The sequence below is a fragment of the Nyctibius grandis genome, chromosome 16 (genome assembly GCF_013368605.1).
Source record: "Nyctibius grandis isolate bNycGra1 chromosome 16, bNycGra1.pri, whole genome shotgun sequence".
NCBI classification, from domain to species: Eukaryota; Metazoa; Chordata; class Aves; order Nyctibiiformes; family Nyctibiidae; genus Nyctibius; species Nyctibius grandis.
This window is the reverse complement of record NC_090673.1, coordinates 3,253,062-3,314,009: the sequence shown is the minus strand read 5'-3', so window position 1 is coordinate 3,314,009 and position 60,948 is coordinate 3,253,062. Positions and strand designations below refer to the sequence as shown.

Here is a 60,948-nt window from a genome sequence, read left to right as displayed (position 1 = left end):
CATCCGAGGAACAGAAACCCACTGACGCGCCCGCGAGACCTGCGCCGACTCTAATGGGCTCTGCTCTAGCCCAGAGGCTCTGACAGGTATTGGCACCCGCTGTTAGAGCAGGGGTTTAATGTCAAGAGCAGCTTTAGCTAAACATGGATTTAGCCAAGTGAAGACCTGCAAAGGGGATTACTCTGTTCCAGTGTAAGATAAGGAGTGTGTTCGTTCTGCTGCAGAGTGTTTCTAGGAAAAGGAAAGGAAAGGTTGCAGAGTGTTTTGCGTGTGGCAGGAGCAGTCCCCAGAGCTGGGGGTTGACTTCCCGGAGCCCCTTGGGCTGCCTGATCCCGAAACTGAGCGAAGTGCAGCACCAGGCACAGGCAGTTTCTCACAAAGTCCCAGCAGGAGCTGGCAGTGATCTGCAGCTTCGTGGTCACTGTTTCCAAAGCACTTTGGGGTCTTTAACTTGCCATTTTCTTCCTTCCTTCACTTCCCCTGTCTGTCCATCCATACCCTCCCCATGACAGGAGGGGAAGAGTTTGCTCTGTGTTGGTACACTGCCAAGGTAACAGGGTCCAGGTCCAGGACTGAGGTTTGTGTGAGTGATGGGAGCACAGATTGTGACAAAATCAGAGGAAGGGGCAAGGATATTTGGAGGTCAGACCTCAAAGTCAGGGAAGCCTGGTGCTATTTATTGCTATGGCCATCGTGACCTGCTGAGGGACCAATGCCCCTTGGCAAATGCAACAGAAGATTGTCCCATGTGCCAGAGGTGATGGGTACAAAGTGTATGTTCCTTAACGAGGATGAGGTTGCCCATGCCAGGGTGGGTCAGGTGCCTCTTCTGCCTGTCACTGTTCACAGCCCTCCTGCTGCCCACAGGCTGGTGCGGAGGGATTTCAGACACCTCCTGCCACAAGCCCAGGTAATGAGAAATGTGAGGGAAGGAGGTGACCATTTACTGAGTTGAGAAAGGGATGAGAAACATCATCCTTCTCTCAAGAGCAGAGTCCAGGGCTCTTCCTGTGTAACTCCGTGGTGCTGGGCAGAAAGCAGAGGGGCACAGTGACCACCCAGCGCAGTGCTGGGGTGGGCTTGGAGCCCTGGCCCGAGCCGGCGGAGCAGGCAGGACTGGGCTGTACTGGCAGCTCCTTACCCTCAGCCTTGAGCCCCACTGCAGAGACCCCCAGGCAGAGCTCCTCGGCATACCCATGGCTGGCCGTGCTGTGCAGTGCCAGCGAGCACGACCCCTGCCCAGCTCACGGGGTGCTCTCCCATCTGTGGGTGACAGAGGTGGTCCTTTCCACCCTGCAGCTTGATGGCCTCCATGCAGCCCACGCTCCTTTGCAAGTGCAGCAGCACCAGGCAGTGGGGCAGCACTAGGGACGCTGGCAGCCCGGCATCAGTCAGGACTCCAGGAGCGATGCAAGGAGTCGCTGGAGGCAGAGAGTCCTCCAGAGGCTGGGTCAGAGCCCCTCCATCCACCACAAGAGGGAAACTTAGAGAGAAGTTACTTAGTCCAAGTATCTGAGGAGGATCCCTGAAGTTACACAGCAAGGTCCTTCCAGAAAGGACCGACCTTTCCTGCAGCCCCTGGCCAGGGGGCACGGCACATCTCACGCGTCTGCGGTGCTGAGAGGAGGAGCTGGAAAGAGCTGGAGTACGGGCTGTCCCACGTGCCACAGAGCAATACCAGGGCAGGCCCGAGTGCCCTGCCAAATTACTGAGTCCTGCACTCCCAGGACAGGAGCTGCCAGGCCTGGGAAGGTGCCTGGAGCACTGCCCTCCGTTGAGCAACCAGTTCCGCTGGACACATCCTCCTCGCTGGAGGTGGCGGGTGTTAGCTGAGATGCCTCCTGCATTTACTGAGCCAGCTTGGAGCAGCAGCAAGATTTGAGGCTGTCAAAATACGTGTGTATGTATTTTAAAGCAGATCCCATCCTCTCACCATGCAGTTCTCTGACGGGTCCACGGACACCACCTCCACGTAAGCTTGGGAGCAACAGAAACTTCAGCACCTCTTCTCTGAGCCAGCCAGGAGAGGGAGACAATGACTGCCGTGTCCTGCACACACACACAGGAGCTGGCTGTGTTTGCAAACCTTGACCCTTGTAGGGCTCCTTTAGGCAACCAGCCACATTCTGCATCATCACTTCCCAGCAGTGGCATTTTCTGCTAAGTAGCTATTTCGGAAGACCCTGTTCTTTGCTTTTATCTATCATTCCTCCTCTTCCTCTGCTCAGAATATACGCATGCAAAGAAGATCTTTTGTTCCCTAAGAGTTCATCTTTCCTGCTGGTTACTCTGCTTGCAGCAGGAGAGGCATGGAGAGGGCAGCTCTGCACCCCTGCTCTTGTGGGAAGGGCAGCTGTAGCCAGCGCATCAGGACAAGAAAAACTTGGGGACATCATGGTTTTTTTTTTTAAGGCAATGCCGAAGTGATTAGGAGAAAGGTGAACTCAACCAGTTCAGCAAAACTGGTACTGAAGAGATTTCTACAGGTGTTACTAGAAAGTTGCTCTTTTAAGGCCAGATCCTGCTTTGCTCTGGCGAGGTCCATCAGTGAATGCCAGCAGGTCAAAGAGAATCATCTGAGTCTCCTCTGTCTTGATTTCACGAGCATTTCTTCTGATTCACTCTAGCATGAGTAAAGACAATGCCAGGTCTCCCACATCAAGTTCCTGTCCTGTTTTTTTTTTTTCTGTCTGTGTTTTGTTTTGTTGCCACGCTGGGCTTCTAAAACCAGGGAGGCCATTAGGGTAGGGAAGAGGTTTCCATGTTTGCACATCACCTGCATCAGGCACTGAGATGACACCCACGACCTAGCACAGGGTGACCAGCAGCATCTCATTGCACAGCAACGACCACCACCTCTTCCCGCTGAATAACCCTCTGCCCCTAACGAGCCCCCTCCTTAGCAGGGACTTGTGGCTGCTGCTCCTCTCTCTGTGCCTCACTATCCCCGTCTGCAGAAGCTTTAATCATTGCAAAGCACTTGAAGGGCATGTGAATGAAATCACCTGCTTGCACAGGTAGGGAATGAGTCTGTCTTTAGTACAGGTGGAATCTACAGCAAGGCAAAGGAGTGCTTGTTACCCTGCTGAATACCATTTTAAATAATAAAGTATCTGTAGGTCTGATTCCCTTTGCATGTGTTTGGAGTAGAAAAATACGAGGGATAAACTTCACTTACAAACTCAGTTTCAAAATGAACATTAAACTGATTTAAGTGTAGCACTCAAGTGGTTGATGTGGTATGAAATCAGATAAGCAATCAGGGGCTCAGCTGCTGCAGTGCTGAGCACAGCACAAGCACCTGTTAGAGCAGAGCAGGCTGAAGGGGAACAGAATGGGGAGCTGTGATTTATTCTAAGAGGGAAGCCATCAGAGGCTTTTGCCTAATTGAACCTGGTCCTACAACCGCAGCCTGAAGCACCTCCTTGGTGCTGACCACCTCCTTGGGCACAACGCCGCACGAGCTGACGGCAGGTTTGCCATGGAAAGGATGGGTAGGTGATGGGCTGGGTGATGCCAATTTCACAGGGTGGGAGTAGTTCAGCTCCTTTGGGAGCCCTAAGCAGGACAGTGTCTGATTCAGAGAGCAGGAGTGTTCTCTTGTTGATTTCAGCAGCAGATTGACCTGTCAGCTGGCTGGTTTACCTGGATCAGAGCTTGTCTAGCCTGAGCAGGGGGAAGGGGTAGGGGTGACATGTCTGAGGGGGCTGGGAAGCGAGGGAAGGCCATGGCATTTCAGCCACTGCAGCCTGTGACATGCACCAGCCACTGCCTCCCAGCTGCCAGCGTCTGACTCTGCTGCCCTGTTGTCGGAGGGCCAGGATCCAGCCCGGCGTCAGCGCTCGTGCTCTAGCTCATCTCTTTTTCTCCACCTGCTGGACTTGCTAAATGTGCTTTCATTTCAGTGCTTTACAGAAACTCCCCAGCACTCGCTGCAGAAACAGCTCCCCTTGGCTGTCGCTGGTCCCCGCTCCCTTTGCCTGGACCAGCAGTGCTGGGGTGCGCTGGGATGATGCCGTGCCAAGGGCCAGGTCCCCAACCAGGGGCAAGGTGCTGTTAGGTGGGACAGGCCAGCTCAGCAGCGACTGCATTTCAGGGCACAGCTCCCTGCTTCCCTGGTTAGGATTTGCTCCACACACTGCCCTGGATGGTGTAGGGCAAGGAAGTACTGGTGGGTCAAGGCCTTGGGGCACCCCTCAGTGCCTTCGCAGCTGTATCCCACCCAGCTCCTGGGGAGGGGGGGGCCGTGAGACCCACCACCCCAAGGAACCATGCCATTGGAAGAGTGACTCTGGAGGTGGCAGGTTTGGGGCTGGGCTGCTCAGACTCCAGTGGGGATGTGGTGGCTCTTGGGGGCCAGCCAGGCTGGGGTGGTGGGGCCGTGGGGCAGTGCGGGGTCTCCTGGAGCTGGCGTTTCGTTTTGATGCAAGTGTACCGGGTCCCTCGTGGTGATGGAGGGCTGAGGCTGCGGAGTGTGATGAGGGGGCAAGAGAGGATGTGGGGGATGCTCTGATGACCCACAGCCCGGGAAGACCACAGGCCTGGGGACCACCCGGTGCCCCGGCTGGGTCCCACACCCCGTGGGCGTGCGCGGGAGTGGTGCAGCCCCTGCGTGCACCACCGCGGGGAACGCTGCTCCCGACTGCCCGCCTGGCACCAGCTCCCCTTTGTCCCCTTGGAGAAGCTGCGTCTCCTGCACGGCGCTTCTTCGCCGCGTCCCCCGCGGCCGTGCGCCCACCGATCCGGTCCCGCATCGCGCCCGGCCCCGCACCGCGCCCGGCGGTGCCGCCGGCAGCCGGCAGGGGGCGTCGCAGTGCCGCGCCGCAGCGGGTCCGCGCCGCAGCGGGGGAGCCGCCCCCCCGCCCCTTCCCCACACCGCCCCTCGCCGACGCTCTTCTCCTCCCTCCCCAAACCTTTTCCGCCTCCTCCCCAATTCCTTTCCTCTCTCCCCAAATCTTTCCCCCACCCCACCACATTTTTCCCTCTCCCCAGATCTTTTTTCCCTTTCCCCAGATTTTTTCCCCTTCCCAAATCTTTTCCCCCCTCCCCAAACCTTTCCCTCCCTTCCCCAAAGCCTTTCCGCCTCTCCTCAAATCTCTCCCTCTCTCCCCAATTCTTTCCCTTCTCCCCAAATCTTTTTCCCTCTCCCCAAACCTCTCTCTCCGCCAAGCCTTTCCACCTCAAATCTCTCCCCAGTTCTTTCTCCTCTCCCCAAATCTTTTCCCCTCTCCTTCCCTCCGCTCCCCCTTCCCCAGATCTCCCCTCAAAAAAAAATTACTTTCCCTCCCCCCAATCTCTCCTCCCCTCCCCAAATCCCTTCTCCCCCCCCCGCCCTCCGCAGTCGCTCCGGCTGCCTGGGCGCTACGCGGTGCCCCCGCCCCTCCCTCCCCTCCCTCCTCCCCGCCCCGGTCCCGTCCCGCCTCCTGCAGCCGCTCCGCTCCGGCTGGGGCGCGCCCGGCGGCGGGCGCAGGGAGGCAGCGGAGCTCCGAGCACCGGCACCGGCAGCACCATCATCGCCAGCGCCGGGCAGGGCCGCGGCGGGGCGGCGGCGGCGGCGGACGATGGGCCGGCGGCGAGCGGCGGCGGCGGCCGGGAGGCTGGCGCAGCCCGTCCCCAGCGGCATGGAGCCCGGCGCCGGTGCAGAATGAAGGGTGCCTGGCGCCCCCCCCCGCAGACATGTCTGTGCCTTTACTCAAGATTGGAGTCGTGCTCAGCACCATGGCCATGATCACCAACTGGATGTCGCAGACGCTGCCCTCCCTCGTGGGGCTCAACACCACCAAACTCACGGCGGCCACGGGCGGCACCTTGGACCGCAGCACGGGAGTAAGTGCGGGGGGCGGCGGGCAGGGGACGGCGGCGGGGGGGGGGGGCCGGAGCAGCCCCGCCACCCGCCCCGCTCCCCCATCTCCCGGGTGGCCCTCGGGCTGCCTAAATCCCTCCTTGCCCGGTTGCCCCCCCCGAGACCTCCCGGGACGCCCCCCCCCATCCCACCGGCAGGCCCTGCAGGAGCCCCCCCGGCTGCAGGGAGCAGCGGATCGTTCGCAAAGTGCCCCCCGGAGCCGTGCAGGCGCGGAGAGCGGGGTCGGGGCGGTGCGGGGCCGGGGGGGGGGCTGGCAGGGGGCTGGGGTGGCGGTGCGGGGAGCTCCTCTCCTCTCCTCTCCTCTCCTCTCCTCTCCTCTCCTCTCCTCTCCTCTCCTCTCCTCCTCCAGCTCTCGGCTTTAGCCATCCCTAGCCCTGGGCTGGTGGCGACCCGGGTGCCCCCCCCTGGTGCCTTCAGCCAAAGGCTTGCAAAGTTTCCCTCGTCGCCGCTTTGCTGTCGCTGGGCGAAGCAGCCTGGGACAGCAGGTGCGAGTCCCGCAAGGTCTCATTCACTTCCGTGCCCTTAATCAATAGTCGTTAATGGGATGGAAAATGCGGTGGAGGAGTTGCGGGGTATTTTGGTGGTGTCGTGTGGTTCCTGTCCCTGTTTTGCTGGAGGGCTGGGACGGAGCCCGGTGTTGCCGCTTTGGAAATGGCTAAGAAAAACAATCCTTCCGTCTGTCTTGCCTTGGCTGGGAGGAGCGGGCACCTTTCGCCTGCGGGCTGCGTGCTTGTGCTTGCCAAAGAGCTCACGGATTACAGCGCTGCTGTTTCGAGATGAGTATTTCATGTCGTGGTTCTCGGATTGTGAATGAAGCTGGGATTTTTTTTTTTTTTTCCATGTTACAAGGGATTATGAGACCCATTTATTATTTTTCTTCCGGTTGTTTTAGCTAGAGAATCAAATTGTCTGTCTGCCTAGCTGTCTCTCTCGGTGTGTGTCTGCCAACATGGCTATTTGCAAGGTTATTGGTGATATATTGAACTAGTAGAAAGAACATTTCCCTTCTGGTTGGCAAAACGATGGTACCTTCAAAGTGATCGGAGGCTGAATTGGGATATATTTTGCAAAGCACTGTGAGATCAAAGGGAAATTAAGATCAGAGAGGTTTGGAGAGCACAAGGGGGGCTGGGGAACGTGCTGTGGCTGTGGCTGGGCTCCCTCCTGGGAACGGTTGGAGGGAAATGGTTGTCTGGTGAACCTCCCCATCCCCAGGAGAGCCTGGCAGAGGAGAGGGGAGACGTAACTCCCCATGTCCGTTTACTCAGGAGAGCTGATTTTCCTGCTGCCGGATCCGGGCGAGCTCTGCAGACAGAGGCACATTGATCGCTGCTCAGCCCTCAGCCAGGACACCGTATCCTCGCTGGTAGCTCGGGCACGTCCTTCTCATGGTGTCAAGGAGAAGTCAAGCGCTTTGTAACGACAGCGGGGCAGCGAGTTCCCCACCCCGATGCGCTCGCTGCCTTCCAGCACGCTACAACCCTCACTGCTTCATGGCTTTCCTCATGTCCGTGCTTTCCTGCTTGTGTTGCCTTCTTGCTTCAGTTCTTGCTCTCCTTTTTAGACCCTTCTTTTATTTGTCCCCAGACCATATTTTTGCATTACACGTGAATTTTGCCAGCTGGGCCCTCCCTCCACTCCCAGCGCAGCTCCAGTATCTGCCACATCCATCCTGCTTCCTCCACTCAGCCCCCTTCACCTCCCACACCCCTGCCAGGCCTCCCCCCAATTACTTAACCCGTCTTTCCCTGTGTTAATTAGGTGTTGCCTACCAACCCAGAGGAAAGCTGGCAGGTCTACAGCTCTGCCCAAGATAGCGAGGGACGTTGTATATGCACAGTGGTGGCACCTCAACAGACGATGTGCTCGCGTGATGCCAGGACAAAGCAGCTGAGACAACTATTAGAAAAGGTAATGGTTGACCCCTTCTGGGAAAGGTGGTTTGGTTTGGCATGACATTGGGGGTAAAAACCTGGGCGAGCTGGGCTGAGCCTTGGTTTCCAGAGAAGACAGACCCCTTGGGCCAGCCCTCCTGTGCCGTAGTTGTCCCCATGCGTGTAGTGTGGAATAATCAGCCGCAGTCGGGAGGATAAATCTCTTAAGTGTTTCTGAGGCACAGAGGAAAAGGGACTGTGGCCTAAAGTCAGGTTAAACCTGCTGAGATCAAAGCAACAATATTGAAGCATATCGCTAAAAAAAAGAGATGTAATGTACTCATTTTTTTTCGTTACATTAACACAAGCAGTTTCAAAGGACAAGCCTCGACAAGATGAGAGAAGGTAGAATTAAAAACCCAAAGCCCATGAATTCCTAGCCAAGCTGATATAAAAAAGGTCGAATACAACAGTACAAGCTGTCGATATCAAATAGCACAGAAATGACAGTTAGTGGTTTTCTTTCTAATGTTGACATCCACTTGATTAGTTTTTAATAGTCGGCTGTCCAACGAGATCAAAGAATCTCATTAGGGAAACATTCTCCATAACAAGAAATTTTCCAGATAATAGATTTCATTGAAGAAATGCTGTTTCATGTGAAATGATGCTCTTCTCTTTAAAATATAAGTGGGCTCCTGCGCTGGATATGTAATTACCCCTCATGCCCTAATGCTGTGTCGGCATGTGTTGTGCATGACAAAATAATTTTTATCCTGCTGCTTTCGGGAGGTTGATGTGTTAGTCACTGATAACAATATGAAACCTACACTTAACTGATTTTCCTATGTGATAAGGACAGGAAAGTGAGACAGGAAACATTTAGCCCTAAAACACTGCTTTGGTGTGTCAGAGGCTTCTAAAAATAATCCCCCTCAAGCTTTTATTTCTCTAAGCCATAACGGCAATCGGTCCAAGAGCGCATTTGTCGAAGAGGCAGCAGGCGTTACATTAGCAGCTGACACAGTTGTCCGAGAGCCATCGTGTTCCCAGAACTGCTCGTGTGCATTAAACAAGCAGGATTTGACCCAGTGCCCTCTGCTAACGGGCAGGCGAGTTGGGCATACGAGACCTGGGATAACACCAGCTCCCGTGCGGAGGGTGGGAGTGCTCGGTGATTTTTTTCCCTTATGCAGCTCTCCGGCTGCCAATGAATAAAGTGAGGCAGGAGCGGTGTTCCAAGGGATGTATTCTGGGGATATGTTACCTGCCTGCTAATCTGTCTGCAGCTCACTCCTACGCTAACCTACATGAAAACCCCAAAATAAGGAACAGGTTCTTAGTGCCAGACATCTGATCTTGGTGAAGGCTGAAATGATAAAGCCCTATAGGAAAATGCAACTGCAGAGAAGAGCTCCCAGCTTCCCAGGAAAGATTTCAAACCTGAAAACTCCTTCCCTCACCTGACATTTTAACTCTAGCTTTGTGATGGGAAAACTGGCGTCTTCTGATTTCTCTCTGGCAGCGGATGAAGCAGCATAATGTGTCAAAGAGGTGATTGTGTTTGGGTTTTCAAAGGAGGAGACCTGGCAGTCACCTATGGAAAAAATAAGGCATTGCTTTTATGGGCAAGAAATAAGCTGCATTTGTGTGTGTGTACACAAACCAATTATAGCATCTTCAGTGAAAATCTCTGCACAGAGGCTTCAGCAGCTGAATGTACTTTAAGGTTCAAAGCTGCCAAGACCCCGTCTACCCTCAACACATGGGCACAGGCGTATGCATAGAAGCTGCAGTTCACGCTGCTTGCGAGTGAATCCTGGGCACCCCGTCAGTTTAAAGAGCAGGCGTTGAGGGAAGTGAGGCGAGCCAGGTCTGCTCGCCACCGCACAAACTGTTCAACCCGTGCTCTGACACCGAGGTGCCTGAGCTCATCTTTGGCTGGGGTACACGGAGTCCTTCCAGCATTATGTGTGTCAGGTGCTGAGTCCAGATCTTGGACTGCATCCAAACCAAGGCATAGCCTAAATCCTGTTCATAAACAGATTATGTTTTATCTTCGAACGGATTTTTATTTATTTCTTTTGGCCCTGTTATCTGGGAGGACTTCCTCTTCTGATGGTTAAACTGTTTTGGTTTCCTGCCAATTCTTGTTGTTTGCCAGCACTGATTTCCAGATTAAACAGTTCTTTTTGTTCCTTTGATATTCACTTCAAGGTGTATATAGGGAGGACGATGACATCTGTTCTCAGCCTTCACTTTGCCTTCTACAGACCTTATAAGATGAACTTTTCATGTCCTGGTCCATCAGCTGAGTCCATCTCTCTGCTAATTCTTCCTGTAGACCACGAAAATCTCCCTTAAAATGTCTCATGCTATTGCTCCGCCAGTTTGTCCAACTACCCAAAGCTAAAGGTTCATCCCAGTTCAAACCCCAAAGATGGGCTTAGAACAGGTCTTTTGAGCTGACACAAAAGGTGAATCGACAGGGAAGCGTGAGCAGGGTTTAAGCCATGGTTTTGACCATATAAATCTCACTTAGGGTCATCAGGCCAATATTGACTCTCCGTTTCTCTGGTTTAATTCTGAAACAACTCGGTGTCAAACAAGATGACAAGAACAGCACTGGAAATTTCATTTGTATCAATTTTCCATTTCAAATGCTAAAATTAACTCTTCTCCCCCAGACAATCGCAGGTATCTCTCTGCCATTAGCTTGATGGAAAATGAGGTTTCATGTTGAGAGTGTGTGCTCCACCAATGGAGGCAAAAAGCATTTTAGCTGACGTTTGAGGGTAGAGGTTAATGGATGAAGCTGAGGGAATTTGAGACAGTATCCTTTGGTCTCAGTTCATTGGAGCACTTATGTACGTGCTTAAGTTTAAGCTATGAGCAGTCTCATTGAAATCTAACCATGTGCCAAAGTACTTTGCTGGATCAAGGGCTTAGTATGCTAATGAAGGAAAACAAGTAGATCTTCAGCTGATGAAGCACATCGAGATCAGGAATGATGACTTTTTACACGTCTGGCCAAAATCTTGCCTGGTTGAAAACAATACAGGCAACAAATAGCAAGAGTCTGGACTTGTGAAACACATCCCTGAAATAGCACAGCGGCTAATTTTAGGCATCTCAGTTTAGAGACCTGAGGAGGGTATTTTCCTCTGCAGTCAGGGAGAAGCAGACTCCTCCAGAGGTGATGCAGAGCAGAAGCCTGAGCGAGATGCTCTGATTCATTTCCTAGCAGAGTCCATCTTTCCCACCCCACCATCCAAGGGGCAGCGTAAGGAGCCCCCCATAGCCTCGCTCAGCCCCTGCAGGGTCAGATACCAGCATATCATTACAGAAATGCACTTTTCTGATTACTTGCAGCTTGGCCTTTAATTGGGGTTAGGTATTAGTGCAATAAATTAGATCAATTTTGTACGATCCCTACAAGTCATTCCTATTCCAGCCCATTGCAACAATTCTCCTATGTAGATACAGCTCAGCTCAAAGGAGGATAGACTGGATTAGCAGAATAAAAATATCTGCAGACCAGTCATGCTTGTCTAAGACTTCGCTTCTCCTGCCTCAGGGTAGAGAGAGGTCTTCAAACTCTTCCACATCCAGCCCAGGTAAATTAGCATTCAGCCGTGTCCGCTGAGAGCTCACGTACCCCGGGGGGAGGCACGGCTAAGCGGGAGCTGCTCGGGCTGAGCTCGGGTTTGCTATTTTCCTCTGCAAACCAAGAGAGTCTTGCTTGCTCTTCCCTGCTCCTCACACCTCCCTGAGCAGGTCCTTGGTGGTAGTCAGGATGGGTTCTGGTTCATCTCTGGGTGATGTGTTGGGACTCAGAGACTGAAAATAGCTTCCCCTCTGCTGAGGAAGACCATTAGACCCCCGGAGCAGTTGTACTGGTTGTACAAAATGTTTCCTCACTGTTGGCCTTTGAAATATAGGTTGTCCATACATTTTTAATAGTTCCCTGTAATAGTTTTCTTGTCATCGTGCGTGAGCAATGGGCATTTTGATCCCTTCAGAGATGCAGACGCCAAAGTTGGCATTTGGCCTGTGCTGGTTTCAGCAAGTAGTCTCCAAGAGCTGGCTGCGTGCGGGTGTCCTGCCGTCCCCTCGCTCTGTCGCTCGAGGTAAGTCACAGCAGCCCAGAGTGATCTGCTGGAGGCAATATTGCACTTGCACCATTCTTTCCCCATCCCAGCCTGCCTGCGCCTGGCTTTGGCGAGGATGTGGCAGCGTGGGCACTGGGAAGCGTCTCGGAGCAGATCCACAGAGACAGCGCTGGCTCCCATTTGGGTTTTGCTCAGACACCCACAGGAGAAGAGACTGGAACCAGGATGCCTTTAGTTAGGGCCGTGACGCAGCAGCATGGTTGGCTGCCTGATGCATTTTAAACACGCGCGTCATCCCTGCCGATGCCAGCGGTGGTATTTCTGTGGGTAACGCGGCAGTGGCAGGAGCACCAGGCGTGGGCTGAGCCCTGTAATGTACAAACACAACCGTCCCTGATGTAAAGACCTTAAATTACTAAATAGGTGCTTAGGTACCTGCCTAGGTCAGAGCTTCATTTACCCTCTCCTAGCCTGAAAAACAAGAGAAGGGAATATCTTAATAAATCAGATGGCAGCCAACCTTCAAAATCAGGTCAGCCTAGCTATCGTTCCCTCCCCTCCTTACACCTTCAGCTCTTTTTCTCACGATGAGCCCAGCCAACCCTCTTGCATCACTCCTTCGGCAGGGCCAGATGGGCACTGTGCGGGGAGCCGCGGGCGTGCGGCATTGCTCTGCTACAAAAGATGCCGACGTGGCACAACCGCCCGAGTGGGCAGGCACCGGTGGGGCCAGCCGGAGCGGGAGCTCCCGCGGTACTTCCCGGCTTCAAGATGCCCTCACCTGCAGCTGGGTTTGTTGTGGCAGATGCTGTATAAACAGTAGGGCTCTTTGGATAATGAAGTTTTTACTAGGTGGGTGTAAAGTTTGCACTTAGGCAATCAGTGAGCATCACTTGCGTGCACGAAGAAATGATGATGTGCACTTCAGCAGAAGCTTTTCTCATAGTCTGATGTGCTTCTACTCAACTAAGAGCCTCTCCTCGCATGATGGTGAGCGCCATCCCAGCCTCTCAAAGAGGCCACCGTGAGTGATGCATTTCAGCCTTGACTACAACCCTTATTTGCACGTGTGATGGTTAAATTCTTCTTTGCAGCATGGCAGAATAAATGTTTATGAAACCAATTTACTCTATTTTAGAGCATGGGGGTCATAATACTGTGAGATGCCGTTGATTAACTAGTAAATAATACATAGGCTGATTACCCACCCTTTAGCTTTGTGGACTGTGTAGGAAAAGGTCAGTGGTCGGCGTTGGGGGAGTGACACCTTCTTAATGAACCCCTTCTCGTTTGGCAGGTGCAAAACATGTCCCAGTCGATAGAGGTGTTGGACAGGCGGACTCAAAGAGACCTACAGTACGTTGAGAAGATGGAAAACCAGATGAGGGGACTGGAATCAAAATTTAAACAAGTGGAAGAAAGCCACAAGCAGCACCTGGCAAGGCAGTTTAAGGTACGTCTGCTTTCCGAACTGCTAACGAAGCTGCGGCCGGGGGTTTAGCGGGGCGCGCACGGGAATGTGGCCCTGGTCCCCGTCAGCTCACATAGCCGTTGGTCCGGTTGTACATGGTGCTGGTGGCTGCCCACCCATGCAGCTCCCTCCTGTCCAAAGCATGGCCAGAGCCAGGTTGTGGCGTCGCATCCGCAGCCTCAATACATTTTTCTATAGGGTAAAAGCATAAATCTCTGCATTCCAGTACCACGAACCACCTGGGTGCCCCGAACAGGGCAGCGTAGGATCGCTCTGTGAGAGGGGTCTGCAGGGACACCCCGGAGCAGCTGCGGTCAGGGTCAGGTGGGTTTCCCTTCCCTACACCATGCCTGGGACCCAATTTTTGTGGGTAGAGCCAAGAGTTGGGGCTCCGTTACATTTCTGCAGCACGTGGCAAACCACAACGGGCTGTCACCAAATCGCTTCCCTCCTTGGGGCGGTTGTAGCAACAGGGTAATCAATCATAAAAAAAATCAACCTCCCCCCCCAAAAAAAACCCAAAAGTACAACTATTGGGGCTGTCCTCGGGCTGGCAAACTGCACATCTCCAGGGTGTGCGAATGTCCGGGTTTGAAGCAGGGGATTGTGTGTGGCTTGTCCTGGTGTGGCAGAAATGAGGAGTAAAGGTAGGAGCCTTTGAAATGAAGCTGTCATTGCGAGCAGTGGTCAAGCTTTCAAGAACTTAAGAACAAATGAAATTGGGAAAAAGAGGCTGCCAGCAATATTTGGAATGTTAAATTTTAGTGATATGTTGTGGATTAGTAGGTATAAAAAAAACAAATTGAGAAGATTTCTGATGAAATTTGGGGACGTTTCTGAGCAGCCACCCAGCTGATTCCCATCCCCATTTCCAAGCAGCTGCCCAGCTGGCTGGTGTTTTAAAGCAGAATTTTTTTAATTGATCTGTTAAATACTGAAATACCAAGATTCCATCATAAAAGCTGGGAAGAAGGTTCTTAAAGCTTTTCGCCAACTCCACCTCCTCCACTCCCCATCTCCCGAGTACTACAGGACCCTAAATTTAGCTCTGCAGTCTGGATATAAGGACCATCTTTCTGATTTAAGCGTGAGGGGTTTTTTTTCTGATTTTTTTTTTTTTTTCCTTTTTCCCCCCTCCATTCTGGTGAGTTTAATCCTCCCCATTGCCTGCCAGGGAGCTTGCACCGGGAAGTGCAAGTAAATAAGAGCATAAGTACATTTCCCACATGCAAACCACAGGAGGGAAAGCCTCTTGACTTAAATAGGAGGGGATGGGAAGGAAAGAAATGAGGCTGAGGACCAATTCCTGATCCCGTTCACCCTGGAGCTGCTTCAGCAGCCAGCCAGATGTCCCAGCCCTGAGCGCTGGGAACTTGGCCACTGTACAGTAGTTTAAGCAGCACCAGGTATCCTGCGTATACTGACGTGCTTCATTAACGGGTAGGTGCATGCATATTTATGTCTACTCATTAGTTGCTGGAGCAAAGCATCTTTAACAAAATGCTGCGTACCGTGCCTTTAAATGAGGCCTTCATTTAATTTAAAAAAAAAAAAAAAGTCTTTGTTTCTGCAGAATAAATTTGATAATGACTTTGATTTTTATGTTCTTTATAGCATGCCTAAAAACAGTAAGGAATTTTTGTCTAATTTGCTGCCAAAGCACTATTTTAAATAACAGCCACAGCATTTTGTTTCTGCTAATGCCAGCATTAAAATGTGAGTGGTTTGGAGCTCTTGTGTTTTTTTTTTTTTTCCTCTTTAGTTCCGTAAGAGTATTTGTCTGTGAATGGCTATCTATATAAGGCAGGTTAGTGAGCTAGATCCTCAACAGTATTTCATTTTCTTGCTTACAGGGCTAACTTAAAAGCAAGTTTTTTCAATGCTGCAGTGACTGAAGAAGCAGTTCACTCCCATGTAACCATGAAAAGAGGGCCACAGAGCATTTTGCACCATGCATTTATTTTTTTGATTATTTTCCAAATTAGCACCATATCTCACTAAGGAACCTTGAACCACACAACCGAGATCTTCCTTTGCATGCAATTGTAGATGCATTTCATGAATAGTTTGAAACCCTTGTCAATGCATATATATATTATTTTATTTTATTTTTTGGAAAGAAAAAAAAAAAGAACTCTTTGTGTATGTGATCTGAAGCATGTAACCCTAAGATGTTGCATTCTAAAAATGACAAATAAAGGCCTTTCCCAAATATTTTGGTGTTCTGCAGCCTGTTTAATATGTTCTTTCCAATACATCATTTGGACCAAAATAATAATTAAAATAATTTTAATGCTAATAATTGTGGGATATGAACATTGCACTCACGTAGGAAGCAACCAGGTCAAGGCAGAGTGTTGCAGATTTTTGCACGCATAGCACTGAACCAAGCTTATTTTAACCTTGCAGGCAATAAAAGCGAAAATGGAGGAACTTAGGCCTTTGATACCAGTGTTGGAAGAGTACAAAGCCGATGCAAAATTGGTATTGCAGTTTAAAGAGGAGGTCCAGAATCTGACGTCAGTTCTAAACGAACTCCAGGAAGAGATTGGCGCCTATGACTACGAAGAGCTTCAGAACAGAGTGTCAAATCTTGAAGAAAGGCTTCGTGCATGCATGCAAAAATTAGGTAGGCTCAGAACAACATGGTGGCACTGGCTAAACACCATCGATGTTAACCCACGCATCCCGTGTGGAGGCGGAGATGCTAGAGTGGCCATCTCCTTGGGCCTCGCCTGGCTGTGAGGGACGGGCTCGCATGGCCAAGTGTGATCCTGTAAATGGTGATGCTGTAAGGGACATCGATCTCGGGAGCAGGGGTTACTCGTGTGACCGATGTCGCTCATGGCGTCAGCGCTTCAGGATCGGGCCCTCACGTAGGCATGTGACTTGTTGCAACGTTTGCATAAGCGGGCGGTGAAACGCGGCCTGGTGCACGTGACGCTTATGCAGAGCAAACACATGCGCCCACCCTGCTTGTGCATCGATGTCTGATCTTTTTTTTGCTGACTGGACCTGGCACACCAGCAAAGGCTACGCGTTGGGTAGCGCGTGTGCGTGCAGGCTGTGACTCGGTTTCCCTTTTCCCCTTTCCTTTTGCATCTTGCAAATCCCTGTTGAGAAGAGCATGATGTGTAGATGCTGCGGGTTCGCGGTTTGGTCCGGACTATGCCCTGTGCGGGATATAAATCCTCCCCACCTCTCCCGTCCCCCTGAGGGAGCCCTTTCCATCAGACTGAGTAACCAACAATGCTAAAGCCAGAGAGATCCGTCTGTAATCTCATTAAGAGAGCATTAATTGGCTGAAGCCTGTGGGTCTGTTGAGGGGAGACCTGGCTGCAGCTAAACCCAGCGTCGGACCCCAAACAGAGGGTGGGTAAGGGGGGCACTGCCTTCCGCAGCTCCAAGAAGTCTCCCCACCGTTTGTTGGCCTGGCTCTGACTTGATTTGATTCTACTTACATTATTGACTTTCTTGTTAAGCAATTTAGATAATCTAAACACATTAACTGCTCGGCAGTCTATTTTGGTAGCACATATGAAATTACACTCTCAGGTAACTTCATGGAAGATCACATCTCTTCTGAGCACTTTATATCCTTGGCAAGGTAACGCTTTGTTTCTCTCGTGTCTCTGCTGGTGGGATTGCTTTTGCTGGTTTCTAGATGCTTCCACACTTCCGTAAGCAGCCACCTCCCCTGTCCTTCCCCCTGCATTTCCATCCTGCCCTCTGATATCTTCTACGTCCCTTATAAGCTGCCTCACTCAAAATCTTGGAGAGGAAAGGGAATTTCCACATAAGCCTGGATGCTCAGAGGTATTCAGCAAGTCATGCACCAAGATACCCCTGGGGAGCCGCCTGAGCAGCAGGTATAACCCCCCTGCCCCAGCTGAGTGAGAGGGCAGAGCCTGATTTCTCGTTTATTAACGAGCGCTGATGTGCCCAGGTTTGGTTCGAGGGCAGAACAGGCTGAGGCGACTCATGGCATCGCTTTCTGTGCGGTGTCTACAGTCCCTCTCCTCACCCCGTGATGGTCATGGGGAGGGCAGCAGGGTTAGGGGGTGGCAGGGATGTCCTCACCCTCTTGAATTTCACCCTCAAAGCTTAATGGGCACAGAAATGGTCGAGGTTACAATGACTTGGTGCTTTCTGTGTTAGCAGTACCTAATACCTGGGGCTTTATCACGTAGGGACCATACAGACATCTCAGGAATGACAGTCCTGCAGTGAGTGAGATAAGAAAGGATGGAGAACAGGCCCAGGAGTGTCTGGTTGACCAAGGCCACATTGCAAACCCCCCGGCAGCCCCCCAGCGCCAGCACGAGGCAGCTCTGCCCTGCAAACAGCTTTTCTCATTCCTGCCCTGCTGAAGGCAGAGGTGGGTGTGATGAGGAGATGGTGCCCAAGGAGGGATCCACTTGCTGCATCCGTAGCCCTCAGCCCATCTCTTGAAGATGAGGAGGAGATGTGGGTGATAGGGAGAGGGAACAGCAGCAGGACCAGGGATTTGAGTCTGGGCTGTAGAAGTACTCTCCCACGGATAGTTCTTTAACCAAAGCCGTCCTGGACCCCACAGCCACTCTCCAGCCAGCCTCGGTGGAGCTGCCCAGCCCAGGCTGAGTCTACCAGAGCCAGGGAAGCTGTGATGATCCTCCCGCAGACCCTGGGCAGATTTGAAGTAGCTCCCAAACCATTCAGGGCTCCAAAAAACATAGAGTTTACTCTTGGACCGTTAGCCCCTTCTGCTCTGGGCCATGTCCTGGCTCATTACATCCCCCTCACGCTCAGGTCCTCCATCTGGGACATCCACCCAAGGCAGTAGCCCAGGTGAGACTGACTGAGGCAGCTAGGATGGTGAGCTCTTGAAGGTAACGTTTTCTAGAAACTTTCTGGGGCTTCTTGGTATCTTTTTGAGGCTTTATTTGGGCTTTTTGGCTCTGCCCCTTCTTTCTCCTCTTGCTCTCTCTGTGACCATGGGGTCACTTTTCTGCCTTGGGGTGTTGCAGCACCCCTGGGTGCTCGTGGAGACGGACGCTGAGTCTTGTGAGGGTTCGCCTGGGAGGGTTTGCTGCTCGCCCAGGAGGGTGATTTATTTGGTCACTTAACAGCAAACAGCATGGATTGAATTTCCAATGTTGTTTATCGCTCTGGAGTGTAAACCAGTGAAAATGGAAGCTAATTGAGTTAAATTCGGATAACAACCTCGCAGACGCTTTGCTGCGGCACGCTGAGGCCCTGTTGGCTGAGGATTGCTGCTTGCTGCAAATTATCTGCTCAGAGGGATTCACTGACATCTCAAGTAGCACGTTTTTAGCTTAGATGTGCTCCTGCGTGGCCCAGCAATGCTGCTCGCCTGGCGTGTGTTCACCTGCTAGAGCTCAGGATGCAGCTTCGAGCACCCAGAACAGGATCAGGGAGCTGCTGCAACAAGCACGGGGCAAGGGAAGGGGAGGGGATGTGCCGTGTTCCCGTCCTCCTCTCCCCATCCTCCGGGAAGCACTGATGCTCAAGGCAACGTTTTCCTTAGGCAAGGTCCTGTTTTGCATTTTGGGTTTCCTTAAGCATTATTGATGGATCAATAGTGAAAACACTTGCTGACCCTGGCAGGTGTGTGAAGGGAAAAAAAATCTATAATGGCATGTTCAATGTGTTATTCTGTTTACACTCTTAAAGATCACTGTTTATACAGGGATTTTAACGTTTCCATTAATGTTCTTAAGAGGAGCCTTGGAGGAGCGGAGAGGTTGTCACTCCTTGATTTGAGGGGGGATTTAACGCGGCTGCGCTCCACAGGCTCACGTTTGCCGGAGAGCACAAGCTTTCCCTGACTCTTGTAAAAAGAATCCCAGCCCACAGTCCTGGCTCAGGGATGGGGACAGAGCCCTGCCAGCCTGGCCCAGATGTTTTTGGGATGGGGGGAGCTCCCAGCTGGGCAACAGAGGCGAGGGCAGGACCTGACCTAGCCTTGTCCCCGCTTTGGGGGGCTGGGACCAGGCTGGGGGATCAGACATGGGCTCCGTGGGAAGCCCCAAGCAAGGGAAGGTGCTTGGCTGTAGCGGCAGCCGCCCAAGCAGAGCTGTGGAGTCCAGAAGGAGCCAGTGCTGGCGCCGGCGCGGTGGCTGCCTTGGCAGATAAATTGCTGCTGAGCTGCTAAACGGCACATGTGGGCTGGATCTGAGGAGAAATATGGAGCGGGGGTGTTAGTATCCTGGGAGGATGGTGGTGCTCCTTGTAACTGGCTGGAGGAAAGCGTGTCTGCTCCTGCTGGAAAACACCTCGAGCGGCTCGAGGAAGGGGCTGTGTGCACGGAGGGGGGTGTTCGTCGCTGCAGGAGGGCAGGGTGGAGGTGGGTGGCTGGATCAGCCTGGAGGGTCCCTCAGGAAGAGGCTGATTTGTGCTGTTTTCCAGGAACACGGACAACAGGCCCCCACGGGCCACAGGTCCAGGGACCTGAAAAGTGCTGGGGAAGCCGGAGTGAAAACAGGTCCTCTGTGCATGCCCCAAAAGCTGCTGCTCACAGGCTTCCCCGGTGTCGTGGGCTCGTGGATGAGCACCAGGCCATGCTTTCCTGTTGTATGTTCATCCCAGAGTGAGTTGAAATGCCTGTAGCATCCCATGCTCCTGACCTCCCAACAGAAGAGCAGCTCAGCACCCATGGGTACTGGGCTGCTCAGGGCAGGAGGGCTTTGCTGGGCAGGCAAGCAGCAGCTTTAGGGCAACCACAGCCAGGGCTTAAAAACTCCCCTGTGCACATCAGTAGAGACTGATAGAGGAAGGACTTGGATGTTGGGTGTCTGGGGCTCTCGCCCCAGCTCTGCTCCCACCCCACCACCCCACGCTCAGCCCCTCGCCCACGGAGGAGGGCCCTGCTGAGACTGGCGGGTCGAGGCTGTGCAGGCTGCGGCTTCGTGCCGGAGCACAGGGAGATGCAAGAATCCCCTCTTGTGAGCCACTGCTCTGATTCAAACTGTGACATGTCCAAGGGAAGCAATAGAAGAGAGAGTCATCTCTGCTCCCAGTAATCTTCCTGCTTTTAACGATTGTTAGCCCCATAGAAGGGGGGAAAAAAGCTGATGGCATAAGGAGTGCGATGTGCATCTCGGCAGGAACAGATGAGGACCTCAGAGGCCGTAGTTGTCCGTCCCTGGGTGGTAAGCCCATGAGAGCTGCATGGACCTAGCTAACAAGGGGCCTTAAAGCGTTTGGTTCCAGGAGCTGTTTTAAACCTTCCCGCTAGCATCTGAGTGCCTGTGGTAGATTTACTCCAAGAAAGAAAACACCTTGCCCTGTGGAAGAGCAACCCTTTTGCATTGCTGAAGAGCTGTTGTCGATGTGCCTCCAGCTAAACTTGTATGAGATGTAGCCTCGCTACTTGCAAACAACACTAGTTTACCCTTATCAGCTGCTGCTGCCTTTTTTTTTTTAACTTTTTTTTTTTTAAAAATCAATGAGCTTTTATACAACCTTTCTCTCCAGGGAAATGGAAGGAAAGAGATAAAGTGGCAGCAATGTAGGGCTGCGCTAATGGAAGGCAGCGTTGAGCAGATCTGTGATTAGAGGAAGGCTGGTCCTCTGCAAGGGGAATTTGCAAGACATGAAGCATTTATTATTTTAACCCATTGCATCCCTTTGTCAATACCTTGCTTTCCTCCTGAGCTGAGAGGTTTTGAATGCATCAGGCAGGCAGGAGGACAAATTCCCATACGTCGCGTCTCAGTGAGGCCAGGAAAGGTTTTTGGTGGGATACCTGCCTGGTGTCTGAAGGCTGTGGGAAGACTGACGGTCCCCTTGGCCACATCATGCTGGTGCATATCAAGAAAATCTTCATCTATTTTATGCCCTGGGCTAAGGTGACCCCTTTGCCCACAGTTCAGAGCTGAGGTAGGCAGATGTATCTCATGGCCATCAGGAATATAAAGGGGCAGGTGAGAACAGGCTAAGGAGAGAGGCAGCTAAGAGATGTTGCAGTGTACATACTGGAAACATTCAAGGTCAGGCTGGACAGGGCTCTGAGCATCCTCATCTAGTTGATGTCCCTGCTCATTGCAGGGGGGTTGGACTAGATGACCTTTAAAGGTCCCTTCCAACCCAAACCATTCTGTGATTCTATGATTCTCCTTGGTAGTTTTGAGCAGAGGGACCTTGTCCTGAGCTGGCAGAGCTCCGCTGGTGTTTCAGCAGCACCTCCATGGGCTCCCACCTACGGCCCCAGCCCCGGGTACCCCTGCTGAGCAGCAGAGCCATCCGTACCGCAGTGCAGCTGCAAACCCAGCACCCAGAGCAGCCACTCCGTCCCAGCACCGCTACTTTCCCCTTCCCCAGCCTGCCAGAGGCTTCCACGTCAAAAGGAAGAAGTCAGGAAACACCTTCTGAACTTCAGGTTGCATCTGTCCCCGTGGTGCTGCTGACCTTAGCTTGCCTCGCTCAGGGGATGCTGCTGCAGGACCAGCTCTGCTCTGAACACATCCAGGGTTTAAAGGAGTGCTCCCATAGCCACAGACCATCCAACACCAGCCCCCAGCATCTTCATCTCTTCACCTGTCCTTCCTTAGTGCCCGTATGCTAAACTGCTGGCATTACAGGAGACCGGAATGGCAGCTTTGCTGAAACTGGGGGATATCGTTGGAAATAGGAGCTCAGCACGTGGCTCAGCTTCAATACTGAGGCTGTAGCGTTGCAGGCATCTATTCACTGGTGTCCCCAGAGGGATGCTGGGTTCAGTGTCAGGGGACAGAACCATGGAAGGGAACCAAGCTGCCGTGGGCAGCCAACATGGCAAGCTGGGGGAGAGGTGCTGCTGCTTCACCTCGTATTTAGGGCTTAAAACCACAGCGAGGCACTTAGCTGGGTTTGCAAGTGTGCTGACATGCCCACTGCATTCAATGGCATGAAATCGATGGTCTGGAGCACCTAAATACGCTTCAAAACCTGGCTCGTAGCGCTGTGCACGTCCCTGTTGTGGTGATGCTGAGTCTGGGCAGGGTTCCCGGGGGCCCTCGGGACACCCCACCACCTCCCTGCCATCCTGCTGCCTTCGGGTCCCTCTCCCGGAGCTGGCAAAGCCCAGGCTGGCGGAGGAGACAGGAGGAAGCTGATGAATTCATTAGTGTCCCCTAAGTGTGCAGACACGATAGGGAAGGTGGCAGGTAGAAGCTGGTAAATGGTCTTTGCAGGGAAGAGATTTATATTGCATGTAATTTCCTACCTTTTTTTTTTTTCTCCTTTGCATAACCTGTAACAAACGCCTGTTTCCTGCAGGGCTGGAATAGCCATGTCTGTCTTTTTGCCTTGGCTGCACCCACTTCGTTACAGCAGAAACGAGCAGAGCTATTCAGCTAATTTCTCCACCTGGCTGCTCGACCCCGGCTAACTCCTCTCATCATCTATTCTGTGACCTTAGCAGCCTGGCTGGCTCAGGGAAGCTTGTTTTCTTGGGGGCAGCGTGATAAGGACAATTGTTATTAAGAGGCATGAAGCAAACAAAAGCATCTGACAGTTATTCTCAGCCTAATTACCTCTAATTAAATAAACCCAGAGCTGCCCATCAGCGGGGGAGAGCAGTGGGTGGTGGCCAGTGCCCCTCATCGGGGCTTTGGGGCTGGCTGGTGAAGACCCACCGGCGAAGGAGCCGCGGTGGGGGTCTGATGTGGTGCTCACCAGCCTTGCACTCTTTTTCAGCTTGTGGCAAGCTGACGGGAATAAGTGACCCGATCACAATTAAAACCTCGGGGTCCAGGTTCGGATCGTGGATGACGGACCCGCTCGCTCCCGAGGGAGAGAACAAGGTAAGACCACGATATCTTCATCCCTGTGTTCCCACCTCCACCGACGCGGCTGAGGTCGTGGAAAACTCATTGCATCCAAGCACTGAGGCCTCGGTTGTGCCCTGTGAAACCTGTGGAAGGTCCTAATTCATCTCATGGGGCTGTGCTGACCTCCTGTGCAGTGGGAGGGGGCTGAGGATCCCGCAGGGAGGGAGGATGAAGCAGCCCGGTGCAGTAGTCCCTTCTCAGGGCAGGTGAAACTCACTGCAGTGATGAGTGTGCGTGGTCTTAGAAGTGTCACTACGAGGTCTGTGCCCTCCATGGGAGGGAAAATCAAATATTGTGCTTCTCCTCTGGGTTTGGCAGCCAGGAGGGAGCTGGGGCCAAGCAGAGGGACCCATGGTCCTGGGTTGCTGCTGCTCTTCTGCTGCTGGTGCCTCTGATAACGTCAGCTGACTGCATTTGTCCTCTGTCCTCCACTATCATTGTGAGGAATTAACTTGCTGCGGCCAGAGAGAGATCTGTTTTGCTTTGTTTTGGTCTTTTTTTTGTTTTCCATTCAGACCATTCAGTTTTGATCCCGAGGAGGTAGGAGGCCAATAACTGGCTGAAAATCAATCCAGGCTTCCCGTGACTGATGGAATGGAAAATATCTCGAGCGTTTGCTGAGGATTTGCAGGCAGCAAAACAAAACAAAAACCCCAGGGCTTGGCTGCATGGTAATTCCCTTCATCAAAGGGTGAAGGCACCAGCAAGGGCTGTATCGGGGCAGCTATTTTGAGAGCTCTGCCCTGTGATTGGCTTTCCGTAGCTGAGAGAGGACAAGGGATGCCCTGGAGAAGCCACTCCTGGGGGCAATGATTTGAGATGTCGGGCTCTTTCCCTCCAGCCGCCAACTGGTTGGCATTGGTTCCTCAATATGACACCTCCATATTTTACAGTTATTAAACAAAACTTTATCTATAGCTCCAATAAGATCCTAATTATGAAGTGGGGTCGGGAGGCTTTACCATCTTATGTCGCCCAGCCCCAGGAGGTGTTTGGTGGTTCGTGTGGTCATTTGTTCGTGTCGTGAAACCATTGAACACAACTGGGCAAAACTGCGAGTCCCGACGAGGCAGCGGGTGGATGCTGAGCCCCAGGATTGATGTGTGTTGGCAGGAGGGTGTGGGAGAAGGTTGCTCAAAGCCAGCCAGTGCGATGAGACGTTGCTATCCATCAATCTCCGCTTCGCCAAAGCGTGAAATGCCGTTGGGTCCTGCCACCTTGCAGCTCCAGCGTGATGATGTGGCCTTCTGCTCTTCTGGGCTTCTCTTTGTCTCTCTAAAATCTGAGCACCACATATTGACATGCATAATTTTTAATACCAAATAATGAAATGGGAGCAGGAGAGAGAGAATGAGTTTTCTGGGGGTGTTTTTTTTGTAATTTCCCAGGCTGGTTTAGTTGAACGCAGGCATTTCATTAAGTGAGGAACGCTCTCCAGCACCACGTCTGAGAGCAGAAGCTCTCCCAGGCTGCAGGCACCTCTCTGCCCTGGGCTCAGGGACACGCAGAAGTCGTGGGGTTTGCAGAAGAAGTTTGTACTACAACAAGGGGTTTGCAGAAGAAGTTTGTACTACAACATTACCCAAACCTGCATCCTTAAAGGCTTCCCTCTTGCTATTTAATTCACCTTTTCTCCTTCCTAAACAGTTTCTATAGAAAGCAGCTATTTTATTTTTAGGCATACAGAATATCACTCACTGGCTGGTTATTTCTTCTCGATATTAACTGCACAGCTTTGTCATTTGCCTCGGAATTGGTTTCATATGACAAAAGCTTTTTTTTTTTTAAGGAGTCTAGACAGTGTCCCTAGTGAACTGCCACTTAAATGATGATCTAAAATCTCTCCTCTGTCTACCAATAGCAAGATTTTGATGTCTTTGTCTCTTGTATTTTAACAGCCTTGGTTTCCTAGCTTTTGATGCAGAAGTGTATGATTTTTAAACCAATATGGACTTTGCCTGAATTGCCTTGACGATGAGCGATTGCGTCCGTCGCTTCTGCATGCCAAATTAATGGAGTTCTGCACAGCAGCTGGTGTAGTTTACTGAGTGCTACCACGATGGGGCTTAGGGGAAGCAAAAGCGACATTAACATGATACACTGAGTTTAGCCAGAGAAAATATGTTAATTGCCCTCTGGAAGGACGGTGCCCATCACGCAGATGAAGCTCCCAGATTCCTGAGGAGATACCAGGTTCCCCCCCGGGAAAGCTTTGCTATTCAGTTGATTTCTTGGCTGATTTTGGGTTCCAAAAATCAGGTTTATTTCTGGGCGTAGGTGGCAGGTGTTGGGCACATCGTTTTCCAGTGGGTTGGATTCCTGGCTCTGGATTTTGCTCCCAGCTCATTTTCTAGGGTGATGTGCCGGGTCTCTGCTGTTTTCTAACCCCACGTGTTTCTGTTGCTCGCCCAGGTCTGGTACATGGACAGCTACCACAACAACCGCTTCGTCCGTGAATATAAATCCATGGCAGATTTCATGAATACTGACAATTTTACCTCTCACCGCCTCCCTCATCCGTGGTCAGGCACCGGTCAAGTGGTCTACAATGGCTCTATCTATTTCAATAAATACCAAAGCCACATAATTATCCGGTTTGACTTGAAAACAGAGACCATTCTCAAGACTCGCAGCCTGGATTATGCCGGCTACAACAACATGTACCACTACGCCTGGGGTGGCCACTCGGACATTGACCTCATGGTGGATGAGAACGGGCTGTGGGCCGTCTACGCCACCAACCAGAACGCGGGCAACATCGTCATCAGCAAGTTGGACCCCAACACCCTGCAGAGCCTCCAGACCTGGAACACCAGCTACCCAAAACGCAGCGCCGGGGAGGCTTTCATCATCTGCGGCACGCTCTACGTCACCAACGGCTACTCGGGAGGCACCAAGGTGCACTACGCCTACCAGACCAACGCCTCCACCTACGAGTACATCGACATCCCCTTCCAGAACAAGTACTCGCACATTTCCATGTTGGACTACAACCCCAAGGATCGGGCCCTCTATGCCTGGAACAACGGGCACCAAATACTTTACAATGTCACCCTCTTCCACGTCATCAGGTCTGACGAGTTGTAGTCCGTCCTTGTTTAGAAACTGATTTAGAAAAAAAAAAAGGGGGGGGGAAGGGAGAAACAAATTAAAAAAAAAAACACTAGTATCAAGGAAACACACTTTAAATAAGTAAATATATAAACAGCTGCCAAAATTAAGACCAACGTCATGGAGGATTATTCAGCATCAACCTGACAGATCAACATTACCTCTACATTTCTAGAAGTCTGGCCCTGTGTTATAGACTCACAAATAACCATGTACTTGCAGCTGGAACTGCACTTAAAGAACCACTTAAGTTTGGGGTTTTGTTTTGTTTCTGTTCCGACAGCAAAGCTACAGTCCGTACGAAAGCAGCAAGGCACTGACTGTTGCAAGGTTGTCCTTGGGAGACTCGCTCTCTTCTGTGTGTGGGTTGCATGGACATTCCCCTGCCATCACGGTCAGCGGTGATGGGTGTGTGATTTGTATTTCCAAGCAGAAAAAGCTGACCCGTGTGGAGCTCTCGCTGTCTGAACAAGCCCTATCACAGGTTAGTTTTCTTCGCCTTCCATCGCAGCTACTGTCTCTCAACTGTGTTCTTGTCACTTAGATTAACTGTGCTGAGACCCGAAGTAGCTCATGGATCTGTGTCTTAGTAACTATTAAACACGATGGTTTAAGTATGTATTATGAACAAGTTGTTGTACCCATATTGTTTGAACTTATGTATTCAGCAAATATATTGTATAATGTATGTCTGTTATTTACCAGAGGTGGCAAAACTTTGTATGTCCAGTTTATGCAATGAATGTTGTAAATGCAATGATGTAGTTTGGGTTAATAAATGATGGTTTTGTTTCTAAAAAGAAAAAAAAAGATCAGTGTTCACCCTTATACACAGATAATCAATTTCATGTTGATAATTACAAGAATATTCTCTTACTGTTATACTATCTGCATAGCATAATGGTGGTTGGAAATCACTTCTGTGGAAATTCTGTGGTGTCAGATTCCCACAGGAAGCCCTGTTTATGGAAGTGTGAAGGTAATTCATTTTTTTTAAGAGGAAAACTTTGTACTATCCACAGTTATCTAAGGAACAATAAAAATATTAGGAGACTTCCCTGCTTTGTTTATTGTCTTCTGTGTACGAGTGACCAAGTGTAGGGGAGGGGTAACAGGAATTATTGGGGGGTTTTTTGTGTAATCATTGAGCAACCATCCTGATTTTCCTTACATCTCAAATTGAGCGTTACCTGACGGGTGGCTGCGGCTGGGAGGCGGAGGGGCTGGCAGTGAGTGATAGCAGTGCTACAGCAGGAGAAAATTGTGTCGGCTGTCGGGTTCAGTAGAGCTGGAGACACGGTGCCTCAGACCGCCCGGTGCAATTGGATCAGTGTCCTCAGGTACTTAGAGTGCTGCTCCTCCTGAATTTGCTATGGTCTTAAGCTAGTAAAAACCTCCTTCCATTTAACGCAGCTAGCACTGCGATGCTTATTATGATGAGCAACTGCTACTGCTGGGGCTTGAGCGCTCAACAGTTCCTCTGGTTTTTGCCAAGCGGGGGCCTCACGGCGTTCCAGGATGCTGCACACACCTTGAAATGATCCGAGGCACTTTTCCAGCTGAACGCTCCTGAAGCTCTTGGTATTTTGAAGCTTAAGATGCTGGATGTTAACATATTATCTTCTCAACCACCTTTAATAAATCTTGCACTTCCCTGTTCTCCCCAAGGCAGGGCTCATTTTACTGGGAACCCAGCATCACCGGCAGCTTAATTCTGCTGCCACTGTCTGCTGTGAGATGTGGGGTCCCACTTCTCCCCTCTGCCCCAAGCAGAGGAATATTCAGCAATTCCCACACCACAGCCAGCTCCAGGCGAAGGGACAGGACCCGTTCTGCCTTCACTGCCCGCCCAAGGAGCCTGCTGAGCTGGATCTCACGGGCAGCTGGGGTGCCTGGTACCTGTGCAAAGGGTGTTGTTAGACCGTTGTTGCCTCCTTTCCAAACAGAGAAGCGAGTGACCGTGTTTAGCACCACAAGGCATGAGGATTTTTCAACCAAGTGGTATGTGAACAGCTATTTTCGCTGATGAGGTTCAGCCTTCGAACTCGGCAGCCTGATGCATTCGGGCCCGTGGAAGCAGCGCGGGTCACCGAGGTCAGGAAATTGAATATAAGCAACTGGTGACTGCTGCAAATTGCACATATGGATTTCAACCTCTTGGCCTTAGCAGAAGGTCCCTGCTGGGCTCTTCAGCAGGAGGAGAGGGGAAAGAAAATAACGGTGTAATGTGCTTTCCCAGAGTTGGATTAAACCACAAGCAATAAACAATCCTCCACATGTAGATGTTTGAGCCTGTTACCCAGGTTTGAGATACTGCCCTGTGTTGGCACTGCTCCTCTTATGAAACGCTGTCTGTGTCCAGAATGGGGACAGCTCTCCAAGGACTCATTTCTGCGCTACATGCCATATTTCCAGGGCTCTGGACCACCAGGTTTGTGGAGATCTTCAATTTATAGCAGTGGTTTTCCCTCCAAGAAGCTAAAATAGGGGGCTAGAGCCCCATGGTGTAATTGGCAGCAGTATTGATTGTCAACGCACAGGAGAAATCTATTAAGCCAAAACCCTTTAAGGCACCTGCAGTCATTTCTATTTAATTAATGCATTTCTTCACTGCAAACTCATTTAAGGGGAGCGTGTTGGTCTTGTAAGATTTAGAGCTGGATCTAGTGACTGCTGTAAGCCATGGGATGGATGCTGATGCCTACAACAGGGCCGGGCTCTGCAGCAAACTGAACCTGCTCTCTGCACATCTCCTTGAGTGCATCGGGGTGAGTCTCTCACACAGTCTTTTCGTGTTTGAGTCGTGGCTGTTGTCAGCTGTACTACATGCCAAATTGCTTTTTGGTGCAGATTGTTGTCCCAGCAGCTGGGCTTTGCATACCATGGAGCTGGGCTAGTCGCCCTGAGCACTAAGACCTCTGTAGGTGGTCACATAGATTGTCCCAGCCAATCTGCCCAGTTTTGGGGAGATATTACAGGTAGCCCAGAGCACATGGCAGGGCACCCCCTGAATCTGCCGGCGCCCCGGCCAGGCACGCTGCCACACAGAAGCACTGCTGCGTGCCAAATAATTACCCAAAGTCAGCTTTGTCATTAGGCAAGATTTGAGGACAAAAAGAACACGTTTGCTTCAAAACATTGATCCGCAAAAATAAATTGAATTACAGAAAGGCAAAATAACGCTGTTTGCTTTAGGGCACAGCTACATTTAGATTCTAATTTTCCGAGTGCAATTCATTTAAGACAAGGCGCAACAGCACAAAATGTCCTTGAACACAATGAAGACAGAGAAGCTTTTCTGTAACGTGTACCCAAAGTTAATGAGATGAGAAAAGTACTTTAAGGGGTGTACCTTTGTCCTATCTGCCTGTAGTGCAATATTCTATAAATGGATGCCATATGGTCATATCCTTAATGGTACGTATTACCTCTCAAGTGGATGAGCCATTCAAAGACAAGCGCATCCCAAAGGATTGCTTTCTATAGCCTATGACTTAATTATTTGGTGCACGAGGCTTGCTGGTCCAAATTTAGTTATGGGAGTCAGCGAGTTACTTCAGAGAAACATCTGACCGTACGTTTGTATGTGTGTTTATGTGCTGTTAATATTTTACAAGGCATTAATTTGAAAGCACTGTACTAGATATTGGTGAGGGTTTCGGTTTGATGCAGAAGCCAGGTTCTGCTCCCAGCCCCATCAGCCACGCCGAGTCCCAGCTCCATAGCTGAGCAAGGAACTGGACATTCTCCAGGCCACACGTGTAACTGGTGCTGTGTGCAGGGAAGAGCCTGGCTTTCGGGGCTGACATGGGGAAATGGGCTCAGCCTTGCCCCACCGGTGGCAGAGCCCACAGCGAGCAGCAGTGGGCTGTGAAAGGCAGCTTAGAGCTGCGATGATAGCGCTTACACAGACTGTCCCGTTGAATTAAATGAAGCTCGCTCAGCACCTGGCCTAAAACCCAGGCAGAAATACTGGCTGTTGCTTAGCATCATCACAACACTACGAGCTAAAAATTTTCCTTTCTTCCTTTGCTGTTACTTCTCTGACCTTCATTAGTTCTGCAAGCACCAAATGCAGAGCCCATATGGAGACAGTCATCATGAAAAAATGAATCCCAGCCCCTTAATTAGCTCCTCATTATCTGAGAGCTCCATACTGAAGCATTAAGATGTTGCAAAGCAATTTGTTGAGTTTCCAATTAAAACTTTTTAGAATTGTTGAGCCTTTTAATACTTTGTGTTTACAAATTGCCTTGGACCTACACCAATACACACATTTCCTTCACTGGGGAAATACAGCTGAGGAGCTGATAGTTATTAATATAAAATCCTTGGGTTTAATAAAGTCATAAACCACGTCAATGAAGCTGCTCTTTTTATACCTGATGCAATAGAGATGACTCTCTTTGAATGAGTGGAGAAGAGTAAGGATTATTAAGAGGGCAATTATAGACTGATTTCTTAATAACTCCACTTTTACAGCACTGTAAAATCAAATGTACACATCCTTCTTTATATTAATTTACCTTGGATATCTTCCTACTAGATGATGTTAGGTGCCAAGACCCTCTGTTTTTGCAGGGGGGAGGAAAGGAGTTAGCAAGGCTCAGCTCCTCCTGACAGCACAGTGCAGGATCAGGCTCATCATGAATAAATAAAAGCCAGATGGGCATGGATTATATTCACTGTATTGCGCAAGCTGTTAGCTGGAGGAGTGCAGCTACCAGATATGAAAACAGAAGAAAAATAGGTCTCTGCCATGAAGCACAGAGTTGCACAGACTTTGCCTGGGTTCCTTGGGCACATATATCACCTGATCTACTGTGATGGACAAAAAATGGGGAGGTGGGTGGCCAACTGACAAGCCCAGGGCCGAGCTGTTCCTAAAACCTGCAGAGTCAGCGTGAAGCAAGGGGAGCAGCAATGGCTTCCCCAACCCAGAGAGGGATTAAGTGATTTGCTTAAAACCTCTTAAAAATGGGTCCCAAGCCATTTTGGACGTGATGGCCATCTTTACATCGCATGCGATGAGTGTAAAGGAGGGATGCAGCTTGTCTGCAGCAGAACAGGCACCACGGAGCTTTAACTAACCCCAAACAGCTTCTCCCTCCTGCAAAATAGTCCCCAGGTCAGCCGGGCTGAGTAAGTTCATGGCCGTTAAGAGTCTGGAGGACACGTATCACCCAGGGGAGCTGACTGAGGCAGGCGGCTTTGGTGCGTGGCAGAGCTCTAAGGAGGGATCAGTGCAAGCCCTGACAAACGTGCGCTGGGCTTTTGTTCTCAGCCTGTGCTGAGGACTTGTGATAATATGGTCCTTATGTTCTTGGGGATGTTGTAAAGCCACAAGCTGATCTGTATTGAACATGTCATTTGTATTCCCACGCTGTTTTTTTAGCAAATCTGTCAAATAAACCCAAAAAAAGAATGAAAAGAAGAACGCAAAGGAGTGATTACATAAGGAATTCACGGCACAGACAGCCGTGGCCACTCTGGGCACCAGCAGCTTCATGGCTTTGCTGTCCTCTGAGAGAAGGTAGAAAAGACCCTGAGAAACAGCTTTGGTCTAGAAGGGAGAGCAGCGTCCCAGACCACCAGCTGACACCCAGGCAGGGGCTCAGGGCCATCTCCAGCTGCTGTGCTGCTGTGTTTATCTGTCGGCTGCTGCTTCCCTCCTGGCCCTCGGCATCGTCCGAGCTTGGGGGCTGCTGTGCAGCGAATCATCTCCCTCTCGACAGACAAGGGCTGAGCTCTTTCTCGCCCTCCCTCTGCCATTTTGATCTGGCTTTTAAAGACCTCATCACTTCCATGATAATGTTTTTCATGCTCTTCTGTGCATACCTTCCCATTTCTGCACTTTTGGAGCACTCAGATACCAAAAAAAAGGTGTCTATAGGCAGATCAGCACCTGCAGCAGCAATGTGGGTCCTTCCTCAAGCACGCGTACGAGCCCCCAGCAACGCGGGCAAGGGACCTCGGGGGAAGGAAACGTAAATCTGCCATCTGTGGCAATTTAGCGTTTACCAGTCATATTGCACTAGGGCACTGTCACTTCGAATGAATGTGAAAGGGTTTTCCCTCTGTGGCCTGAGCAGTCTCCTTTTCCCATCAAATTGGCCACGGCGTACCATAATAAAATAGACAGACTGTGGCTGCGAAGGGTCACTCAGGGGGGCTGACATGAACTCGGGGAGGTCTCCTTTTTGAAGAAGGCATTCAATTAAAGTTTTATTGAAATTCTGCAATACGGTGCCGCAAGGGTGAGTCTCAATAGCTGTGCTGGGATTTTAAATTAGCAGCTGAGTAGGAATTTGCCAGTGATCCTGGCTGTGAGCACCGGGCAGTCTGCTGTGCCCAGCTGCGGGAGCAAGGTCCAGGGAAAAATACACTGGTGGCACCATGGACTTGGCTCTGCTTTGCATGACGAGCAGGATGAGCAAGCACAAGCTTGGGATCACCTGGGAGCAAATGTGGTGGAAAAATGGAAGGATCTGGCTTTCTGGAGTGCTATGGAGAGAGAGACCATTCAGCGGGACACGGGGTGGCTCTGGGAGCTGGGGCTCAGACAGCACTTTGAGAAATGAGACTTGGGTGAGTCCTGCAATCCAGGAGGAGTTTGCCTGAAGAAAAGGTATTAGGTCAGGCCCACCGTCTTTCAGCACAAATATTTGTGCTCTCAAGCAAGATTTCCTCTTGCAAACACCGCTCGAGAGCTGGCAGCCTTCAGCTGCGAACGCACTGGCCGCACGGCGCGTTGAAGAGCTCACACAGGAGCTGGGAAATGTTTCCAAACTTCCACATTTCGTCTTTCTTATCATTTTCCCTGTAACAGCTGGAAGAATCAGCACAAATCACTGATGCAACATTGGCCAGTGGCATTCAGGACTTGTGGTGAATGGTGAAAAACAGGGCTGCGATCCTCTGCCATGGCTGCGGTGACAGCAATGATGATGATGATGAGCCAGGTCTGAGCGCCTGTCTCCTTGCTGGACACAGGCAGGGTGCTGGATTTCCTCTGCAGATTTTTAGGATCAAAACCCCACTCATCCCTAGGAAAGAAAGCAGCCTCCAGGGTGTTCTGCAGGAGGAGATCCCGAATTTCTGCCGAGCATCCCAAAGTAACTAACACATTACCAGCACGTGCACTAGTAAAGTGCAGGTGCTTGGAGCACAGCCACTGCTGCAGGAAAGCCAGAGCAGGGTAAGCTGTTGTAAACCAAACTGTGCCCAGATTTTAACCATAACACACTCTTTCAAGAACTCAATAAACTGGTATTTTGCAGAGGAAAAACTGTCAGGCCTTTAATTACCAGCCATCGTTACTGCGTTATCATAATGCGAGTGAATAGAAGCTGCTCTGCCACTGCCAGATGTTCAGGCTCCTGCTCATCACGGCAGCAATGAGCGCGGTGCTGCCCATCCCCAGCTGGGAGCCAGGGTGAGGAACCCCAGCCTCGCCGCACAGCGCCGGGGTAAAGAGCTGTAAAATGTTCCAGCCTTCGGCATAAAAATAGCCTCTGCAGATAAACGCACGATGGTTGTCAGCTAAGGGTCAGGACGAGAGTTGTCCTGGGGTGATGCTATCTACTGGGCTGTGCTGGGAGTTGTGATGCTCTGCCGAAAGCGTGCAGCAGTGGCTGCTGCTGGAGACAGGCTACAGACCTGATAGTCCACAGCGTTGCTCTAATACATTTCACATTTTAAATATTAAATGCGGGATTATATGGTAATTCCCATCTGTTAAATCAATATGGGAAGTGCTCTGTTACGTCAAACATCTGCCCTGACCCTCGGTCCTCGGGCACTGCCTGGTCGCTGCCTGCTCACTGCAGGAGCCCAGACATCCCCGTGGGTTTGGCTGGTTTTGGTGTCAGCCCAGTTGCAGCTCAAAGTCCATGAGGGCACAAAACTGGTGGCAGCTAATTAATTCCCTGGAAGCCCTAATGAAGGGAATGGAGGGGCAGGCCCCATGGGACAGCCCAGCTAGGCCACTGGTGCTTGGGGAGCACATGCCAGGCTGTCCTTCAGCAAGAACGAGACCTGGGTGTAAGCAGAAGGGGACAAAAGTACAAAACAAGGAATCTGGATCACTTTATCCCATAGCAACAAGCCTGTTCAACAGGAGGAGCGTGTTCACAGCAGAGCCCTAAAAAAGGAGCTGTTAAAATAAACATTGGCCTATCTCACACCTCCCTCTTCCCTGAAGGATGCTCTCTGGAAGCACATGTGGACAAACTAGGGAAGGGAAGAGAAGGAACATAGCGATGAAGGGGAAGATCAGAGATACTCTAATTAAGTGCTGAAATTAATCCTCTGTTGTCTTTCACTATCTAATATGTTTAATCATTACGGCTTCTCTGTTGTTCACTGATGAATCCAGCAGCCTCTTTCAGAGCAGCTGGTCATATCATTCCCTTGCTTAACTACAGCATCAAAAACCCCAAGCGTTTTCTGTGGAGCTTTTGCCCTACATATTGAACACCATCTCACAGACAGGTAACAAAGAGGCCCTGTAACCAGAGGCTCGCAGCGATGCTCAGCCCGTGGCCCTGCGTGGCGAGGCTGCACAGGGGGCAGGGCTGTGCGTGGCCCTGTCTCGCACCCCAGCACGAGGAGGAGACGCTGCTGGCAGAAGGGAAAATCCTGCTGGGGCTGAGAGGCACCAGAGGCGTTACAGCATGCCGCTAGCACGCTTATAAATGTGGGAACTCATCGCTGGAGCCGGTAACAGAGCTCTCTGTGAGCACCCTTCTAGCTTCGAGGTGGAAGGCTGCTTGCAGGGGTTTTTCCCTGCTTTCTGTGTGTTGCCTTGCTATGTGGAGGGATAAAAAAAAAAATCCCATTCTTCTTCTGCAAACTGGAATAAGATTCCCAGAGCCTTTACAAGCCCACGCTGCCCTTGCTCAGGACCTCCTGGGGTGGATGCTATGAGCAGCGGAGGTCTCTCCCTTCCCTCTGGGCACGCAGCCCCTGGCAGGCAGAGCTGGGAGGGCGCTCGGGCAGTACCAGCCCAGCCTCTGCCATACCTGCACACAGCAAAGCCTCCAGCAGTGGGATGCTCAGGGCCGTGGCGGGGAGCCAGCTTGCAGCTCAGGCAACGGGCCGACCTGCAGCTTCCACCTGGGGCTCCCACCCGTGGCAGAGCTCGCTGCCCGGCTGCTCCAGGTGAGCCCACGCTCCTGCTCCACGCGGTACAGCACGTGCCATGTGGAAACCCCCACATTTCCTACGTGCACGCAGATAACATCACACGCTGCCATCACGTCGCCTCCAGGGACACCGCAGACCCGAGCAGCCACATATGTGTGTGTTGGTCTCCGAGGAGAGTCCAGGACAATGTTATTTTAGGGTTAGCATCACACTTGCATTTCTTCCCCTTCCTCTTTCCCCTCTTTTTGTTCTTATCTTTGCATCTGAGCAGACCAAAACACCAACATGTCACTGTCACCGCAGAGCAACTGAAAATGTGACATGATTAGAGATCAGGGCGATGATGAGACGGTTTATCTTCCCTACACATACAGCCCTGGATGAGCCACTGGGAAATAAAAAAAACCTTCAATAAATCATATTGTCTGTGGAAGTAATAACGCCAGCAGCCCCAGGTACAGGGAGAAGTTTGCTCTGACACAGGCTCCCGAGGCATGGCTGGATGGCTCCTGCGGGCAGCGGGGCTCCGTCGCTGGGCTGGAGGTGAGGGGACATCCAGAGCCACGCAAAGGCCTGGGAAGCCCCATTCCTATTAAATTCACTCCTGTGCCGGAGTGTGGGCTGTTCCCTTACTATTTTAGGAGCTTTTTGCCCCAGGGAGCCATTTAACTCATTGTAATGGGGTTGTTTGCGTGAAGAAAACTGGTTTGTAAATGAAATTCAGCGTGTGCAATGCAAGGTTAGCCAGGCTTGTGTTCTTCTTTGCTTTTCCTTGCTAAAGCACAACTTCTCACTGAAGATACCAATGCAACAAGGCTTTGTCCAAGCCCTAACCCCAACTGCGTTTGGAGGAGCAAAGTCTGGCAGCAAGCTGGGCGCAATGAGGAGACCAGAGGAGACTACAACTGGGCTGCGGGGAGCAGGGTGGTTTGTCACCTCCATCCTCAGGCAGGACACCAAGTCCCACCAGACACTGCTGGGGGGGTGGCATGGCCCTCCCTGCCCCACTAACAGACCCACCCGTGCAGGACAGACCTCCAGCCGAGTGCCGCAGGTTGGACACTCCATCTTCTCTTGCATAATCACTGGGCTGAAGAAAATCAACTCATAACGACTTCCCACTCACATGTCCAACCCTCTGCAAATGGCTTCTTGCCCTGGTTGAACAGAATATTGTGAGACTGCCATAAATAGGTAGCAATCAAATAATGCTGCAACCCACTCCCATCTGCTAGTGAAAAATCCTGCCCAAGTGAAAGCAACAGAGAGCTGAGAAGAATCGCTGCACCCTGCACCATCCCCTGGGCATCGGCACCTGCTTCATGCTTTGCACCCATCGCCCTGTCGGTGCAGGAATTGGGTGGGCAGCACCTCTCCTGAACGGGGAGGAATTTGCTGGTTGCAAATGAACAACATGCTAGAGTGCAGACATCTGGCTGAGAGTCATGTGTTTGCTTTATAATATGATATCGGCAATGTTATATGAAAACATTGCAGAAAAATGAAGCCAGATACTGGGGGAAATGTGTAAAACTTTGTAACTCAGACTTGCATCGCTTTGAACATGACCATGTGGGCTTAGCTTATAAAACAGCAAGAGATCAGTTCTGCTGGAAAAAAATCAGTTCAGAAAAAATCAGCGTAGAAGTCAGGGCCCCTTTGAAGCAGACGCATCAACACGTGCTGGGGGGGCTCTGCTCAGGAAAGATGGGGCATCCACCCATGGCATCCACCCAGGAGCAAATGTCCCCTGGTGGCTTTGCAGGCTGTGACCTGCCCAGCTGGGCTGGCTTGGGTTGAGCAAGGTGTTGATACCCCCACCACACCCCTGCATTTTCAGGTGCTTCTCTGGATTTGTTAATGGGATATTGGATAAATGACCAATAAATGACCAATATCCAATGGGATATTGGATAAATGACCACAAGATTCTCTGTGGCTGTCTCAGAGGACACCTTGCTCATGCTGAAAGGTAAGAGCCACCCCCCAGGCACCTGCAGGGCTTGGGAGATGGGGTGACATGCAGGATGGGGTGGGGACACTGCTCTCTTCTGGGATAATCAGCAAAGGCAGAGGAAAAAAAAAAAGGTTAATTACAAGAAGCCTTTGCATCTGCTTGCTCTGGCTCTTCTGCCTGACAAGTGGTAGCAGCATCAGCTCCCCTCGAGCTATGGTGAGTCCCTCAGATGCGAGAGGAAGGAGAGGCAGGACCAGCTCTGCTCACACCCCCACCCTCTGCCCCTGAGCCAGCTCCTCATCCTCAGGGCTGGGGTTTCTTCAGCCTGAGACACGATCAATAGCCTGGGGATGCCCTTGCTTTTAGCTGCTGGTGGCAATGCTAGCAAAGGCACTGGAGGCCTTGGGCCGGGTCCTGGGCACGGGGCGAACACAGCCCCCTTCCCCTGCCATGGCTTTTTGGAGGGATGGGGCTGCAGGGTGCTGGGAGCCAGTCCTGAGTGGAGACCTTGCACACGTATGGAGAGTGCTGATTCATCTTGCTGCCACTTGAGACAAAAAAAACATCTAATTAAGTCACTGGCGTATAAATAAATGTACAAGGTATAACCTCAGGAGCACAGAACAGTGCTGGAAAATCTCAGAATTGCACAATATGGTTTTCCTCTGCTCTGGCAGGGCTGGAGCTCACCTCTGGGACTACCCCTTTGTTTAGAAAATATCAGTGTGGGGGATATTTATTTTTTCTTTCTGTTGCAGTATTAGTTTTTACATTAAAATTAGGAAATTTTATCTTTCCCTGCAGTCCAGCTGTGTCTCGGGTACACCAAGTCTTTGATAACCCTCCAAATCTAACTCTCAGTGGTGTGTGGTTTCCAGCTCCATACAGGGGGGTGTGGGGTCTGCAGCCCTTTTTTGGAAGAGAGTGAAAAACAATAGCGAGTCCAACAAAAACAGTAAACAAGTAATTGCCAGTGCTGCTTTAATTGCCAGCACACTCCAGTACTAACGGCAAAGCTGAGTGCCTGCAGCTGCCGGTTGGCACCAATTCCCATGTTTTAATTAAGGCTCATTAAGTGGACTTTGCATTTTGCTCAGAAAGTGGTCAGATCCTGACTTGGTCCTGCAGCAGGAGAAGGAGTGTGCTAAGGAGGGCCCAGACTTGGGGTTGGGAGTTATTTGGCTTTTTTTCTGAAATGCCACAGCTTTGGGATGGGGCTGTGGGGGCTCCTGTGCCCTGTCCCCCAGCATCTCCCCAGGCTTTACAAACCGCTGGTGGTTGCTCAGTGGTGTTTTCCCCGCCTCAGCAGGTGGCCAAGGCTGGGTCAAGTCTCCACAGCTGTTGGATGTGCACAAGCATCACCTCTTCCCTTTGGACATCTCTCTTTGCCATAAAACTATGCACCATTATTTTTATGGCCCTTTTCCTCTTTGAGCTCTTACCATTAAGGTCCTAAAAGAGGCCTTTGTTGCATTTGCATAAGAGCAGGGTTTTTTTGATGACATAATGAGGTTTTTTTTGATGGCATAATGAGGCTTACGAATTACCACCTTGGCCAGGAGCTCTGGGTGTTTGTGAGAAAATAAATCCTTTGGGGTGTCCCCTCCGCACGCAGTGCTCATTAGGGCTTTTACGGTGCCACCTCTGTCCTGAGGCTAACACGAGCCAATGGTAAAATGATGGGAAGAGCCCTTGCCCACCTCTGCCCTCCCACAGGGGGACCAGGCTGGTCCTGTCCTGCCACCCCGGAGAAGCTGGTCTTTGTGGCACGCGTGGCCATGCCTGGTGCCCAGGAGGAGGTGGCTGTCCCTCACCGGAGGCAGCAAGCTGATGCAGCCGGCTCCCGGGATGGACTTTCCTGCCAGGAACCATATTTTTGAGATAGCAAAGCACTAATTATCTCCAGTGGTTTGACTGATTAAAAAAGAGAAAATCTGAAAGTTCTTGCATTTAATGTGAGGAGTAATAATGTATTCCTCTGCCTGCTCCAAATGGTCTGGGAGATTATAATTAAACATGTAATCTGTGCACGTACCCCACTGCTTTCCATGGCTTGACAATTTTTGGAGGTGATGCTACTCCAGCCCACATCCCAGGCCCATGCTTGCAGTGCAGGAATTTTCACTGTCCCAGTCTCAGATGCATGTGCCTAATTGCACCAGCAATATATTTTTAATGTGCTTTCCTACGTTGCCTACATCTGATAAGGTCAAAACCACCTTGGGGACAGCTGCTTGGCTGTCTCTTTTGGCTTTTCTGTTTCTGGATCCAGGGAGGACACAGCTGCTCTGACCTTTTACGTAAACCTAGTTAAAGGTGATGAAGAAACACACATATATTTCCCAAAGCAGTTGGAAGGAACTGTCTGGGATGTATTTTATTTGTCATACCAACTCTCTCAAAGAACTCACAGGGTGGCAGGGCTCTTGACTGTTTTTCACAGAAAATTAAGGTAAGTAGAGAAAGGCTACTCCAGGAAGAGCATCCCTGTCTAAAATTGGAATTGGAATTTTATGGCCAGAAAATGAAGGAAAGAGCGAGCAGCCAGCCTGCTCCATGGTCTTCAGCAAGGCTGTTGTTTCTTCTGCTTGTTTTTTTGAAAGCTGGGACTGACACTGCTGAAGATAGGAAAAATGAAGCCAGATTTTCTAATGGGTCCTTGCACGGTCTGAGTTCAAAGTGACCACATTGGTGTGACACGGTGAGGACTCCCATGGGGTTGGCCATGTTACGGACATGAGGCCAGGAGCTACAAAATGCTGCTGAGTCCCCCTGTGAGGTCTCCGCTCAGCACTAACCCTGATGCAAACAGTGGCGACCTTCACCAATACAACGGGCTTGAAAGCTGGTCTACAGGGGAGGAACAAGATTTGGGAACTGGTGACTGCAAAAAGCTACACTGACCCATTTTCCTCTGGATGATGGATACAGGGACTGGTAAAAGCTCCATAGCAACTGGATGCGCACAGTTTAATTATGAAATCCCCATGGCGCTCCCTTGCAAAGATAAATGGATCCAGGGTATTTTCACCTCTTGCAGCCACTAAAAACCCTCTATATTTAGAAGGTCCTGTTCCACTTTGCTGTGTGCCAAGCAGCAGTGCAGCTTGAGGAAGGACAATGCTTTGGATGAGTATGTTTATGTCAACACATGGCATGTCCTTCCGGGAAGGTCTGTAAGCCTGAGGAGTCTGGTTGTCATCACAGGGCACTTGGGGTCGTCACCTCCTCCCAGGCAAAGACGGTGGTGGGCACTCTTGATTGCAATGGTGACATTTCACACCCATTTGGGCCCAGTGCAAATAATAATACCAGGTATACTGGAGAACCCAATAACCCCATCCCAGATGTTAATCCCAAATGGGGAAACAGATCCAGCAGCGGTGTTGGATCAGTGTGTATCAGCCATGAAAGATTTGAGAAAGACAAGGCAAGACTGGAAGAACTGTATTATTGAGACTATTTTTTAATGTTTGGGTTCTTTCCTAGTTGTCTTTTGTTTAAGCTCTCCACAACAGCTCAGGTCAGCTCTTATTACATTCCAGCTGTCCCTTCTGTCCCCTGGCACAGAATATTGAGACACAGACAGTGAGAGCTTTTAGATGGCACGATAAATAAAATAGATGCTATTATTAAAGCACTGTCCTGTTTTCTGCTGCCATGGTATCTCTTGTCTTGTCTGGCTTATTGCTGATGTCTTCTGTCAGCCCAGCTTGCCACTCTCGGGTGTATGACTTATGGTCCAGGGAGACAGAGCAGAAACATGTGAAAATTGCAAATGAGGGTGCTGGGAGGAGCACAGGCAAGAAGACAAGGAGTGACTGTGATGAGGATGTGCAAATGGGTCCTTGTCCCACTGCCCTCTGACAGGGAAAGGTGTTCAGACAGCGTGCTCAGACAACCGAGCAGCTTGGCTCCAGGGCTCCGGTTTATAACATCCCAACTGGGAGAAGTAAAACCTGGAGCAGAGACAGCGATCCCCGTCGCTTTCCAAGGTGAGATTTCCAAGCTACGTGTGAATGCCTCCAGCGTGGGGTGGCTTCTGGTCCTAAAGGTTCAGGCAACAGCCACCAGTGTCCAGGTCCAGCAAGAGCATGAGACCCAGCAGCCAGATCCTCAACTGCTGCAAATTAGTCTCGTTCCTACTGCTTCAAGGAGTTTGTCCCCTTCCCTATCTGTTTCTCCACAGCCCAATGTGGCTTGAGTGTAGGCAGGATACACAGCCACACGGGAGAGAAACTGCAGGCTGCTGCTTGTGTTCGGAAGCTGTCCTTGCTGGTAGCAATTGCAGCTCAGCAGGATGCTATTTTCATTACCGTGTCTGAGGCTCCTGATAATTGAAAGCTGTTCCACTCCTCCTGCAGCCTCCCCAAACTCCAGGCGCCTCTCACGCATCCCTCCTCCTGCCAACCCGAAACCTGGGAGGAATGTTGAAGCGCCAAGCAAACAGCCCCTGATTTTTGGTGCCTGTCATTGCAGGGCTGGGGAAGAGGGCTCACGTCTCTGGGTGCCTGCTGGCCCCCGCTGCAGAGCAAGCCCAGGCATGTGAGTACCTGTGTGCTGGGGAGGGAGAGCAAGCCCAAAATGTTGCCTGTAATCCTCCCCAAAAATCAGGGAGAAGATGAGAAATGGGGATTGGGGTTAGTTTGAAATGAAAATTAAACCAGTGTGTTGTTCTATTTCCTTGCACCAAACGGCCTGGGAATTCCAAAGGCTGTTTTGAGGCAGATGCTGCTCCTTTAATCTGGTATTTTGGCCAGTTATACACACATGTACTAGTCCTGCTTGGATTACACTTTTGTATCAAGGATTACAGTTCAAATCCAGCAGTGCTTTTAATGCCTGGAACCAGGCAGAGAAGCTGACATTAATATATTTCAGGAGTGAAAACACAGCCGGAGGGTTAGTCATTATAAAGTATGATGTAGGATTATAATGCAAGTTGGGGCAGTCAGACATACTGCTACATTTCCAGCTGTGTACTTTTCTTGGGCCATGTATGCCACTCATTGATCAGTTCTAGATTCTAGTTAATTACTAATGCAGGCTGCTCTGCTTGCCCAGGGGCTCCTGCCAGATCACTCTGCCACACAGGGAACCCCAGTTAGTGGCCTTGTGATCTACCTGTTTGTGAACCAGTGGAGACATCAGTACAGGAGTCACTGCAGATTTACCAACAAACACCAATTTCCAAAAGTCATCAAGAGGAACCAGGGAATTCAGCTGCTTTGGGTCCTGGGTGCTCTGTTCATGCCAGGTTAACATGCAGCTGAAGAGACGGAGCTGCTGCCTATAAAGGCACGTGTGTAAATGTGTATACAAATCACATATAAAGTTCAGATGATTTAGGGTGTCCTAAAGCATCCCTATCAATGTAAATTGCCATAGTTGCATAGACATTTCTTCCTGATGACAGAGCTCAAGATGTGGGTAGGTGGTTGCAGGAGATTGAGTTATGTGAGCTTAATAAATTACCATTTATCAGCAGCCACTATGCAGATCTTAAACTGTTAGGGTCAAAATAAACAAAAGAAAACAATTCCTTTCTTTATCCAGTCATCTCAGGGAGGTCTGTGTCATCAAGCCACTCTCCATCTCCTTCTGGATCAAACCTGTTTGCTACAATACAAATCAGACAAAGCAGGTAATTGCTCCTGTTGGCTAAACAGAGGGAGGAATCTGTGGGAAAATAAGTATTGCCCCGAGCAGTGACCAGTTGGGAAGTGCAGCTACTCAGCCTGCTCTGCAGCCGGGGAAGCCATCACCAAGAGCAAGGAGTTACATACAGGACATGGGGAGGGCAGGGCATCGCCCTGGCTGTGGTTTCACACCACCTTTGCTGGCGAGGGAAGGGTTAAATCTGTGCTGGCAAGGCTTGTCCTCCGCCCTCACCCCCTGCAGACAAGGTGCTAATTGAACAGGCTGAATGGCCAAGGGATTAGCAAGTGAAACAGGTGAAAATTATATAGGTGATGAAGAAGACTAATTAGTTTCCAGCTGCCCAAAGCCTTGAAGTACCCTGAGCTGAGGAGTCCATCTCCTCTGGGTGGGAGTTTGCCTTTGACCAGAGAGCTGGAGCTGCGCCTGGGCCCAAGTTGAGGACAGTAATTGGTGTTTTGTCAGGCAGATGAAGGAATCTTGCATCCCAGTGAGTACCAGGCATCCTTGCTCTCTATATGACCTTGATCCTATTGCTTTGCTTTGCTTGCTCAGTTTCCCTGGAGCAGCCCTGACCATCTGCGTGTGTCACGCAGGAGGCTGGGCAGGCAGGAACACAAGAGGTCCTTGTCCGAAGGGCACAGCCTTGTCAACATTCACTCTCTGGAGCCTGGGTTTGGGGTTTGCTTGTGGAGGCTGTTGCAGGGAATAAATTGGACCTCTTTGAAGTTGCCTCTGTCATCCATCCTTCTGCTTGCTTTTGGTGGATGATGTGACAATGGAAAGGTAAATGTTACCTCCTCGGTGGAAAAGTGGGCTGGTTTCTCTCTGGTTTGGGTGTGCACTAGTCGCTGATGTGGTTGGAGGAGGAACCCACGAGGTGTTGAGCAGCAAGGAAGGGTTGGACACCTGTATAGTTCCAGGCTTCACGCCCACAAGCGACAGCCTGTGTTAAACACAACCCAGCTTCCCTTGGCAGCGCTAAACTAAGCACGGCTATTAAACCTGCTTTTAATTTTAATGTGGCTAAATACAAATATTTTAACTCTTCCTCAGGACATAGTATTAGACATTACCTGGAGTGGATTGCTTTCTCTAAGTGTTTTGGAGAAAAGGTTGCTATTTTTTCAGTGATTCTCTAAGAGACTTGAAAGCAGCTTGGAGTTCACTTGCAAGTGAGGTTCCAAATCCTCCCTGGACCACTAGTTTCTTCTGCTGGGCTGTGGGAGGTCACAAGAATCAGTCGTATGTTTGCACATAGTAATATCTGGCAAAGCTTTAGCAGTCTCCATCGCTGGGGCCGGGCACCCTGCTGTCAGAGATCAACTGTGCTCTACTGAACCGTCTGAGAGCGCAGCCCTTTTATTTCATCTCTACTTGCAAGTAAAAAGAGCTCAGAATGGCTTTACTGTTGGAGAGTGAAGTGAGTTCAGTTGAGGACTCTGTCTTGAGTCATCTTGGCTGAAAATCACTCTGGGTAAACCTTCCATTTCAGTAGATTTAGAAGAGCAGAAATTAAACTGCTTGGGGATTTTAGATGGTGGCAGAGGTTAATAAAATATTGAAGAGGAATGCCATCTGTAACTGCCGGGTGGATGGGGGAACAGAAATACCAACTGGGCAGCTTACCCACATGCCAAGAGCAGCAGAGATTGCTGTCCTGTTTGGATGGACACCCATCCTACAGCATGGGAGGTGTTTCCAGGAAAAGCACACTTTTGAGGGCCAGGATGACAGAGGATAACGGGGCAGATGGCACAGTTTGGGGATTTGCATTCCTTTTTTTCTCATATTTGTGACCACCACACTCTATAACATGTAAGTGAGAGGCAGCCCTGGGAACACCTTGCAGTGGCTATGTACTTGCACAGCCTGCCATGGAGCAGGACTCCATTCTTTTAGAATCACAGAATGGTTTGGGTTGGAAGAGACCTTTAACGACCACCTAGTCCAACCCCCCTGCAATGAGCAGGGACATCTTCAACTAGATGAGGTTGCTCAGAGCCTTGTCCAACCTGACTTTGAATGTTTCCAGGGATGGGGCATCTGCCACCTCTCTGGGCAACCTGTGCCAGGGTTTCACCACCCTCATTGTAAAAAATTTCTTCCTTCTATCTAGTCTAAATCTACTCTCTTTTAGTTTAAAACCATCACCCCTTGTCCTATTGCAACAGGCTAGGCTAAAAACTTTGTCCTCAAATTCTTGCTATAACTCAACTCTAGCTATAACTTTATTTAAATAGGTGATTGTCACACAGATTCAATTAAAGCAAAGAACTGAAGGGAACTGTTTCCCTGTAGGTTTGATGTTGGTGTGGGACAAAAGAAGAAATTGTAATGAGACTTTATGTTTTGGGATGCTGTAATCCCGCACGCCAGCACTGCTCAGGGCTGTGCTGTGCGACTGATGTCTTCCTGCTCAGACAGACCTTTCCCAGGGGAGGCTCCATGAGGCGTTCGTAGCACAGGGCATGACACCAACAGTGGTATTGGGTCCATCTAGTGGAATAATTAGGCCCAAGCAACCTGAGAAGCTGTAGAGAAATTAAGTCATTAATTGCAATCTCAGCCTTGGCAGTCTGGCGATGAGATGCTTCTTCCCATTCTTGCCAAAGGAAGAACGAAAAGCTGAGTCTATTGCTAGCAAAGTGTGAGGCACTCTGTTTTCCCATGAGAGGTGGAAAATCCCTGGGAGAACTGGGCTTCTTGTTTCTGCTCAGCTTTAGCTAGAGACAGAGTTGAAAGAGCAGCCCTATTTGCAACAGAAAGGCAGATCTCAGTTTGTGTGTTCAGTTCGGTGTCTCCTTTCTTGCATTCTCCCTGAGAAAATCAGTTCAAATGCCATGATGTGGGCAGGCAGCCTCCTAGGATGTGGGGAACTCAAAGTGAGACAGCATCCCTTAGCGACTTGCAGAGTTGGTGCTGGCAGTGGACACACCTGGGACCTCCCATCCTGCAAACATCTGGGGGCAATGAGGGACTACAAAGCTATAAACCAAGGCCAAATCCTGCCTACAACCCCCTGAAAGCTCCCTGTAGAGCTCTGGCTCCTCTCCACCGAGCTGGGGCTGCGTGTTGCACTGGCTCTGCTGAATGCTCCCAAGCCGAGCGTGCCTTTTCTCCACCTCCCTTGCAAGCGGGTGTCTATAATGCAACGTATCTTTGATACAAAATGAGCTTTTCCATTCTTCTCCCCAAACCTTTTGTTTTCCTGCCGAGCCTGCCGCAGGTGAAGGGATGCATCTTCTCTGCTTGCCTCCAAAAACAAGCCTGGCAGGCTGCGGAGTCCAGATGTTCTCGTTTCGCCTCTGAAATGATGCATTTTCTTTCCCATAGAAGGGGCCACATGTTTCCCAAACAGCTTTTAGACTTTCTTTAACCTTTTCAAACACCTTAGTAGCAGAACCTGCTCTGTTATTTCCAGATTGGGTTGGCATTTTAACAGGAAAATAACCTTTCCATAAAAATCGTAATTTTCAGTGGCAAAAATTGATTTATTGAATAAAAGAATGGATTTTTTCCATTGGGGGAATGGGAATGACAGTTCCCCTGTGCCTAGAGGGGTGGCTGCTGGCTGCTTTGCTTTCTGCCTGCAGAAGAACCAGCCAGGTGGGCAACTTGCAGCTGAAAACTGACTCCCTCAAAAGAGATTTAATTTTTCTGGAATGATTTTCTGTAAAATATTCCACCTTTTTATTTTCTGTTCCAATTCAGAGCAAACAAATACAAATAAATCAACTCCAATTATTTCCCCCTCTCTATTTCCTCTAGGGCTGTACTGCGATTATGTGCAGATAAATAAATTAAGTTAAACAAAAGTAAATTGTCCTGAGCTGCCTCTTATTATCAGAAAGTTGTGTTGGCAACTAGATAATGTGCTGATGTTATTTTACGTGGTTTTAGTTTCTGCATCTATTCATGAGATTATTCCAAATGCTATATGGGTGCATTTAAATTAAGTATGAAAGTGTTTTAGGGCTTTTTGCAATGATTGCTTATTTATTTTATTATCAATAATAAATTTAAACCAAACCTAGGAGTCTCCACTTTCAAGGACAGTAAAATGCAGAGGAGAAGAAGCTGGTGGCACGTAAACAGCAGCTCTTTAGAAAGAGAGCTGAGCCTGTGGAAAGGCTAAAGAGAAACCGAGCTGAGACTTCTGGGTTCTGCTCCTGATTCTTTCTCTTCTGAAGCAAATTTTTATTTTCTCTGGGCTTCACAGCTTCTCATAATGAAAGAAGGATGATCTTTGTTGTAATGTTGTTGCAGGGAAGTACTTAAAGGCTCTTGGTAGGACTGGTAGAAAACTTGACCCTGTGGCTATTTTTAATGACAAAATTTTGGATTTCTGTAGAGAGCAACTTTTACAGCCACTGCTCTTTTTTTTCTTGATATTTTTATAGTTTTTAAATAATTACATTTATGTTGGAGTATTGCTTTTACGTAATTAATTGGTTTCATTTTCCATCCAGGCTTCTTGGGGAGAGGGAAGGAGTAGAGATAAACCACACCTTCCACTTCAGCTCTGCCTGTTTTAGAACTGTAAAATATTTCCTTCCCCAAATAAGCCAGCATCCTTGCAGGGTGTCTGCCCGGAGAATCAAACGGTGGAGGTGGAGCAGTGGTGGGGGAAGTTGGTATAGGGGTTCAGGTGGCCATGGGGAAGGGTTTCCATCCCTTTCTTCCTATTTCAACCTAGAGATGCTTTGTTTGCACGCTCATTTTCTTTGCATTACAAGAGAGCAGCTGGAAAACATCCATAAAGATGGTCATCGGGGAAGTCGTGGCTGCGTGAGGCAGCTCGGGGGAAAGCAGGTCTGCTGGGTGGTGGGGTCTGGCTTGTGTGGTGGATGGGCAATTGACTCAAACAGGTCTTGTGGGCAATCAGCTCAAACAGGTCTTGAGCTCACACTCCATCTCCCTGACTGTTCAACTCCCCAGCTCTCTGCCCACCCATCAGTGTGCTATCTAATCGAGAAATTGATTAATTGACCAGGGAGATTACAGCCTTTCTTCCTCTCTCTTAATTAGACTTGTGCTGGTACTCTGGTCCTGGCACAGGGTTTCCAGCACTGTGAATCTTAGAGCTCCATTACAGTGGTGATGGCATCCAAGGGAAGGATGTTCTAGTTTCCTCCATGAGGTGGAATTAATATAACGAGAAAAAAAATCAATGCAAAATTAGCTCAGATACAGATGGTGCTGATATGCATCAAGGATTTCACACCTTGTGAGCTGTGTGCATCCAGAGGGGTGGTTTCCCAGACACCCAAAAAAATGACCCTCACGTTTCCAAGTGGGAGGTGAGGCCAGTCCTTCTGACAGCCATTTAATTTGAGCAGGACAATATTGACAAAAACCTGATTTCCCTAGAAGGTGTTGGCCCTTTAGGTCTTCCCTCCCACACGCTAGCTGGGTTACCACGCGTCTGCGGCTCCGGCAGGTTGTGTAATGAAACACCTAATATGTTATGACAAGTAAAGGGCTCTGCAGCATGGAGTTAATGTCCTTTTTCTTTCACGTGTGTGGTTGATAGATCCTCTGCTGGTTTGTTTTTCAATTACTAGGTACAGTTTTAGTGACAAGGATGCTGTTTCTAGCGTTTTGTAGTAGAATCCTTATTATAATAATTATTTAAAATTAGAGGGTGAATGGAAATGCTCCTGACAGTGAGGGGTTATTAGTGCTGATTAACGCCAATGGCAGTACAGAGAGGTATTAATAGGCTGTTCCCTGCACATTTTTTCTCCCAGCCTCTCTCTCCTGGCTTGCATACTTTGTTCTCTTAGTTGTGCTACTTTCCAGGACATTTAATAGTAATGTCAGGATCCTTGTACTTGCAGCTGTGGGGTTATTCCAGCGCAGAAGTCATCAAATTTGCTAAACTGGCCAATATTTCTCCTGCATTCCCCTGAAATCAGGGGAAGAGCTATAGCCTTGTGCCTGCTCTGGGAATCCAGCCTGCATCAGAACGGCAGGTTAGGAAGGATTCCCATCTATCTCGATGTTTCTTGGTCTCAGAGCTGAACGAAAACTTGACATAGAACCAAATTGATAAGAAGACATTCTGATGGCAGTGATGCTTAAGATAAACCCTGGGATCTCTCAAGCAGCAGGAGCTGCTTCTCAAGAACTCCCGAGCTTTGCCTTAGAGATAAACTGTGTGTTTACCTGGAGCTAAGACGTGGTCCAGGATGTGTCCCTTTCCTGCCACAGACAGTATGGGCACGCAGGTGCAGAAAATGTGCTCCTATTTCTGCAGACATCTGAAAAAGGGCCATTCTGTGTGCTCCTTACAAGCTATTTACCTGCACAACTGTCATGTCTCACGCTGCTGTCTGGGTAATTCAGGGCTTTGGCTGGCTGGGGTCCAGCAGTTTGTTGCTCAGTAAGATCCTGAGTTTCTGGTGTTTGGTGGCTTTCGTGTACATTGGCAGGGGAACACTGTGTGCTGCCACTGCTGGAGATCACAGAATAAAGGTGAGGCATTAGCCATTGGGAAGAATTTATTATGCATAGTTTAAATGCTGTTTGTATGGAAAAGTCTCTTGCATCTAAAACCAATTATGTATCAGTGGAATGAGCTATAGCACAGTGAAAACTCAAACTAGTTAATCATATTAAGTTACTGAAAGGAAAGAAAGACTTGATCCCCTAGAAAAGCAAATTAAATCTCTCGGCCCACAGAAGTCCTGTAAAGAAGAGCATGCTCTGCTGCCTCCATCACGCAGGAGGTGCGATGGGGAGGGAAAGGGGCAGCTCCCCTCCTTCGGGAGGGGATGGAGCAGATGCCTCCTGGTGCCTTGTCTTTGGTGGCTCCCAGGGTAGGAAAGCAGCCCCTCTGCTGCAGAAAAATGGGTGTTGCTGTTGTGGGAAATGCAAGTCTCTGTGATGGTGGAAAGCTGATATGATGCTCCTGGAGTGAGGGTGACATTTCTCAAAGGCAGGATGCCTCCTCTTCCTAGTGTCAGACTGATTTATGCTCCTTGGACACAAACCAGGTCTGAGTGCTCTTTCCATGAAATGCGTGTAAGCTTGCCCATCCCAACCTGGCTGCCAACCCCTTCACCTTGCAGTGGGTCTGTCCTCCTGCCATGCCCTCAGGGCTTTCCTAAATCTCCTTGGCTTGTCTAGTAGCTAAAAAAAAAAAAAAGCAGAGCTGATGCCAGAGAACTTCCTTGCAGGCTTCCTGAAATCCAAATTAATGATGTCATTTGTGATAGTCTAGAGCCCTACCTCCAACATCTGTGAAAAAGAAAAGATTAAAAAAGGCCTAAAAATAAATTTTGCCCTCAGAAGTTAGACTATATGTTTCCACCCTCCACCTCTCCACTGTTGTTAATGTCTCTTATAATCCCCTTTTTGACTAGCAGTTTTGCACTTAGAATTTCTTATGGAGGTTCTGGGGTGCATTGGCTGCCCTAAAACAAACAATTGGCAGAGGGATGATGTTTGCCATGGCTGAAGCTCAGATGCCCCAACGAGGCACTGTGATCCCTGCCGGGAGCTGTGGGCTGAGCAGCCTTTGGGGATGACACCTCCCTTCTTGACCACACGCTGTGACCCTGTGGACAGAGCAGGGGTTACAGCAGTGCTTTTCATCCTAAACCCCCCCAAACTAGCCTAAATTCTGCACTTCCTTGGCTTTGGCTGGAGCGTTTGCTGTCCCAGGAATCTGGTGTCTCCACAAGCTAGGATTAAAAATAAATTATTAAGCAAACAACAAATTTCCCCTTCCTCTCAGTTCCACCTACCAGTATATATAATGAAAAAGGAATTTTACCCATATGTCCTACCACAGTCAATCCACACCACCCTGCGCCTTCCTGCTGACCTGCAAACATACCCACAAGAAACCCTTCAGGGCAGCAAGAGCCTTGAGGCTGCAGAAGGCTTAAACAGAAATGTGTCTCTCATCCTCCTCTTAGCACTTTCTGTATGAAAGGAAGAACAGCTTTCCCTTCCCCCAGCCTGGGATATAATAAAAACCTGGATTCTGGCCAAAAGTCTGCCTCTATATCTTGCTGGAGTAGATTACTTCTAGCTCATCCTTCTGTGCAGAAATGGCCCAGCACCACCTTCGTAGGACTGCAGCCCTTGGGGAAGGGCTTTGCTGGGCAGGGGAGCCTCCCTGTTGGGGCCAGAGGGGACACAGGGGATGAGGCAAAGGGATGGCTTGGATGAAAAGGCATAACGGTGGGTCAGGTCACTGCTTGAGCACCAGCAAGGACATTGCTCTCTCCCTGCTCAGCGCTGAGCCTTTGAGTCAGTGGTTTACACTGCTTTGCAGTTTTATTCGTATTGTTCCTGCCACACCACCTTCTCTCCTCCCGGAGTGAAACATATTGTGCATCTCAAGTTGTCAGGGCTAATGTTTCCCATCTGCAAGAACAAAAGTAGCAGAAGTTAGCTCCTTTGCCCTTCGAGACTCACCAGTTATTTGCCACTAGGAATGGCAGAGAGATTGCAAGCCATTAACAGGAGGATTTTTGCCTTGTAAGGAGAAAACATGTAGGAGAAATTAGGCTCTTGCATAATTCTAGCAGCTGAAATGAAGCTTCAGACGGATGCCCTCTACAGCTCTGGTCCAGGTCTGTAGCCCTTCTTTTGGGGTGCAGTCAATTAATGGACTGTAGAGCTGCAGCCAGTGATGCCATGGAGCTGTTGCTTATGTCCTGCTCCTGACTTCCTTCTCCCTCTCAATCCATGTGCAGCATCTACTGCACAGGGGCTTTTCTACATTCAGGAGCAAGAGAGGCCAAACTTTGAGTGGCTGGGTGAATGTATTTTACCAATTTAACAGAGGCAGGGTGTGGGGTTTGTCTGAGATGAGATCAAGCCCAGTAGATTCAGACCAAAGGTTCCTTCCCTAAGAGACCGGCTGGGTAAGCAGATGGCACAAGTGTAGTGAGAGATTTGTGATCAAGGACTGACCTTGCCACAGAGCAGGGTGAGTTTGTGGAAGAGGAAATATTTGTCTTTAGTCCTCACCCCAAAAAAAGAAAGACCCTGGAATGAGTTTAGAGATGCTTTTAGAAAGGCCCATCCATCCCACCTGACAAGAGAGGGTGGTTTCCCTACACACACACCAGCACCAGGGCTCCTACATCAGCTTCACAGAAGTTTAGCAACTGCCTATTGTTCATGTCATTGCAAGATGGATTGCACCCTTCCCCAGAGCTGGAAGCTTTGTAATTCAAAACTGGCTGTCCTGGCTCTGCATAGCCTGACTTATGAGAGGTACCATGGCCTCATCCTCAGAGATCATTCCTCCCCACCCACTTTATCATTACCAGCTAGAGATGTTTTAGCCAAAAATATTGAGAAGTCTATCTGTCATGATTGTTACAAAGAAACTTTGAGTTTGAACATCCCAAGCCACGTGTTGGGTCAGGAAGAGCTATGTGTTTCAAGGAGTTTTTCCCGCATCTTTGAAGGAAGTGATGAAGTGGTGGTTATTGCCTGGAGATAGAGGGCATAAATCAGAGACTGTAAAGTTGGCCATTCTGTGTAGCAATGAACAAATTCACAGTAGAATGAGACTTGGATGATGGCAGAGGAGCTTAATGAGAAACATGCTCCAAGAGGAGACATTGGGAGAGTGCCATTCACCTTCAGGTTGCTGTTTCCTGTGGTGCACATTTTCTGATGGGTGGATCTGTTACAAGAGACTGGAGTTAACAGCCCTTACCTGAGGCCAGACATTTTGAAAAGCTTTTCTTTAAAGGTGCTGGCCCTGGAGTGTCTCTGTTTCCCCTTGGATGATAAGATCAGGGTGAAATCCCATATCAGTTCTTCTGCAGCCCTTGCACATCTTGCCAAGAGCCACTTGAAGCAAAACCAGCACTGCTTTTCTGACCTCCCTCCTGGTTGGAGGAGGAAATTTCAGATAGCTCTTGAAGGAGTCTTGTTGCTATGTCCTGTTTTAGGACTCTCACTTAAACATGAATGGTTGGAAGGAAGAGCAAGAAAAATGGGCACCTCCCAAGAGCATCTAAGGTGGACAGCAGGCAGTAGGAATGAGTGGAAGAAAGCAGCAAGTAGGGTGAGGGGTCCAGAGATCACCTTGGCAGAAGAAAACAACCAGATTTGTTTGCTCTGTAGAAGGAAAAGACTGAAGGGAAAGATAGTTCACCAAGTATGTTCAAGTTTTCCACAGAGAGGAAGAGATTTCAATTTTTTTTTTTTTTTTTTTTTACAAGTTCACTGCTCTCATGAGAAGTGATGGGCTTAAAATAACAGCAGAAGAAATTCTGGAGGAGAGATCAGACAAACATCTGTCAGGACTGGTTTTGGTCGAGCTGATCTTGCCTGGAGGCAGAGAAACAGACTCAATGATTTTTCAAGGTCCTTCCGCGCTGTCTCCTGTGACTCAGAATAGCCCTCTGGAGCCATTTACTTCTCTCTTACCCTACTGTTCTCTGTCTTTAGATGGCTAAGGTCTTCACTGAGGCTTTTTAGTTAGATGCCTACGGTTAGAAAGTATGAAAGGTCCCGAAAAGACTTTTTATCTTCATTTTCCCCATCATGAAAGACCATATGCCTTGGAGTAAGGTGAAGTCCTGCCTTTCACTCAGACCATAGGAGATAATTTGGTTTTATAAACATATATATAGAGAGAGAAATACACATATTGTATATGTTGCACCTCTGTCTTTCTCCAGGGTTAGCTTTGTGATGAGTGGACACAGACGAACATGCAGGATGGAGACTGGATCACTTCAAAACTCAGGGCACAGGTCAATTAAAGTGCAGCTGAACAGAAACTTCAGGCAAAGTGGCACATTGTTCATTTGTTTCGCTGTTTCATAAGCAAAATGCCCTGGAAGGTTAATGAAAGTGCTAGGCAAACTCAGCCAGAATGAGCGTTGTGAGGCCAGATCAGACAAACAGGAGCTGACACTTCCCAACAAGCTCAACAGTGAGAATTTGTTTAAATGTAATTAGTTGGTATAAAAAGGAACAAAAAATCCCTCTGGAGCCAAGGCCCTGTGACTATTTGCTGTGCCTTTAGATTGAACCAATACATCTTTCTGCATTCAGCTACAAGGGAGGGGAAAAAAAAATCATTCTTATTTCCTCTGAGAGATGGATGAAGAAGTGTGAGCTGGTAGCTAATGCTGGTAGCTAATGTGAAGGGTCACACCATGATCAACTACTGTCTTGCTCTCTGACCTCAAGCAAGTCCTCAAACTCAGCATCTGAGGTTGCTCAAGTGTCAAGTGTGCAGCGTTAATACCCACAAGGCAAGTTGTGACATTTCAGCATCATTTACTGAGGAGCGCTTGTGCCCCAAGTACAAAGTGCTCCAGATACACACAAATTGCCATTGTCACCAAGCCCAGCTCCATGGGGACCTGCAGTTCTGCTGGCAAGCCTTGCTCCAGCCTTGCTCCGTGGGGCTTTGACATGGGCCACTCTTTCCAAGTGAATCTCAGCCTGAGTTTTCCAGCCAGATCTTTCTTTCTTCCCTTTTTTTATCTCCTCTATTGTTTCCCAGCCAACCTGCTGAGAGAATGAAATCCTGGTGACCATCCTCAAGCCATTCTCTCCCTTCCCCTTAGCTTTTGTTCATCCTTTCCTTTGGGCAGTAAAATGTCCACATCCTTCCCTGGACACTCCTGTGATATCATTAATGGCACCACACTGAATGACTGGCATGGCTTTTGGGGTACACAGCACCCCTAATTGGTCTTAGCTTGACTCCAAGCCACAAAGCAGTTTTGAACTAGAGTTAGCCTCATCTCCAGCTCAGAAGCAACTTATCTGGCACTTGCTCTGTCCCTCCAAGAGAAGGGATGCACCTTGGTGTTTCTTTTTCAAGTTGCAAACCTCTTGCACAGCTCCCAGTGCTGGGGAAAGCCCATATGGGATGGAAAAGGCACCCAGATTGCTGGGCTTGCCTGCTGCTGCCCTGGGGACTGTGTCTGACAGAGTCAAGGAAACAAACTGCCTTGCCAGCGCAGGTGAAAATCTTGGGGAGCAGATGGCACAATCATTCTTCTCATTATTTTTATTGCCTTCAGAATGGGAGAAAAGCGAGTACTTCAGGGGCTGAAGCAATCGCAGGCTGACGAATAGGTGTTGGACTCTCTCTGGCACCTCAGCTGATGCCACAGCTTGGGGAGAAGGGACCAGGGGTGGCAGAACGTGGACAGATGGGGTGAGATGCATTATCAGCTGGTGTCCCCTTGGACATAAAGGGTGAGGGGGGCTTTTGCTGGAAGACCAAGGCAACAGCTCGGAGGATGTTCTAAGCTGGGGAAGGACAGCGGGATATGTAAGAAGTGACACACATCAAAGACTTTGATGGAAGGCTCCCTGGCTGCACCTGTCATGAATTTAGAAGAGGCTGAGGAGCTCTACATCCCCTACAGCATCACTGAAGCAGACGTACAGTGCCTTTCAGCGATGCTGTTAAACCATGTTTTGTTAAATATTGAAATATAACCTCCGCTCTCCGTTCCTTGTACTCTCCTCCCCTCCCTCCCCACTCCAAGCAATGGCCTGAACATTGCATGTTATGGCCAGAAATTAAAACAAACTCTTTCTGGAGCCTTTCATCATTAAGTGTTCATCACGTTGGAGTGCCTCCTAAGGTCAAGAGCATTTCGTCAGAGCCATTCATCAGCCAGGCGTCTGGTGCATTATCTAGGGCTGTCTCTCAGGAAAGCCAAGGTCGAGCAGTAATACACCAGTGAGGTGACCTGCTCATTACTTTTGGAAACATTCTTTGTCAATGAATGGCCCTTAGTGAGCATTTAATTTAGGTTTAATAAGGCATCTAATGTTTCTTTAAAAGGACACTATACCTTCAAGGTATTTGTCATAATTGGAAGGAGGATATTTACCCGCACTGTTTATTAATAAACCCCTTAGAAAATGGAAATTGAAATCAGCTCCTTTAATGTCTTCTCTGGTACCAGAGGGGTGGTTCGTGCAATTACAAGAATCCCCACTCCCAGTTTGCACACAGAACTGGGAAAGCTGGAGTCAGACCAGAGCAATGGGTCCAAGTCAGATCTGCTTCCCCAGCCGTCCTCTGCACGGGGAGGTTCACAGGCATCGGTACCCGCGAGGGTACCTGCATCCATGGGGTGAGAACGCATTCACCCTGTCTTAGCCTGAGCCCCACGTGTGCTGTGGGTCTGCCCTGCCGGGAGGAGAGGGAAAGCCCCGAATTTGAGTCCATCTCCCTCCACACCTTCTGCTAGGCACCTGCGCCAGGGAGCCAAGCCACCTCTCTCCCCCCGTTCGAATGGCAGGTGGAATATCGTGAGCTGGGTGGTGACACTGCGAAGAAACGAGGTGATCTTTGCACGAGATGTGCCACGGATTATCAAAGACTCCTCGTCTTTTTATTCCTCTTTGCATATGTAAAACTCTAAGACTAGAGCAAATGGAAAGAAAAAAATGCTTTTATGTACTCTCTCAGCCGGCGCCCTTGACAGATTTGTACACCGAGGAAACAGAGTGGTGTCAGGGCTGCAGTTAAAACCGGGACACGATCATCAATTGAGAGCGCAGGCTGCAATACACAGGAATATAAATCTGGGAGCAGCACAGCCTGCCCGAGCCAGCAGCCCTGCCTGCTCTGCCACACTGGGCTGGACACTTACGGTATGCAAGGGGAGAAACAGGACGATCTCCCAAACGGGAGCTTCATTTTCCATTGAGCCCCCGACAACCCGCATGAGGCCGGGCTCTGCCCCACGCCTGGGAGCAGGGCGAGGGGCTGCTCACTCTTCTTTGCTAAGAGGGCAATTCCCCCGCTAAGAACTCACTTTATTTTAATCTATAAGGCACTTGCTAAGTGAAGAACCCATCGTATGTTATCAGTACATAAAAAAATAAATTGACTGATATTTAACTCTAAAATTATGTTGCCAACTAGCAGGAATTCATTCAGAAGATCATTAGGAAGAGTCCTAAAATGAGGCGAGCTAATTTCAGGCTGTGTCTTTGTGTTCTGTTGTTTGGGAAGTGCTGACTGTGAGATAGATGCTGGTGGGAAGCTATTAGAAACAGCAATTCATTTTTAATCCCATTACCTTGACACCCATCACTTTTTAAATCAAGGGATACACCTTTTCAGATGATCCTGCTGTTATTAGGTGCTGTCTATTGCTCGGAGGGGAGAACAGGTAGAATTAATTCTAAATATGTGCTATAATGTTAGATTGATTTCTTTATTAGCACCTTTTATAGTCAGTTCTCTTCATCGAAGAGCTCTGTCATATCTCCTGCTGACATAAAAAGATAGCCATGATGTTTCAAAATGAAGCCAATAAATGTAGAAATTTGTGAATGTGGGATATTTAATGGCAAATCGTTATAGATGGTCCAGCAAATTGGGGAAGCAGAGACTGGATTAAGCCTCCTGAGATCTGACATCTTATTTGCAAGATGAAAAGCACAAGCAGAGGCCTGGGTTGGGGACTGATGAATAATTCGGAGGTTTTACGTTACTCTTCCTGGGTTTATAATAGTTCCTTTAGTCATGGTCTGCATTGTTCTAAGCTGATGAATCACCACTGGGTTTTGTGGTGTCTTCCCAGTACAGGCAGCATCGCCAGCTTTAACCTTTCTCCTCCACTGGTTTCCAGCAAAGCACAACAAAAATTGTCTCGCAGATCAGCTTGTATCACCCAATATCCCAACGGTGAAAAAAGCAGCTACAATTTATTAGCAGCGCCAGTGTATTTTACTGCTCGTCTAAGAATATCATTAATATTCTTTCATCACCTTCTCTACAGCTTTAAAACGTGCTTCATAATATTGAACTTGCGGCTAACTGGGAATAAGCAAAATTTAAAACTTTTATTCCTCGGAAAATCCCTGGTTTTCCACATTTTGGCATTGTGTCATGACATCTCAGCTGGTGGTGTGCAACAAACAAAATGGGATTTCAGATGGTTTTGGAACGTTTCATTTGATATTTTTCCACTAGTGCATTTTCTCACTCCAAAGGTGAAATGTTTTGGAGCAGTTGATTAAACTGCTCCGCTGTCAGTGGATTTTGAATCAGTTTGAGATTGGTTTAATATTGAAAAATAACGTTTCCCTCCATCAGGAGGTTCCTACTGAGGGTGGTGCCCGGGACCCTGAGGTGTTCATCATCCTTCTGCTCGCCTTAAATTCCTTTTTTCTCTCTTTCGTGTTTATGAAAATGGCAATTTCCATGGGCATATCATTTCCATGCAGCATTGCCAGCCATGGCTGCTGCTTTCTATGGGCTTATTCCAGCAACGGGAGCACATCAGCAGGTCTCTCCCGTGGCTCAGCATGGTCCATGGGGGACACATCAGTCCCCCTCCTCTTCCCCACAAGCAGCTCTTTGACTCCGGATCTCACAGCCACCCCAGATTTGTTCTCTGGTGAACAAATCCTCTCTGCTCTGCCCGCAGATCCCTCCCTGGGGCTTTCCCCCCTTCCCTGGGCCTGTGCAGATGGGGCAATAGAGTGACTCTTCAGAGAGGAAGGGGATAAAGATGTGCTCTAGCAACACTCATGATCCATCACGTGCCACAGGGGATTTGGGGTCCTTTGGTGGGATTCCTAATGGTGGAGGCTGGAAAGGGGCACTTCTCCAAAGGCCAGACCAACTCTGCAATCCAGCAAAATGTTTTGTAATCCGTGTACTTGTCATGTAAATTAGTGTCCTTACAGAGCTGCAACATGTGTCTGGGTTTTAATTCTGGAAGCTAACAGCAACATAGCAGGAAAGGGCATTCATCACCTTGAGTAACGGGTTTTCTGTGACTAATACACTTGCTCCTGCATTCTTCAAGGGCAATGTCTTGACTCTGCCTCTTCACGGTGTGGAGGAGCACGGCTCTCCAGAGCTAACAGCAGCAAGAGGGGCAATCGCCACTGGTTTTCCTCCCAGCAGACCCAAGTAAATCTCCGTGTGCTGCTTGTGTTCCTCTGATTAGCTGAGCAAAACGCAGACCACATGGGGACAAAGGGATAGGTGAAGAGTTCCCCCGTGTTGTACGGATATTGTCTGCTACCCAGCGGAGGTGGCTGGGGACCTGCGAGATCTGGGTTGCTGTCAGCTCTAAATCAGCAGCTAGCAGGGGGCTGGTTTCAGCAGGAGTGAAACTGATGTAAAAACATCTCCTCCATTAAAGCCAGATATACCTCCTCCAACAAAACGCACGGTGGTGGGAAGAAAGTGTTTTAACATCCTCCTTGGAATGGCAGGAGAGGAGAGGGCAGGGGTGGGGTGGGCATCGCCCGGGGGTGGTCACTGTGGCAACTGGAGCCCGGCACCTCCACCCCGTGGCTCTGCTCCTGCACTCGTTGCAGGCAGAAATTAGAGTTCGGTGTTTAAGCAGAGTGGGTTGGGAAGAGGTTTCATCACTGACACGAGTGTTGATGGATGATCAGGGCAAAGAACTGGAAGTCGGGATCTCTGAGCGGCGGCCCCTGCCTCTGCCTCGCTTGGCCGAATGGTTCAATTTATCCGTGACTCATTCTCATTCCGCGTAAAACCTGAGGATGTTGATACTCTTTGGCTTCACAAGACACGGTGCAAATGAATTATTATTTGTAAAGTGCTGCAGGTGCTTTGGGTGAAAGGGAATGTTGTAATTGCAAAGCAATGCTATTAAGCGGCAAATTGGATGAAGCCTTTTGCTAAATGAACTGTGTTTCAAAACACTGCATTTGCGAAGGCTGTTCCTTTGTAAAATGAATCCACTTTTTAATGTTTCTTGCTTTAATCTTAGTTCTTAAAGAAGATTTACAGTCTCATCAAGTCCTGAGAGTCAATGTTAAATTATTGTAATTTATTCCACATTATGTTACGTTAGTTTTTGCCACATATGGTATGTTACATTAATTTAGATAATGTATGCTAATTTTGTGCTAAATTTATGTCATGGTTCCCAGATAGTATGGAGATTGATGCCTTAGAAATTAATGTAATAATTAATAGCAATAATATGAAGACTTTGGCATTGCTGCATTGGAATCCCTGAACGCTCAAACCGGGTTTATTGTAGTTTTGTAGCGTGACACGCTAGCTACTCAAAGAGAAAGGAAAGAGATCTTGTCTCTCCTTTATAGAGTCATATATCAGCCCCATAAAACACAATCCCAATTCTTGATAGCCCCATCGCAGCAAAAATTGTTAGTCTCTGTGGCACAGGACCTCTGAGCTCAATAATCTTTTATGCCTGTAAACTCCACAACAGCTGGACATTAAATCTCTGGATTAATTCAACAAGTTTCCCAGTTTCTCTCCGCCCAGTAACCAAAGGCTTTTTTCCCCAAGGAAAATACTTAATGTTTAATGGCAGGGCAGGGCTCTGGCTCCCTCCATCCCCACACCAGCACCCTGAGCGGTGTGATGCTGGTGCATTGCTTTCCAGCCTGCCTCCAGATGTGGCTTCTGCATCTGGTCCAGCTCGGAGGCCAGTGCTGGCTTCACCATCCCACCGAGGGGGCTGGCAGGTCCTGAAGGGGCTGTGGGGTGGCAGGCTGGGGGGTGGCAGGCTCGCTGCTCTTCACCCAGCTTGACCCCGCAGCCAGAAACACCCTGAACTGTGTTTTCTCATTGAAATTCCTTTTGTGCAAACTCTCCCTATTAAATCTGTCCTGCATTTATGGAGTTATTAGTCTGTGCGTTAATTACAACAGGTCTTGATTAGAGACATGGACCATAAAAGCAGATTAACGTTCCCCTGATTTTAAGCTTCTACGTGAAACCGTATATGCACTGCTTCAGAAAAACCCCGTTGTATTCAGGAAAAATAAATCCTGTACCTTGCTCTGGGCAGAGCCTGACCCCACCCCTTTAATCTCACATCTCTTCACTGTGCTGAATTAAATGGGAGCTCAGAAGAATTTCATCTGTTGCTCTAAGCCTTTTTGGTGTTATTATTTAAGAATATTTAATCTCAAGGACAACAAATACATATGAAATCAGCGTCAAGC

General features: G+C 49.4%; 1 protein-coding gene across 1 annotated transcript; it reads left to right on the top strand.

The window, feature by feature from the left end:
- Positions 1-5,629: 5,629 nt before the first annotated feature.
- OLFM1 (olfactomedin 1) lies at positions 5,630-27,296 on the top strand. The gene is made up of 6 exons (XM_068413876.1): positions 5,630-5,826; positions 7,625-7,774; positions 13,147-13,302; positions 15,730-15,949; positions 22,999-23,105; positions 25,545-27,296. Exons 1-6 carry the CDS (start codon positions 5,677-5,679, stop codon positions 26,217-26,219), a joined length of 1,458 nt encoding a protein of 485 aa, XP_068269977.1. The 5' UTR covers positions 5,630-5,676; the 3' UTR covers positions 26,220-27,296.
- The last annotated feature ends 33,652 nt before the right edge of the window (positions 27,297-60,948 follow it).

Coding starts and splice junctions, on each gene's coding strand:
- OLFM1 (XM_068413876.1), top strand. CDS start 5,677: ATGTCTGTGCCTTTACTCAAGATTGGAGTCGTGCTCAGCACCATGGCC. Junction 5,827..7,624: donor CCTTGGACCGCAGCACGGGA/GTAAGTGCGGGG, acceptor TGTGTTAATTAG/GTGTTGCCTACCAACCCAGA. Junction 23,106..25,544: donor CTCCCGAGGGAGAGAACAAG/GTAAGACCACGA, acceptor TTGCTCGCCCAG/GTCTGGTACATGGACAGCTA.